The following is a 72,089-nucleotide window of genomic DNA, read 5'->3' as shown; positions in this document are numbered from 1 at the left end:
CAATAAATGTGGAGGAGGGTGAGGAGAGACAGGGAGAAGAAGAGGGACATTTCTGGTTGCCGATGATTGTGATGATGATCAAAGACAAAGGACAGGGTGACATAAGGGAAGTTGTAATAATATTAGAAAGGACAGAGGGAAAACAAGGAATTGATATTTCTGAACTTCTAGCATGTATCAGATACTGGGTTAAATGCTTTGCACGTCTGCTATAAACAATGTTTGTGTCTCCCCTAAATTCATATGTTGAAACCTAATCCCCAGGTGATGGTATTTGAAGGTGGGGCCTTTGGGGAGGGGATTAGGACAGGAGGGTAGAGCCCTCTTAAGTGGAATTTAGTGCCCTTGTAAAAGAGATTCCAGAGAGTTCCCTCACTCCCTCCTCCACATGAAGACACAGTGAGAAGATGGTCATCTACTAGGAAGCTTGTCCTCGCCAGACACCGAATCTGCTGGCTTCTTGATCTTGAACTTGCCAGCCTCCAGAACTCCAAATAACACAGTTTGTCATTTAAGCCACCTAGTCTTGGGTATTCTTGTTAGAGCAGCCAAAAAGTTTAAGACAACGTTACCTCATCTCTTCCTCAGAGCAACCCTGCAAGATCTATATTACCTGAAATCTAAGGCGAGGAAAAGTTAAGTAGCTTCCTCAATATCACACAGCTATTTGGTAGCTGTTGTGAGTGAAGCGAGGGAGGTTATGCTTTACTGCAAGTGCCACAGAGACAGGTTTCCACAGGTATAAATGTGTTTAATGTATATCTTGTTAATGTTCATAAGTTTTGGTTACTTTGATGAATACACTTGACCTCTCACTTCCCTTCCTGCCTCACAGGCTAGGGCAGGGACCTCGAAGGCCTTATTGATGCTTCCCTGCCTCAACAGTCCAGTGAGGACTTCTCTGACTGCTGAGTGTCGTTTCTGTGTGGTCTTGCTCAACCTACATATGGTATCCTTAATGTTATATAAATTTGTAACCGACCAACTAAACCAGACAGGTAAACATCCATTGTAGTGACAGGGCCAGAGTTCTTGTCTATCTTTCCACTATACTACATTTTACTATAATGGAGGTAAACATTAACTGGCAAGAAAATATGTGAATAAATTAAAAAGTATGGTAGATAGAATTATTTGTGCTCCCTTTTGGATATTTGTCAAACATATACATATGTACATACACACACACACACACACACGTAGAAGTGAGTTTGTATGAAAGTAGATTTTACAGACATTAGGGATAAGGCTTCAATCAAAAATTCAGCTAATTTGTTATAAATAAACCAACTCTCATAGCTCATAAAATCAGTTCAGTATAAACTTGGCAAGCATACAAAGACATAGAATAAATTAGTATCAAATATTTCTCTATAGGAATGTTCATTTTCCTTGAATGTGTGTCTTTTACATAGGATTATGCTAAACTCATGACATTCTTACAGCCAGAAGGTATCTTTAGGGCAGTGGTTCTTTCTTTAGCTGCATAGTAGAAACACTTGGGGGAGCCTTCAAATACCTGAATGCCCAGGTTGCACCTCAAAGCAATTGTGTCAGAACCTCTAGGATTGGCATCCAGGCATCAGGGTTTTTAAAGCCTGCCAGGTGATTCTAATGGACAAGCAGGATTGCGAACCACTACTTCTGAGATGAGCTGCAGTGGAATTCAAACCCGGCTCTTCCTTAGAATCACCTGCGAAATGTTAAAGGCTACCATGCCCAGGCCCACCTATAGAGATTCTGATTTGGTTTAGGTGGGGCCCAGTCCTTTCTACACCTAAAAGCAACCCCAGGAGATTCTAATGTTGAGCCAGATTTGAGAATTGTGGTCTTAGACCAATAGTTCTCAGAGCAGGGTTCTCAAAACAGCTCCATGAGCACCACCTGGGAACTTGTTAGAAATACAAACTCTCATTCCCATCCCAGATCTAGTGAATCAGAAATGCTCGTGCTGGGGTCCAAAACTCTGTATTTCCACAAGTCCTCCTGATTATTCTGATATGCCTTAAGTTTGGGAACCACTGCCTTACAACATGGTATTAATGGCATCATTCTCCTTTGGAATTAAGAACTCAGCGTTATCTTCAGCAAACATCTACTGAATCCCTACCATGGTAGTTCTAACAAGTTTCCAGGTCCCAGTGATGCTGCAGGATCAGGGATCACAGTTTGAGAACCACTGTCCTATTATGTGCCAGGCCCTGTAATAATTATTAATAATCTTGAAATTTGTTTTATTTTTTGTTTTCAAGAGGAACCTATCCCAAAATAAAACCAATGTGTTGTGGCTCCATCAAGCTTATTAAAAGTCTTATACCTTATTCCCTAAGTAAAAAAGTACAGGATTGTGTAATATATATATATATTTTTTACCTACTTTGACTTACCAGGTCAGAAAAACCTTTTGCATTCAGCCCTAAAAGCTACGGGCACCATAGTTATGGATGTGATAGTAAAAAGTTCCTTTACTATACTAGATTGCAGAAAAAACCCAGGGGAAAAAAAGAAAAAAAAAAGATAATCCCTCTCCCCTCAAACCAAAGCATCAGATCCAGGGCATAAGAAAGCTGCTGATGAAAATGTTGCCCTCTCTGGCTACACAAATGAGCCAATTTGCCTTCCCAGAGAGGCTACTCTTCTTCCTGTAATTGCTTTAAGAAGAAGGAAAACCCTGTTCATTCTCAAAAAGCAAAAACCATTCTCAGTGCCTTGGTGTAAATGTAGCTGTATAAACTCTGACCATCCTAACCCACAGACGGTAAAAGAACCCCTGGTTCCCACAGCCTGAGCTTCTTTCCAGGGAAAAGCACAGAAGTGCAGATGACTGAAAGCAAGCACTGTATCACTAATCTTTGCCTCTAGTCAGGCAGCCAAAGAAAACCCCCAACCAGAGCACTCAAAAGAAGATACCCCAGACCATGAAATCTCCTTTCATCCTTTTAGCTGCTTGAATTGGTTTCAGGCTACTAACCTGGATCCTTGAGGGAGGATCTTTTGGGGATAAGCTTTTTTTTTTTTTTTTTTTTTTTGTAAATAGTAAGAGACCCTACCTGTACTTGGCAATTGCTTTTGAAAAATTCTGAAATAGACTGCTAAACTGCATTTTCTTTCTGATACTACTTTAGGATCAATGGCATTTCTCTGCTTTAACAGATGAGAGCTCCAGGGAGAAGATCCTAAAAGAGCTCCGAGTTGCCAGCCAAAACGTCAGGTGCTGAGTTGCTGACAAGAGAAGAAGCTTTCCAAGAGTGATCTACCAGCCTCTGTTTGCCTCTGGCTTTTCAAATGGCCACAGTGTTATTTACCACATCAGCCACTGAACTACTTACTCTCCAAAGGTCTTAAGGTTTGAATGAAGTCTCCCTCTACCAAGGCTGGAGGCAATAAGAGTCACTGCCCTACAGCAAAATGTCACCCAGATTTTTTATATACCCTTAAATAAGCAATGCAGCTCCAAGAAATGTAATTAAGTTGCTTAAGTGAACAGAGAACAGCAGTAAGTGGCCTTTTAAATTATCAATTGGGAGGGGGGAAATGTAAAGGGAACAAAAAGTAGATAAATATGACGAAAAGAAAGGGAATGTAAGAATAATTGGGAAGGGAATTGCTGTGAGTGGCAAGACGGCCTTCATTTGGAGTGTCAGTTACAGAGAGACAGCTGGGATTGTTTCAGTGTGGAGTGGATCTCTTTGGAAAAAAATAATAAGCTAAATTTTCAAATCAGAGAACTCTTAAAAATAGATTACTACCTGAATTTGAAAGTAGCAGTGAGGTTACATAAGAGAATATCCCTGTTCTTAGGAGATTTCAGCTGAACTTACACTGAAACAGCTACAAAAATAATAATAATAAATGCTTATATAAGAATAAGAATGTGGGGACTTCCCTGGTGGCGCAGCGGTTAAGAATCCACCTTCCAAAGCAGGGCACACTGGTTCGAGCCCTCGTCTAGGAAGATCCCACATGCTGTGGAGCAATTAAGCCCGTGCACCACAACTACTGAGCCTGCACTCTAGAGCCCGCGAGCCACAACTACTGAAGCCCGCGCACCTAGAGCCCGTGCTCCGCAACAAGAGAAGCCACTGTAGTGAGAAACCCGCGCACCGCAACTAGAGAAAGCCCGTGTGCAGCAACGAAGACCCAACGCAGCCAAAAATAAATAAATGAATAAATAAATTTAACAACAACAACAAAGAGAATAAGAATGTGTTTCTTATTCTTATATAAGAATAAGAATATGATAATTTAGGAGTTTGGGATTAACATATACACACTACTATATATAAAATAGATAACCAGCAAGAAGCTACTGTATAGCACAGGGAACTGTACTCAAGATTTTGTTATAGCCTATAAGGGAAAAGAATCTGAAAAGGAATATATATATATGTGTGTGTGTATGTATATATATGTGTGTGTGTGTGTGTATATATAAAACTGAATCACTGTGCTGTATACCCGAAACTAACATGATATTGTAAATCAACTACTATAAAAAATTTTTTAAGAATATGTTTCATATATGGAGAAAGAGAATGCAAATGTGACAAATGTTAATGAAAGGTATATGTAGGTGAATCTAAATGAATTGTAATAGACATAACTTCTCTGAAGATTTTACAGTTTTTCAAAATAAAAGATTTAATTAAAACAGAAGAGATTAGTAGAAGTTCTGCAAAGTTAGTTACTCAAAGGAACAATACAAAAAAGAGTTTAAAATGAGGGTCCTGAAAATAGATTTCTAGTCTGTTCTAAAAACCGTTAACAGGAGACTGGCAACGTGTTCCCCTCTGGTATGACAATTACTGTCATTAGAGATGTGGAGAACATGTTTTAGCGCATCGTTTCTTCCAAGTAATCAGCACACTACTCTGTACCATGGTGACCTTTTGAATATTCTGCAAATTGATTTCCAGGCCATTCCTGCTCCCCCTTGTTTATATCCTTGGTTACCTAGAAGACAATGAGCAAGACTGGTCAGCTGTGAGGCCTGCATTTCTCTGCTCATCAGCGCTCAGAATCGTATTTTCTCTCTCTCCCAGAGGCCTCATGACAACCCTTACCCTTGCTCTGGAGAGCAGTAGCCCCGAGAACCTTCTATTAGTTCAGGTTTAAGAGCTACAAGCAGTTGGGTGAGCTTCTCAGAGGTACTCAGTAGAACACCAGGAGCAGCACAGTTATACTTTTCTGTATTACAAACTATGAGAGTAGAATTATAAACCTCTCGACAATCTAGATGCACATAATCCTTGAAACCATGGTATATCCAAATTATTCATATATTTTTCTATCATTAAATCATCTTTACCTGTTGTTTTCATGAATTTTTAATCCATGTCCTTCCTTATGCTAAATCTTCATGGATGCTGATGCCACTGACCCACACTAAGGTTTCCTCTAAAAATTCCTGCAACAAGCAATCTCAAACCCTGAGTCACACCTAGATCATGAAATAAGAGAAAGTCAGCACCTATCTTAAGCTTTATGAATTAGAATTCCCCAGCAGACACAAATTCCCACAAATAACTGACAAAAATGGAATCAAAACAAGCCAGGTGTATTCAATTTCTGCAAGGCAAATGGCCAGTTTCTGTTAGAACAATCCTGATTTTCTAAGTGATGGGGAGAAAAAAAGATTCTGATTTCCAGTATTTGGTCAACCCTGACCTGCATAGGTTTCATATCTTTGGGGGAAAATAAGCAAAAATGGAAGAATTAGCTAGCATGAAAATAAAATGGAACAGAGAGTGATTTTATCCACATGTGGGAGGATATAGAGAAAAGATAAAGTTAGGAAAAGTTAATCACTTCTTGCCACACACTGACAGCACAAATCAAAATTCAAGATGTGCTTGCTAGGTAGAAACATCAAGAGAATGTTCTCCTTTTCTTTCAGAAATAAAGAATCAGGTAAGGGAATTTCTATTTGAATAGCACAATATATAGGGAGAAGAATTATACATTCGATTGTCCTTATCAGTGAATACAAAACCACACTCCCACGGAACACTCAATAAGCAAAACATAAGTGATAAATAGAAAGCTAGGATCACCTCTTGGTTATTCAGCCCTTTAGAGAGTCTAAATTGAATATGTGAAAAGTTCAGAAATAGGAAAGAGTTTTGTTCCTCAAATCTACAGATCTTTGTAAAATGTGTCTCCCCTAAAGGGAATCCTGTTTACTTCCATGCATTCAAAGTTCCAAAGCCTAAACTGGATACTTCCAAGCATTCAAAGTTCCAAAGCCTAAACTGGAAGTTATGTGGAACAGGAGAGTGAGGGAAGAGTCCTGAACTCTGGTAGTAACTGGGGGCGGGTAGGTATTAGTGGAAATTTACTCATTTTTATTCCATCAAGCACAGTGATAGGAGTATATCTTTTTCTCTTACCAAGGGATTGGCGAGGGCCAGTTCGGGGAGGAATTTCATTAGCATCCATTCATGGGTTATTGGTTTCTTCTAATGTTTTTAGCAAGGTGCCTTTAGGAACTAAAACACCAGTATAAACCAGCTTATTGATTTGCTTATTCCACTCACAGAATGCTCCCCTAACCATAGCTGTTGGGAATTCAAACATAGAAAAGTTAACTTATTACAAATAATGTGGAAAATACACGAAGAGCAGATATAGCCCTCAGGCAAAATAACTATTTAAAAATAGCACGAAGACAGCTTTTCTTCCATAACTTCATGTAATCCAAAGCTACTTATCACTTCATGCAATCCCAAAATACTCAAGCTACACATTACATTTTATGTAATATATAAAGATATAGACATAAGAGATAGATAGATAGATAGAAGTGTATTTGAACCTACACTGTAAATCTGATTTATTGCATGGGAAACTTTCAGAGTTCCTAACACATATATGCAAGGGTTCAGTCTACATGTTTGATGAAAATGAGCTAGCATATTTCTGATTTATGTTTCATTAATATCTACTGTTTAAATGTTTCCTTATTGGCACTCAAATAGTATCAAAAGCATGTGTATGAGAAAGAGTATGCATGCACACATTGGCTTTAATTTGATTTCCTACTCTCAAAAATTCTCAAACAAAATTCTCAAACATCTTCTGCTTCTTAAAAGGAATGTCTTATTTAGCTTGATAAGAACACCAACCCTGTTTATAACAAACCGAGATACTTCATTCTGAAACCCCTAACATTTTACTCACTATACAACTCTTCTGCATAAACACTTGATTCAAGTCACAGTCTGCAATCCGAGATCCTGAAAAGATGGATAGGCCCTGAATCACATGATATGTAATGTGGAGTTGTATCTCACCTCCTATAATAGCTGTCATAGGAGAGCAGATGTGAGATGCTAATGTCTGTCTCCTTGATGTTTTGCAGACTAGTGAGGTTCTCCTGGTAATTTATAAACTTGTTGAAGTCATGAGCGCTTATGAAGCCAGTTTTATTTCCAGCTTAACCAGGAGTCTTACCTAAAAGGGCAACACTTAATACTTCTGTCAGCTACTGTGTTTGTTCTATGTTAATACCAGTTATCATTAATCTACCTGAGAATCAAACTTTATTTAAGTCTTCCACTCTTAGTTGTACACAGTATCCAGTTAGAATGACAGATGCCAGTGCTGGTGAAGATAAATAGTAATTTCCTTTACATAAAAATTGCACTAATTTCTTTAAAAACATCTAGATAAGAACCATTTCTTTCTTGCTAATGCTACCAAATAGGGTATGAGTGGAGAAATATAAATTGAATGCTGCTCATAAGAACACATGCCCAAAGACTATCTCCTTAATGTAAAAATGAAGTAAATTGAACAAAAAGCTCATAGAGAATGATGGATATCTGATGAGAAAATATATGGTCCTTCCAATTTATTTCCCGAACTCCGAGATCTCTAAGAGGTGATGAGACTTTCACGAGGAAAAGTTAAAGTGACTGCAGACATAGATTTGTTCCATTGAAGGCAAGTGCAAACCCTTGGCAAAGCACATATTTTGAAACATATATATCCATAAAATTTACTCAGGAGCATTTACTCTGACTTCCTTTGAGAGTTTTAAGAAATGACTCAATCAATATATTCATTTGAAAACTGAGATCCAAAATCTGTAGTCAGTATTTATGACCATTTTATTACTTTTTTTTTTCTAAAATTTTCAACATCCTTTCTACAGGCTGTTACATCCTGATGTCTGTGGGAGGTTTCCAACTCTGTTTCAAAGTTCTCAAAAGAAGAGTGTTTACAGCATGTTATTTCTGTAGACCGCCTAACTTTTGAAATCCTTCAAAACTTTAACAGGAACTCTCTGCAAGGATGTATTCTACCCATACAAGTTGATAATATTTGTATCCAACAAATCAATTTAAAAGAATAAGTTTGGAAGTAATTGTCAGGATTATAACCTGTTATTTTGTGACTGTGAGTTTTCCAGAACACATGCATAGTAATCAAAGCAATAATACATATTTTTCCCTAACCTGGTTCATAAAGCCTAATTCAGATTTATATTATTTTTAAAATGGCAAAGACTTTTACTTCTTGCTTTAGCATTGTAATTTAATAATTCAAATACAGCATTTTATTCAGATTGCCCAGATTTCCTCACTTCAGTATATTTATAATTTTGCCTGAAACATTTGTTTCTTGCCAAACTGTAAATTTAAATGTATCTCATGAGTTCTCATGTAATAGAATGGTAAGAAGAAATCTCTTAAGAATGATTAATCAATCAGCAAATTTAGTGTGTACCTACTATGTGTAAGACAGATTAACCCCACTACAAGAGATTACAAAAGTTGTAGGGAATCATTCCTTTACTAAAAAAGCTTTCTATCTACCTGGGATTACATTTTATGAGAATGAAGCGTTTAACTAGTGATATAAGAGAACGTACACTTCAAATGAGCAATCTGTCATTAAGAACAACCAAAGATAATTTTCCAGCCCTTAATTTGAATGTTCTGAACAAATGGGGTTAAAGTGAGCTAGTGACTTTTAATAAGGCCTTACAGAGTCTTGATACTCAAAATGTGATCCAAAGGACCAGCTTCCAATGCATTACCTGGAAGCTGGTTACAGATGCATGCAGTCTCAGGCCTCAACCCAGACCTATGAATCACAATCTTCATTTTCATATCATTTCTTTTCAAAATCAATCATATACCCATTAAATTTGAGACTGTTATGAACGAAGTAGTCCTTGATCTAAAAGAACAAAATAGGTAAGATTATAGTCATAAGCAGAATCAGAAGGTGAAGGGCCCCGAAAGTTCAACTGAATCCATTTTTCTGTTTGCAGTGGTCAAGTATAGAAAGTATTAGAACACAGGTATAAAGGGAACCACGACATCAATTAGGAAAACATAGCCTAAGGAGACACACCATGTATTTTGGTGATGGTCCGTGCAAGTTCTCTTCTTCTATGAGGAAAAAGAGCTAAAGGTAACATTCTTACATGCACCCAAAGGAGAGAGTAGTGAATCCAATTGGTCAGAGCCTGAGATTCATTGAGCTATGTCTTGTAGCGGCCCTAAATTCTGTTCCTCAAAAGAATGAATTAGCCTGGCTGCCCTTTCACTAGAGAACTATCCTGTACTTCTTGTTTTTGTGGAATAAAAATACCAGAGCAGAGTTTGCATATCCCACCCATGGGAGGGGTGGGGAGGAAGGGGCATGGTGGGTGAAGCTGGAAACCTGTCCTCCTCTGTTTTGCATAAAAATGGGCACGTGAGGAAGCCCATTTTGTTTAAGTAGATTCTTATTGGTCAAGTAGATATTTGTTAATCAGGTAGATTCTTGTTGGGCAAGTAGATTCAAAATATGCAGGATTTTTGTCTGAGGACCAAAGTCCCAAGATCTAAATTCCTTATGGAAAGTAAAAGGCCCTCCTCAACCCCAAGCCCCAGAATTGGGGGTTTATAGAGAGATTAACAATATATCTTTCAAACTAGAATACCTTTGAGGGTGAAAAGAGAAAAATTCTTTAAAACCACACCAGGACAACAGGTGTAAACTAAGACTATCCTAAGCAAATCTGTGTTATCATATAAATTATAGTGTGATTGCACAAGAAACTGGTATAAAATGCCCTAAAATCTCAGAATGTAAATACAATGAAATCTCTTTCACTTCTCCAAGTAATATCTTGAGCCCCTAATTTCTTTATTAGTAGGAAGTCATGTAACTTCTTCTTTAGAACCCTCCCTTCATCAACCAAAACCTCCAATGTTCACACAGCCCAACTTGCACATTCAATCAGGAAGAACACTGGAGTCTTGTATATTGCTTCTTACGATGTGGTTGGCCCTATTGAAGCTGGGTTCTACAAAATTCCAGAGTCAGTGCCAATCCACCACTGAAATAATGGCTTGATAATCTAGATCCAAGCTCAAGCCACTGTCATTCCGCAAGGAAGCAGGAACCCACTTCCTCAGTGCTAAACAAGGGCAAGAGCACCTCTCTCTTGATCTCCCAACATTCCTAGGTCTTAGCTGCCAACATTCTGGGGTCTGGATTGGTTCAATGTCACCCAACCAGAGACCACTTTACTTTCCCTCCCCAGGGTGTTGGACAGCTTTTCATCTTCTATTCTCCAAGCACAAAGTTGTTACTCTTCTGAGGAAGGTAATACTCTGTGAATCAAAGATAGTTTACCCTGCTATTGAAGAACGCTTCTACCTTTACAGGAAGATGAAAGTTCATGATACCTTTTATGATTCCAAAACTAAATTTTAGCACGTCTCGAGAGAGATTTTTTTTTAATTATAAGATAAATAAGTACAAGGGATGCAATATACAACATGATGACTACAGCTGGTGTATGATATATAGCAAAGTTAAGAGAGTTAATCTGAGAGTTCTTATCACAAGGAGAAAAATTCTTTTCTTTTTTCTTTTTTTCTTGCTTTTCCTTTTATTATATCTATGTAAGAAGATAAATGTTAGCTGAACCTATTGTGGTAATCATTTCACAATATATGTAGATAAACCATCATGCTGTATGCCTTAAACTTATACAGGAATGCATGTCAATTATTTCTCAATAAAATTGGAAAATAATTTTTAAAATAACTAGAAAAATACAGCTTAAAAAATTTCAGAGAGAGAGAAGGTACCAACATTATTATTTTTATTTTCCCCTTTTTTATCTAATAAAACTACGTCTTGCAAAAAGAAGTAGTACAAAATAATTTTTTTTTAAAAGGTAAACTCTGATGGTGTGCTCTGCTGTGCAGAGATTTAAAAAATTGGAATGTGTCTCCTATTTGCCAAGTAGGTGTCATCGGGATTTAACAAAGACCTGGGAGAAAAGGTATTAACATTGGTGTTGGGGATGGAAATGACAATGTCAACTAGAGTCATTTCCTAAGAAAAATTTTACTGTATTATGCAAGTGAAATAAGATAGAAAAAGATAAACACTATATGATATCACTTACATGTGGAATCTAAGAAATACAACAAACTAATGAATATGACAAAAAAGAAGCAGACTCACAGATATAGAGAACAAATTAGTGGTTACCAGTGGGGATCGGGAAAGAAGGAGGGCCCAGTTAGGGGTAAAGGATTAAGAGGTACAAACTACTATGTATAAAATAAGCTACAAGGATATAATGTACAACACAGAAAATATAGTCAATATTTTATAATAACTATAAGTGGAGTATAACCTTCAAAAATTGTGAATCCCTATACAGTACACCTGTAACATATAACATGGTACATCAACTATAATTCAATAAAAAATGAATAATTTTAAAAGGCATAATTGACCCAAAAAAACCCACTTTACTGAACATAGAAACTGATTAGGCTTCTTAATAAACCAAAAATAAAATATGGAAAGAAAAAATAAAGTGTGAAACCAAGTTTTAAATCTGAATGATGAGAAAAATACTGATGCCATGAACAAGTGAAAGTTAAGCAAATGTAGCTGGTTTAAGTGAGATGATTAATTCACTTCAAGAAACACTGATTTTCAGCTTTTTAACAGTAGAACATCCAAATGGAAGTATCTATTGGATAGTTTGAAATTTTAAAAAGTAGAGCATGGTTAAAAATTAGAAGCTACTGTACAAAGTTGAGAGTCTTTTACTTCTTAGGGGATTGTAGCCTCATGGATGTTCTCAGTAAGGGTAAATAAAGAGTGGGGTGAAAAAGATGTGCCATCAAAGAGTCAAAATGGGACTTCCCTGGTAGCGCAGTGGTTAAGAATCCATCTGCCAATGCAGGGGACACGTGTTCGATTCCTGGTCCAGGAAGATCCCACATGCCGCGGAGCAACTAAGCCCAGGCACCACAACTACTGAGCCCACGTGTCACAATCACTGAAGACTGCGCACCTAGAGCCCATGCTCTGCAACAAGAAAAGCCACCGCAGTGAGAAGCCCGCGCACCGCAATGAAGAGTAGCCCCCACTCGCCGCAGCTAGAGAAAGCCCGCACGCAGCAACAAAGACCCAACGCAGCCAAAAATAAATAAATAAACAAATAAAAAAAATTTTTTAATGTTTAAGAAAAGAAGTCAAAGAAAGTACAGGCACCTCAGAGATACTGCAGATTCGCAGTAAAGCAAATATTGCAATAAAGCAAGTTACACCAATTTTTTGGTTTCCCAGTGCATATAAAAGTTATGTTTATACTATACTGTAGTCTTCTTAGTGTGCAATATCATTATGTTTAAAAAGTAGTGCATACACCTCAATTAAAGAACACTTTGTTGCTAAAAAAGGCTAACCATCACCTGAGCCTTCAGCAAATTGTAATCTTTATGCAGTAATCACATCAAAGATCACCATCATAAATATAATAATACTTTAAAAAGTTTGAAATATTTAGAGAATTACCAAAGTGAGACCCAGAGGCACAAAGTGAGCAAATGTTGTTGGTAAAATGGCACCAGTAGACTTTCTGGATGCTTAGCTGCTGCAAACCTTCAACTTGTCAAAAACAAAATACCTGGGAAGCACAATAAAGCAAATCACAATGAAACGAGGTATGGCTGTATGATCAAAAAGACAGTCGTGTACTGTTGACTTGGAAATGGAAATTAATGTCAGTGTAACAGAGAACTTTGTAAAGAGAGATAACATGGAAAACCTAAAGAGAAATTCAACCAGTTGGAAGTCAACAGTATTAAATGTCATGGAAAGATAAGAGGACACAAAGAGTCTAAAAATAAGCCCTTGGATTTTATACAAAGCAAAAGGTACAAATATTTAAGTGCCAACTATTTCCTAGGTACTTTTACTTACATGAAATACTTTAAGAGGAAACATTGAACAGTGTCCCTGGATGTGGAGACCAGACAGATAATTTTGGCAGGGAAAGAACAGAGCAACATGAAGTGGTGACTCAGGGGATCAAGCTAGATTCTCTTGTAATCAAGATGGAACAATCTCTACTTGCTTGAAAGCAGGGAGGAAGAAACTTATAGGGAGAGAAATTGGAGGGGTTCTGATAGAAGCTAAGTGATTGCAATGGTAAATGTTGAAAAGTTGAAGTTTTCTCATTATTAGCAATAATTAGCAATTTCATGTTCTCTATCAAAGAGTTAATTTTGTTTAATTATGCATGGAATGAGCCTATGTTTCTATATCAGCTCTCCTTGTCTCCCTGCCCTTTGCTTTTATGGCTTTACATTCTTAAAAACAAATGCTTTTTCATTTCACTCTAACCTTGTGAACAGTTAACTAGTTTTACAAAGAAATATAAATTTTGAGTAATCAAGCCTCATTGCTGACCCAATCTTACATTTATAAATTATATTAAAACAAATCCACCAGGGAATTTCAAATCTTCCTTAAAAATCAACCAGATGTTGCTCATATAGATTATTATAATAAAATTTTTAAACAGGTTTTATCTCATAGCAGTGATTCTCCTGCTTCCCTCAAATCATCTTGCCTCATTAGACACTGATGTATTCTAAAATTATATAAATGTATCTGTGAAGTAGAATAACTACCAAAAAGTAATTTCCTCATTTCTTGCATTATGAAGCTCTTCCAAATGCCAAGTATTACAATGCAGTATTCTAAACTGGCAGTTTATTTCCTGTATTCAGAGTAATACTGTCTTATCTAAACCAAAAGACAAGTACCTTCTAGCCCTCGTCATTCCTCTAAGCACCAGCCACCCAATTCTCTAGAATTGAGAACCAGTCTCAGCTGCATCCGCTGCTCCCTTGACATCTCTTGGTTAACCTCCCATGCCTAAATGTCCCTTGGGCAAGATAAAATTTCAGTGTGATAGGATATCATTTTCTCTTACAATTAAATCCTAGACAGGCAGATACAATAGCAACTTCATCTCTTGCCCAACAGCTAGCCACTTTTGGATGATGATTACTAAGCAGAGTTACTTCCCCAGAAATAAGAAGCAGAGACTGTCAAATGAATCGCACATGGGTATTTCCCTATTACACACAAAAGGAGCTAAGTGGGCTGAAAAGAAGAAAAGAAACAGCTATTGATTTCATTGCCACATCAAAGAGAAAGCTGATTTCTGCATGCAGTTTAAGAAATCTTTCCCTACTTCAATGTTATGGAGATTGTTTTCTTCTGCAAGTTTTATAGTTTGAGATTTTCCATTTAGAACTATTATACGTTTGGGACAAATTTACAGATATAAAGTTGTTCTAGCATTATTTGTTACAAAGACTTTATTTTTCCAATTGAATGAGATTGGCCCCTTTATGACAAACTGAATGATTAAATATGTGTGGGTACCTTTCTGCACTCCTTATCTTGTTCCATTGATCTGTTCCAGGTACATCTGTCAATTCCAAATGACCTTGATTGTTCTACCCATTAAAAATTGCTCACCTTATTCAAAGTTTCTGGTATTTCATAAAAATTTAAGGATCAGCTTGTCAATTCCTACTAAAAAGTCTTCTAGGATGTTATTAATATCTATAGGTTAATTTTAGGATAATTGGACTTTCAATCCATGAACATGGTTAACTGTTCCATTTTTCTGTATCTTCAATTTCTTTGAGCAGTGATTCACATTTTTAGTATAGAAGTCTTAGATACCTTTTATTAAATTTCTTATTAGTATAAAATTTTTTTTAAAAAAGAGAGAAAGCTGAGCAAAATTCAGTCATCAACAACCACAAACCAATCTAGCCTTGGTTGGGCAATAAAACTAAAAATAATTGAATAATAAAATTATTTGAGCAGTGTCAATACACACACATTAAATTTAAATTCATGCTGACTTTTCTGACTTGAAAAGGTGAAAATACAAGTGAATAACTGTAAAAGTATTTCAGAAGAAATACCCTATAGCTATTTCATAAGCTTGTTGAAAGAATATCATGAGTTATTAATGTATGTTAAGCTACTTAGAAAATTATAAAGTGCTATATAAATGTTAGCCTTAGTATTAGAAAATGCAAGATATTATTATTAAATGGTCATTACTACTAGCCATAGTTTATCAGTTGTGAAATCCACTGTAAATAAATGTTAAAATGTTTGGAGCTGCTTACAATGACATCCATAAGGTTTATCTGTAAAATTAATTTCAGAAATCATCTGGTTAATGCTTAAGGATAAGCAGATGTCAACTGTGGTATATTACTATTTAGAAACTGGTAAATCTAGAAATTTTCTAGGAATACAAATTTCAAAGGTAAAATTTTTTCTTCTTTGCAAAATTATTCACCAAATGTTATGCAAAGTGCAAAAAAAAAAAAGAAAACCCTTTGTTACAATCTCCCTATTATGTCTCTCCTGAAGTATTAATGTCAAATAATTATAAGGTTCTTTTGTATTCTTCTTCAGGAACACAAATTATAGGCAAAGACTTCAAAATAAAGTGCTTCTCAAATTTAACGTGCATACAAATCACCTAGGCATCTTGTTAAAATGCAGATTCTGATTCAGTAAGTCTGGGCTGAGGCCTGAGGGCCTGAGATTCTTCATTTCTAATGAACTCCCAAGTGATGTCAGTGTTGCTGGTCCAGGGCCATATTTTAAGTCTAAAAAAATTATCAAGGTTGGGTGCTGTATTAGTTAGCGTTCCACAGAGAAACAGAACCATCCTATCCTATACATAGATGAGAGAGAGAGGAAGAGAGATTGATTTATTATAAAGAACTGGCTCACACAATCATAGAGGCTGAGAAGTCCCAAGGTCTTCAGTTGGAGACCTAGGAGAACCAGTGGTGTATGTCCCATCCAAAAGCCTGCACGCTTGAGACCCAAGAAGAACCAATGTTTCAATTCAAGTCCAAAATCAGGAAAAGACTGATGTATCAATATCAGCTCAAGCAGTAAGGCAGGAGGAGCTCCCTCTTACTTGCAGGAGGGTCAGGCTTTTCATTCTAGTCAGACCTTCAACTACTGATGAGGGCCAACCACGTTAGGAAAGGAAATCTGCTTTACTCATTCTAACAATCCAAAAGTTAGACATTCAGAACCAGTCTCACAGACACACCCAGAATAATGTCTGACCAAATATCTGGGCACCCCATGACCCAGTCAAGTTGACACATAAAACTAACCATCTCAAAAACAAATATTGTATATTAACGCATGTATGTGGAACATAGAAAAATGGTACAGATGAACCGGTTTGCAGGGCAAAAGTTGAAACAGATGTAGAGAACAAATGTAGGGACACCACGGGGGGAAAGCCATGGGGGGGTGGGGATGGTGGTGTGATGAACTGGGCGATTGGGACTGACATGTATACACTGATGTGTATAAAATTGATGACTAATAAGAACCTGCTCTATAAAAAAATAAATTAAATTAAATTAAAAAAAAACTAACCATCTCGAGTGTTATAGCAACTCTAATATATGTTCTTTATTTCAATCAAGTATTAATAATCTAATTAAAATAATTCCAAAGAGCTTATTTCAAACCCCTAATTTATTATAAGCCTGACCCATAGTAAGTTAAGGAGACAAGTAGTGTTGATTGACTGTATTACCTGCCTTTAGAGGTAATAAAAATAATCTTTCTTATTTAAAGATGGCAATGTTTATCTCAAAAATACAATTTTAAAAGTTAAGATTGGCCTATATTGCATGTCTTTATCAAAACTGTGTTATGAACTATAATAGTATGAAAAAGACAAAATTAAGTCATCCTAAACATAATGTTTTATAGGAAAAGGGAAGGGTTATCATACATGTATGTGAAAATTAAACCACTTCCTTTACTGTAAAACTTCTTAGAGTCTTTAATCCGCTAATTATTAGTGTCTCTATATGCTTAATAGGTAGACGTATATATCCTTCTATATATGCCAAGAGGGAAATATATCATATTTCACTGGATCTAAAATGGCTATCTAATGTTAAGATATATTAATTTAGGTACAACTAAATAGAAAATAATGACACCAATTAAATATGACACAATGTTTTGTGAGTCACCTGAATTTTAAGATACTTACTGACTGAGCTCTTGTAGATTTATAGGTGGATTTAATCACATACCACCCATATACATATATAAAAAGGAAAATATAAGTAAAGGACATTGATTATAGTATTAATAAAATGTCTTCACATTCAGTCTGGCTCTTCTGAACCACTTTTCAACTGACTTTCACTATAATTTTTCCATATGATATTTCCTCTGTGACATCTAGCGCACTGATGATGCAATATTTCTTAAGAGTGCTTCAATATTGTCTCTAGAATATTCTTCTAAGCCATTTACATTGGAAGCTTTGGTTGGTGTTGGTACTTTTTTGACCAGATGTCAAATAAAGTTTCAGAGACTAGTCAAGTACTCAAATAGTTTGTAAATTGACTTGAATATAGAGAGGTTTTCATTTTCCAGTTTGGTATCAGGAGTAATAATTAAGTTCACCCATGTGTAGGCAAGGACAGCTATATCACAACTGCTACTTGGCCAACAGCATTTGTAAGATATATCTTGAATTCAGAGATGTTAAAATTGAACACGCACACATTTCATCTTAAAATCAATGGAAATATTATTATTCCTAAACTTGGTTTTTTAAAAAATTATTTATTTATTTATTTATTTATTTATTTATTTATGGCTGTGTTGGCTCTTCGTTTCTGTGCAAGGGCTTTCTCTAGTTGTGGCAAGTGGGGGCCACTCCTCATCGCGGTGCATGGGCCTCTCACTATCGCGGCCTCTCTTGTTGCGGAGCACAGGCTCCAGACGCGCAGGCTCAGTAGTTGTGGCTCACAGGCCTAGTTGCTCCGCGGCATGTGGGATCTTCCCAGGCCAGGGCTCGAACCCGTGTCCCCTGCATTGGCAGGCAGACTCTCAATCACTGTGCCACCAGGGAAGCCCCCTAAACTTGTTTAACGACAGAAGAATCCCTCACTTTTTAAAGAACTATCTCAAGGTACTAGTGTTTCCTGAATCTTATTTTTGAAAAATACTCCCTTAAATGTATTCCTTCTCTACACCACATTACCCTTTGGAATAAGTTGATTTAAATGATTAATTTTTTTCTTTGTATACAATCATTCTGAACAAGAGATTATGCCTATTTCTTCTCCTCTCCGCCCGCCCCTCAGTGGCTAGGACACCTTTCATTACACTTTAGGTGGTCAATAAAAGTTCTCAGATGAAGGCCCAGGACTGAGCATCATGGAAGTTTTCCCAGCGCACTTCCAAAACAATTTTACTTCTTATATTCTGTCTTGTGACTAAAATTTTCTTCCTAAAATGTCTATCAAAGAATTTCTTGCCTTTTAATCTCATATAAATAAATACAGGTATAACTCAGAGATATCGAGGGTTCAGTTCCAAACCACTGCAATACAGCAAATATTGCAATAAAGTGAATCACACAAATTTTATGGCTTCCAAGTGCATATAAAAGTCTTATGCATACTATACTGTAGTGTATTAAGTGTGCAAAAGCGTTGTATCTAAAAAAAGTATATACCTTAATTCAAAATGCTTTATTGCTAAAAAATGTCAAAACAGTTAGTTACAATAGTGACATCAGGGACTTCCCTGGTGGCGCAGTGGTTAAGAATCCACCTGCCAATGCAGGGGACAAGGGTTCGAGCCCTGGTCCAGGAAGATCCCACATGCCGCGGAGCAATTAAGCCCGTGTGTCACAGCTACTGAGCCTGTGCTCTAGAGCCCACAAGCCACAGCTACTGAATCCGCGTGCCACAACTACTGAAGCCCACGTGCCTAGAGCCTGTGCTCCACAACAAGAGAAGCCACTGCAATGAGAAGCCTGCGCATCACAACAAAAAATAGCCCCCGCTCACTGCAACTAGCGAAAGGCTGCACACAGCAATGAAGACCCAACACAGCCAAAAATAAACCAATTTATTAAAAAAATAGTGACATCAAAAATCACTGATCACAGATCACCACAACAAATATAATAATAATGAAAAATATTGAAACATTGCAAGAATTACTAAAATGTGACACAGAGACAGGAAGTAAGCAAATGCTATTGGAAATATGGTGCCAATAGGCTTGCTCAAACAAACCTTCAATTTTTAAAAATGCAGTATCTGCAAAGCACAATAAATTGAGTAAACCTGTATCCACTTTTCCTGATGTTCTTCAGCGATCATTATTATAACCCTATTCTAATGGGCTGGTGTTTGCAGACACTTCGTCACCAAATAAGGGTGAAAAAATCTGAGTTCTAATCATAGCCCTGCCATTTGCTGACCAAGCACAATACTCCTCCAATCTTCAGTTTTTTCATAAGTCCAAAGAAGATAACACTTGTCCAACTAGCTTCACAGGGCTGTTTAATAATCATTGGAAAAAATATATAGCAAAAAGCACCCTAAAGGCTACATAGTGCTGTCTCTGCTTTTATTATACACCTTTAAATCTGTGCAACACTCGATTTGGCTTCAGTTTTGTTATTCATCTGACATAAACTATAAGCTCCCCAGAGAAACTTTATGAATACTTCCAGAGTATCCTTGCCACTGAAAAATATCATTAAACAGTAATGGTCATGAAATTTCCATGAGATAATAATCATAAACATTTGAGATAATAATCATAAACATATAAAAGGGAGTCTCCTGTGACTCAGTGCATCCATTCATTGTGGACTTCCTAACTACATTCATTAAAAATCAAAGGTTTGGGACTTTCCTGGTGGCGCAGTGGTTAAGAATCCGCCTGCCAATGCAAGGGACACTGGTTCAATCCCTGGTCCGGGAAGATCCCACATGCTGCAGAGCAACTAAGCCCGTGCGCCACAGCTAACTGAACCTGCGCTCTAGGGCCCGTGAGCCACAGCTGCTGAGCCCACGCGCCTAGAGCCCACGCTCCACAACGCAAGAAGCCACCGCAATGAGAAGCCCATGCACCACAAGGAAGAATGGTCCCCACTTGCTGCAACTGAAGAAAGCCTGCAAGCAGAAACGAAGACCCAACGCAGACAAAAATAAATAAATAAAAATAAATAAATCTATTAAAAAAATCAAAGGTTTGCATTTGTTTCACTAAAGAAATATAGGGATAATAATTATGAAAGCCTCTACGTTACTATTAAAGATCTCAAAGTATAAAATTATTTGACGAACACTATCTCATTGGAATTTTATAAAGCTCTGGCAGGAATTAGTGTCATCATGCTTTAAAGATGAAAAAACTAAAAAGCTCCAAGACGTTTTATTGCCTGGGTTAAATCATCTTGCTCACAAACTCGTGGCAGAGATAAGGTTTTAATCTCACAATGTTAGGCTTTCTCACACATTAGGATTTCTCAGCCTCCGCACTATTGACATTGTAGGCAGGATAATTCTTCGTTTGGGGACAGGGGCTGTCCCATGTATTGCAGAATGCTTAGCAGGACCCCTGGCTCTTCCCACTAGATAGCAATAGCACCCTCACCCATTTATGACAACAAAAACATCTCTAGATGCTGCCAAATGTCTCTTGGGAGCAAAATCACCCCACTTGAGAACCTGTCATATATCATGCCACCTTTATAGTAGCACTTTTATACATTTTCAAATAATTCTCACAAGCTTAATAACATTATCAAGGTAGATAACAATGATAACTTAGAATCAGAGGGTATTGGTTTCCTGTGTTTGCCATAACAAATTACCACAAACTCGATGGCTTCAAATTAGAGAGTTATTCTGGAGTTTTGGAGGCCAGAAGTCAGAAATCAAGGTGTCAGTGGAGCCACATTCCCTCTGAAGCCTTTAGGGAAGAATCCTTCCTGGCCTCTCCCAGCTCCTGGTGGCTCCAGGTGTTCCTTGGCTTGTGGCTACATCACACCAATCTCTGCCTCTATGTTCACATGGTCTTCTTCTCTGTGTCCTGTTCTCTTCTGTCTTCTATAAGTACACTTTTCGCTGGATTTAGAGTCCAGAAAGGAATCCAGAATGATCTCATCTCAAGATCTGTAACTTAAATACATCTGCAAAGACATTTTTTGCAACTAAGCTCTCACTCACTGGTTCTGGGTAGATGTAGCCTTCGGGTGGCTACCATTCTACTCACTTCACAGATTACATGTTTCCCTAAGAATTTCAAACACTTTCTTGATAATCTATCATCTCATTAATTTTACAAATGCTTTAGAAAATGGAGAGAGAGGTAAGAAAATGAGGCACAAAGAGACTAGGGGCACATTTGCTACAGTCAATGAGTTACAGATTTACTAAAATAATCTTCTCGTCCATGTTCAAGGCCTTCCTCACTGGATCTATATCAGGATGGTGAGAGAACCAGTTGAATTGCATCCTGCTCTATGAATCATACAATTTTGCAGTTTAGTTCCAATGGGAAATAAAAAAGCAAAAGAGAACACAGCTGGATTTTTAGATCCTTTTGTTGGTTTTTTAAAAGATCAGCTGTAGGTTTCTAAAATTAATAGGATTTCTGGAACCTGATGAAAGCAAACAAACATGGAACCCCATTTAATAAAGTTGCTTCTCAGTGTGTAAGCATCTTTTAAAATTCATCCTGTGTGTTTTCATGTTAATTAAAAAAAATCTGTGGTTATAGAATCATGAATAGAAATACAGAGCATTAGCTTTCATCATGCATGATATTAATCACAATCTCATATACTGCAAAAAACTATGAGATCATGCTCACTTAACAGAGCTTGTTCACAGAGTAACGGTCTGCTGATTTCCCCAAAATATTGCATTTCTCTCTTTGATTCCTCTGCATTGTCATTCTAAGCGATGTTGACATTTTAACCAGAGTATCCAGTAAGTTATGAATCACCAGCAGACACCAAATGACTCAGTTACAGAATTACAACCATGATTTGTATAAAAAGTCTTTTTAAATATATCATAACTGAACAATCCCCTTCTTGGTTCTCTTGCAATAGTCACACTCTTTCTTCTAAAGGTTAGCAGGAAGGTGTCCATCCAGTCACTTACTCATTTTTTTCTGATCTCCATTTGTAACTGTAAGCCAAATTCACCAAAATTATATCCCTATTATATCCTTTGTTGCATGTCCTAGATTTTATTTGAACATTTTTTATTTATTAAAAAGCAAGTTATTCACATGGTTTAATTTTTTTAAAAAACAGCAAATGGGGTTATAGTATACAAAGTGTAAATTTCCTGTCAAGCCCAGGTCTCTGTCCTAGTCCTCTGTAGCAATCAGTGTTGACAGCTTTGAATGTATCTTTCCAGAAATATTTTACATACACTCAAGTCTCCTTGTAAAGAGAGCCCTTTTGGGCTTCCCTGGTGGCGCAGTGGTTGAGAGTCTGCCTGCCGATGCAGGGGACAGGTTCGTGCCCCGGTCCGGGAAGATCCCACATGCCACGGAGCGGCTGAGCCCGTGAGCCATGGCCGCTGAGCTTGCACGTCTGGAGCCTGTGCTCCGCAACGGGAGAGGCCACAACAGTGAGAGGCCCGCGTACCGCAAAAAAAAAAAACAACACAGGTCTCAAGGGCAAAATTTGAAGAGTTTTGATGTTATATACACTCATGTAACCACCACTCTAGTGAAGATTTAGACCACAACAGCAAGTTTCCTCATGTTACGTTCCAGTCGATTCTAACCTTCCCATAAATAACCACTTCTTTAAGTTCTATCACTAGAGATTAGTTTTGGCTATTTTTCAAGTTCATATAAAGAGTCATACAGTATATATTTTTTTAGTATTTGGCTTCTTCCACTTTGCATAGTATTTTTGAGGTTTATTCACGTTGCTGCCAATGCATTCAGCTGTTTATTCCCTTTTTTATTGCTGAGTAGTATTCCATTGCATGGATATACCACAGTTTGTTTATCCATTCACTTGTTAATAGACATTTGTGTTGTTTACAATTTGAGGCTGATATGAATAAAACCGCTCTGAATATTCATGGAGAAATTTTTGTGTGGACATATGTCTTCATCTTTTGGGTCAATCTGAATTAAAAAGTATGTGTATAGGGCTTCCCTGGTGGCGCAGTGGTTGAGAGTCCACCTGCCGATGCAGGGGACGTGGGTTCATGCCCCGGTCCGGGAAGGTCCCACATGCCGCGGAGCGGCTGGGCCCGTGAGCCATGGCCGCTGAGCCTGCACGTCCAGAGCCTGTGCTCCGCAACGGAAGGGCCACAACAGTGAGAGACCCGTGTACCGCAAAAAAAAAAAAAAAAAAAAGGTGTATATTTACTTTATAAGAAAAGAGTTTTCCATTGTTTGTATTATTTTATACCCCATAACTGGTGACATTTTGAGAAATACTGAATGATATTTTAGGCCTTCTCTCAAATCACACCACTCAACTAACTTCATTTAGGTAAAAGATTAATCCTGAAAGAAATTACTCCTGAAAGAAATGATTTATATATCTTTCTTCTAGCCAAAGCGTACTGATGCCCTAACACCCCATTCTACTGATGAAAAAAACAGAGTTCAGGAAATATTAAAGCTTGCCCAAAGTCAAACAGCTAATAGGTGCAATCAGGATTCAAACTCAGCTCAGCTCCTTTTACAGCAAAACCAATAGTCTTTCCCCCAAACGAACTTCCAAAGCGTAGCACTAAAAAAACCCTAGCTTTAGCCAGAGGCCAGAGGCTCAGGGAGAAGAAGCTTGAAATTCAGTGGCAATCTTTTCTCTACTTTCTACAGAAAGGAGGGTGAGAGACCCCCTGCTCTTCCGTATCTACCCTGCCCAGGTCTGCTCTTCAGTTCACTCCCCTGTCGTAGAAACGATGGGGATTTGTAAAGGAGCTTCTGTCCACCTTATTTGTTTTTCCCTCCACCCCAGTCTAATGCTAAGAGATTATCATTGTTATTGTTACTGCCAATTAAAAGGTAAGGAAACAGAGTCTCTGTTTATATAGTTTGTCTATACAAATTACAGATTAGTGCGTCTTTCTTATTCATTAGTTTTTGGCTTCTTGAAAACAGAGATCATTACTGTCTTCCCTTAATATCCTCACTGCCAAGCACTGTGTAGACTAAAGGCCAGGCAAACAGTAGACAGTGTGAATGAATGGATCACAAACAAGTTTTTCTGGCTTCAAGTTCAGAAGTCTTTTCATTAGGCAGTATATACTAAAACCTTCTTTACCTCAAATTCTTAAAACCAGGAGGTTGAATGAGATGACCTCCAAGATTTTATTCAATTTAGGAAGGCTAGGATTCCATGTGTCTGCACTTAATACAAACCTTATAGGAAAGGAACCAGTATTTTTCTCTGATAACACCTTAAAATTATCAAAGAGAGAGAGAGACAGATGAGCCCTTGAATGTAGGAGGGGAACCTACTGTGATGAATGAATAAAACGTCCCACAGGATGAAGTCTGTCAAGAAACTAAGAGCCCATCCAAAGGTGACGGTGAACACACGCCCCTTCTCAAGCAGCACAAATAGGAGATGTCTACTCCTGGTGGGGTGACAAGTTCTGGAAAAGTCATTTTCATGAAAAACATAAGCTCCTTATTTGCATATATGACAACAGAATTCTAGGAAAAATAGAATCAAGAAATATAAATTAGAGAACAAGAAAAAACTACGCACCAAACATATAAATCAACGCTCAAAAAATAAGAAAGAACAATCATCTCTTGGTTGTGCATACAACTCCAGACTGTCCCTAATAGCATCACATTCTTCCCTTTGGTTCTTTGTCAGCTTCACTGCCATGGTGTTCCCAAACACTGAAGGCCACCTGCTTTGCAACAGATTAGGCATTAGATTGAAGACATCACTTTCACCAAACTGCTGTCCCTGTTATCAGCCAAGTGTCCTTCTCTAAGGCAGAAACCCTCAGAGAAATGAAACCCTCCACTGCCTCTGCTTAGTAGAAATCACACCAATCCTATCCTTCCAATCCATGATTACATTTTTGGTCTAGACACTAAGGTAACTGAAAAAAGTCCCTTTCTTTTTATGTGAAATATCAAGAAATAATTCATTATTCAATCTCTTTATTGCACATGTACCAACAAACTTTAATCTATGGGTATAGATCACCATGAACATTAAGTTTCTCTGATATATTTTACATAATTTAATGGAAACTGTAGCTTTCAATCCACTGGGAGTATAACATAATCATCTTCAAAGTGTTTTCCTAAACACAACACTCAATCTCCCTTCAAGATGAAGGGTCTCACCCAAGGTGATAATGAAAAGACCTCAAAGGTCCTTCAAGTAAGCAATTTATACTTTTAGAATAGACTGATTTATCTCTGCTTTTGGGAAGGTTTCATTATGTACAAATTATAGCTTCATACCTCATTTCAGAATCCTGTTGTTTCTGAAAAGAGAATACACTCTTGCTCCTGTGGAGAGTAAAATCAACCCTATTTTTATGTCTGGGGTAGCTCCTATTTGGGTACTTTGGTGTGTTTCACTGTATGTAACAACAGGAAATACTATAATTTTCTAACAAATAGTAGCTTGAACTGAAAAAATAAACCATAGACAAATTATATCATTTTAAATGGACCCCCAGTTTCCTTCTTAATTCTGTCAATGGCTTTTAATTATTATTGGGGTAGAAAACCACCTTGTGCCTCCACCCTCTGGTACCACACGATCTCGTAAGTCTTTTCCTTCCAGGGACTCCCCTGTTTCCATCTCCCCTCTCTGTCATCCACCATATGCCCCTCCCTGCAACTTCTCCAACAGTCCTCACTTCCTTCCATCTCCGGGACTCCAAACAGACTGAAAATCTACCTCCATCTCCTACCCACAGACGTACCCCGCCTCCCAACTGGTTAGGGAAACTCCTTCCTTCAGATTTCAGCTCTGTGATCACATCCTACAGGAAAGGTCTCACTCAGCTCACTCACCAGGTTTCATTGTTTTCATGTGTTTCTCCTTCATTATACTTATCGAAGTAGTCACTTGAATTTATTTGCTTGATTCTTTGATGAATATCATCATCCCTGTTCCATGAGGCGAAAACCATAACTTTTTTGTGGTCATTAGTACATTCCCGGCACGGTGTTCAATAAATATATTTAGTCAAGAAACTGAATGTTGAACTGTAATCTACATAAAGAACATAAAACAAATTTTAATGAGAAAAACCGTAAGCAAGGGAGATTGGGATTGACATATATACACTAATATGTATAAAATAGATAACTAATAAGAACCTGTTGTATAGCACAGGGAAATCTACTTCATTTTGCTGTACAGTAGAAACTAACACAACATTGTAAAACAACTATACCCCAATTTAAAAAAAAACTGTAAGCAAGGATAATTACAATATATAAAGAAATGCTTCTTTTTAGTAAAGACATGGAAGAAAACACTATTAGAAGTCAAAGGGAAACCTAACTAATATTGGCTTTAAAGAAGAAAAATTATGTGATTTTGTTGGGGGGAGAAGGGCTTGTGTAAAAATTGATTTGCTGATTCTATATCAAGATCCTTGGTGTTCTGCTTGGTTATTTGTATAAAAAGTGACTCATTCTTCTTTTCAAGCAACAAAAGCTCAATTTCACATTCAAAAATGTCTGCAGCACAATTGCTCCTCCAACATTTGGACTTGAAAGAAAATATTTATAAACCTGTATGAAAGATATTTTCTTCTGACTTGCCTTCTTACTCAGGACCAATAAACAACCTATTTGTAAATCCCAAACCTCAAAGGTATAGGTAACTCAGCTTAGCTGTTTTACTCAAGTAGGTATAATAATCTACAGGGACTAATAACATGGGAAAACCCAAAAATCATGATGAAAACTGAGGTTACCAACCTTTACTTTGCTTTTCACTGAAATCTCATCTTTACATTCTTTGTGGGTTTTTTGTTTTTTGTTTTTTTGTGTGAAACTGCTGAGTGTCTAAGATGTGAGTATTTTAGAGTAAAGTGAGCAAAGTTATAGTTATAGTAACTGACTCAGAAGCAACCATTCAAGATGCTGCATTGAATTGAAATGGATTCTAAATAAAGGGATGTGGAACACAGGTGGAGTCCTCGGGTCACCACCCGTGGAAGGAAGAATTCCTTCTCTCCCACCTACCCAACCACTACACCTAGCACATATGTTGCTCATTTTTTGTTTGTTGACTGAGTGACTAAATGAATGAATTAATGATTTTGATAGCATCATAGCATGCATTCATAGTACTGTACAGAGTATATCCAAAAAATATTATCTACTTAGGGCATCAGAACCTTACCTCAGGGAATTTGACAAAACCTGGAGAGGGTCTTTAACTTAGAACACTTTAGGGGATACAAAAAGTCAAGAGAGAATAAGTAAACCTAAAAAAAATGAAAATTTTAGAATAAATTTGACCATATTTCATAGTTTGTCATGGTAAACAGTATCTAAGGATTTCTGGCAGGAAATCCTTATTGGTACGTCTCTATTCTATTCTAGTTTCTATTCTGGATTTTGGTCTGAACACCTTTTCTTGCATTTTGCAAGTTCTGCTGTTCCTCTTGTGTGATTTATTAGTTAGGCTGATTGTTGCAATGAACAACCAACAGATTGTAAGTACCTTAAACCAATAAGGGTGTCTGTCTTGTTCAGGTCACCATCAGTGTAGATTCAGTGAGATGGCAGGGTGGTCCGCTCCACACAATCACTGAAGGACCAGGCTCCTTCCCACTGGTGGCCCTCTGGGGCTCTAATGCAGAGGCTGAACGTCAGAGCCTTTACTGGAATCTCTAGATGCAGACCAGCCAATAGGCAAAATTTGAGGAGGATCTGCATGTTCTCATGCGAGGAGTATGAGCTAAGCCTGAAAATGGCATGCATCCCTTTTATCCCACATGCCATTGGCCGGAACTTGGTCACGTGCAAGGGCGGGGTGGGAAATTTAGAAAAGTGAAATACCAAGGGAGAGAATTTTAAACAGCTAGCTAGCCAGTTTCTTCCACCATGTCCCCCATTTCCTGGCCACACGTTGCCCTGTTCTGGGATGTCACTTCTTTGCATCAGGATATCATTTTCAATCTCCATTTATGGACTTGCTGAAAGTTGACTGGACTTAAAATTATGTATCCATTTTTTATCCCTAAGTATATTTCCTCGTGCTCTGTAAAATGCTTGCCACGAATTATTTATTAACCCAGAATGGCTTTTCTCTGTCTAGCTCTGAAAGCCTTCTGTTGTGGGTCTTCCTGATGCATATTCCTGGCCTGTAGTGAGGAAAGGGTGCTTGAAACACTCTCTTAGTCAGGAGAAGGGAGCTAAATATGGTCTTTACCTCCTATTGAGTAGAAAAGCCCATTAAAAATACCCTCCCAGTGGCAACAACCACAAAGCATTCCTTCCCAATCTGTTTTATGGCCTCATTTTATAAAAAGTTACTAATATTTATGATTGTTCATTTGTTTTTATCTGAGACATCTGGGAACCTTTACTCTGCAAACATGAGTTTTCCTTCTCTGATGTACTGTATCCCTAGGCTCAAAAAATACTGATAAAGAATAGCCTCAAACAAATCTGTCTCCTGGATGAATTGCCCTCGCAAATTAAAAAGCTTCACTTACATTCTTATATATTCAGTTCAGTAGCGTGGTTAACCCAAACCCTTGCACTTTTTTTCCAACGAGAGAAATGAGAAAAGAAGTGCACTTTAGGACTTCCCTGGTGGTGCAGTGGTTAAGAATCTGCCTACCAATGAAGGGGACACGGGTTCGAGCCCTGGTCCTGGAAGAACCCACATGCCGCGGAGCAACTAAGCCAGTGCGCCACAACTACTGAGCCTGTGCTCTAGAGCCTGCGAGCCACAACTACTGAGCCTGTGTGCCACAACTACTGAAGCCCCTGTGCCTAGAGCCTGTGCTCCACAACAAGAGAAGCCACCGCAATGAGAAGCACGTGCACTGAAGTGAAGAGTAGCCCCCGCTCACCATAACAAAAGCCCAGGCGCAGCGATGAAGACCCAACAGAACCAAAAATAAATAAATTTAAAAACACCTGCACTTTAATTTTATTCCAATGATAAGAAAATTAGTTATTTTATACTAAAAAACCTTAATATGGTCTGAAAATCTCAACAATTTTTTATCATCTGAAAAAGTTTAATGGATTTTCTCTAGTATGCCATTAATACAAATACATTTTGTTTTATTGAGGTCAAACTACATTCCCTTGTCTTGTTCCCTAGGATTAGGAAATTAGGTAAAAATTAGCTCACTGTGGTTATATTCATTTTAATATTGCTGCATAAAGGAGAGGACTAGCAAAAGGGCAAGCTGATACCTCACAAAGATCAAGCACTTTACATTAAGTCAGAGTTCCTGTGATGTGAGGGGAAATTAAGAAAGTAAGAAAGACAATCTACAAATAAATGAGTGAAAGCACCACTGAAGGTAGTGGTTATTGACTTTTGAAAGCTTTCCTTAGAAGTTAGCATGTGTTTTATGTATAAATGCATTAAGTATTAAGCCACACAGAAAGTCAGCTTTGAGTGCTTCATTTCTCTATATCCTCTTTAGCTACAAGTAGAGCTAACTATAAATATATTTTTTCTTCCTATAGGTGTCATTTTCCTAAGAGCTTTAAGCCTACTTTATCATTTCAGTTACAAGTTAATTAAGTACTATACACACACACAGTACAAATATATAAGGCACAATTATGCTTTACATGGTATAAATACACACATACATGATACAAATACATATATATATACACACACACATAAATAAATACCACCCATACATGCTGGATATTGAAAGTTAGCTTTAGCTTTCTCAAGCTCCCTTTTATCTTCCTTCTAATTGGAGAGACTGGAAAACCTAAAGCTAAATATTTAGACTTCCCTGAATCTAAGATTCTTAATGCGAATCTAAGGTTCTTGATGCAAACAAGATTCTTGAATGCACCTTCCTGAAATATGGGAGACAAAGAAGGAGCAAAGAATCGGTCTGTTCCTTTTTGGTTCTTTCTGCTGTCAAGCAATGCATGGAAATGGGAGTTACTTTCAGCAGCAGTGACCAAGGCTCTGTTCACAAGCTGTCCAGGTGTTAAGAAATGGTTGGGTCAGCTTCTTCTGGCTTTGTGATCTCTGGATCACAGCTGTAGGTCCATTCTGCAGATTCCTGGGGGACGAGAAGAAGTTGTCCACAGCAGCAGCTTCATAACAGACCTGCTTTATTAGAGATGACTAATCTTGGGATCAAAGTTATGGGCTGTGTTCTCGAACTTATACCACCATTTATAGCGTTAGAGGTGCTAGCTCCAAGTAAATTATGAACTCTTCTGGAAGTCATTCCTGGAGGCCCATCTTAGAACCCACTTCTTCCTCCCTTCTCATAATTTATGAGCATAAAATTTCATGTATTAAATTAAAGGCATAGAATGTTTCCCATTCCTTGCACTGAACCCTGACTGATGTAACTGTATGACATTTTATGTAATTTTTCAGTGTATTCAACTGTTCTCTAATTCACTGGGCTATAACTGTTGCACCTGGTGCAACTCCGTACAAATCTGCTCACAACTTCCCTCAGGATAATTTGTCCCCTCCAAAGTCCTACAACCAGTTTTCTGTCATTGTCTAAGGAATTCTAGGGACATCTTTGTCAAAGAGCTTCCTCTCCCACATCTTTCTAATTTCAGTTTAGACTCTCTCGCTTTTTGCTGCATTCCCACTTACAGCCCCTCTCAGTCTCAACCCTGATACCACTTTTACACTCAAGGTATTTAATGATGCATATTTTCTGCAATATTGATGAGGTTTGAGTTTTTCTCTTTTATCTTGGGTAAACAGAAATTTTACAATAAATCCCTCTGCTTTGGGCTTATGGAAAAAAGAATAGCCATAACAATAACAAAGTAGCAAAAACAAAGTCATTCTATATGATCTCCATTCCCTTTGTGGGAGAAAATAACCAATCAAAAAGGTGAATCAATCATTCAGAATTAGATCCAGGATGATTTTTTTTTTAAGTCTGCATTTCTTGCTGCTTTTCTCTTCTCTCCTTGGAAGGTCATTGGTGATTTTCCTACAAATGTTATCCTGCCTTCTACTGCTGGCAAGACTCACAGAGACAGAGCCTGTCAACTCTGTGAGCTAAGACTCTTATGACAGACTATAGGAGAGAAAAGCCTCTGCTGCCGCCGGGACCACAAAGCAGACGAAACCAAGACTAAATGCTACCTCTACAACAGAGTGAGAGAAGCATCTCCAAGGAGCAGTGGTGGAGTAGAAATATGTTATGGCTACTGGAAACCTTTGTGATAGTCATCCATTTTTTCATAGTGAGGCAATATATCCGTTTCTTTGGGGAACTGCTTCTTATTCACTCCATGCTGCCTGGTAACTATCACTGACAATATGCCACCACGTGCCGCTTACAAGGTGGTTTTTGATTCAAGCTAGGCCAATCCTCCTCTCTCTTCCAGGTGTGTGAAACTGAATAGAGAGCCACAGGAACTGAAGACACTGGGACTGAGACGTCCACTGTTAGACCCTCCAAGATGGCCTGGGCTCCTCGGCTTGCCTCTCATCCTCAAACTTAGTTGTTTTTGTGAACATTTTTTTTTTTTAATTTTGTGAGCTCTCTAGTACTATTTTTTTTTTTTTTTTTTTGGGGTACGCGGGCCTCTCACTGTTGTGGCCTCTCCCGTTGCGGAGTACAGGCTCCGGACGCGCAGGCTCAGCAGCCATGGCTCACTGGCCCAGCCGCTCCACGGCATGTGGGATCTTCCCGGACCGGGGCACGAACCCGTGTCCCCTGCATTGGGAGGCGGACTCTCAACCACTGCGCCACCAGGGAAGCCCCTCTAGTACATTTTAATAAGCCCCCTTTATTAAAATGTTTGAGACTGAATTTTGTTTCATTTTAACTAGAGAACCCTAACCAATCTTCCCCTCCCCTAATCCATCACTCCCTGTCTCTCTCCTTTTCATTACATATGGTCCAACTGACTCTTCACAGGCAGTAAAATCCAGCTTCCCATTGCTGGGCAAAAGCATCCCATCATTTATTCATTCAACAAACACAGATTAAGATTTCACTAAATGACACATGCTAGAAATACAAAGATGGCAGCTTATACTCTAGCAAGTGATACTGCAATACAGAGTAAAATTTAGGGAAAGAATTATCAGAAGAAACAACATCTGAACTCTTGAAAAGAGTTTAGACATTTTATGAAATAGAATGGAAAGAAGGAATGTACTCCAGACAAAAAAAAATCTGGCAAAAGCAGGAAGGAGTCTAGCCTTTGAGGTCAAACGGCTAAACGACTGTGTTAAACTAGAACCCAGATTCAAACTGGAAAGTGATGGAAAATTGGAGTGGAATGGGAAAAGGAGCCAGATTAGCAAAACCAGATTATGTGCTCAGAATACAATGGAAAGATAAGAACGTGCAGATACCACTAGTTGTCCTCTCCCCCTATTTCTCCTCCCTCCTCACAGTGTCAGCACTCACAGTTTTAAACTGGACTCATCAATGCATAGAACGAAGAATGCATTTGCCAGCTTCTCTTAATAGTTAGATATGTACACGTGACTAAATTCTGGCCAATGCGAAGTGAGCAAATTACTGTCTGCAATATGGGGGTCATACTCTTTAGGAAGGAGCTTGCCCTCTCCTTCCCCACTTCCCCTCCCTACTGGGAATGTAAACATAGTGATGGTGAGGCAACTTGGACCATGCTGATGAGAGCAGCACCTTGAGGATGGGGAGCAAATAGACTGAAGTTTCCTGGGTCTCCAGCTTCATGGAGCTTCCACACATGCCCTGGAATAATTACACTTCATCTATTACACAGAAACAAATATCAACTTTAACCCAGTTTAAGCAATGTACAGTGGCCACCTGTCACAGCAGGTGAATCAGTAACATAATTGTAACAAGAGGACTTAAGGATAGAAAATGAAGACATAACAATTAAATTTATGCTTTAGAACAGGAGTTAGCAAACGATGGCCTGCAAGCAAAAGTCAGCCCATTTCATGTTTCTATATGACACATGAGCAAGATGTTTTTTACATTTTTTTTTTAATTTTTTTTTTTTTTTTTTTTTTGCGGTATGTGGGCCACTCACTGTTGTGGCCTCTCCCGTTGTGGAGCACAGGCTCCAGACGCACAGGCTCAATGGCCATGGCTCACAGGCCCAGCCGCTCCGTGGCATGTGGGATCTTCCCAGACCGGGGCACGAGCCCGTGTCCCCTGCATCGGCAGGCAGACTCTCAACCACTGCGCCACCAGGGAAGCCCTGTTTTTTACATTTTTAAATTGCTAAAAAGAAACAAAAGAAGAATAATATTTTGTGATATGTGAAAATTATATAAAGTTTAAGGCCCATATAAACGTTGTATGGGAACACAGCCATGTTCATTCATTTATGTATTGTCTATTGCTGCTTTCACATTACATCAACCTGGTTGAAGAATTGGAAGAGAGATCACATGGCCCACAGTCTAAAATATTTACTGCCTGGTCCTTTACAGAAAGAGTTGCCAATTCCTGCTTTAGATGATCACCTCAATGGATGCACCAAATTTCCTGAAGAATGAAGAGAATAAAATCAAACAAGAGCAAATCAGAAGGAAGAGTGGTTCAGGATGGCAGAGTACAAGGACGTGTGCTCACTCCCTCTTGTGAGAGCACCAGAATCACAACTAACTGATGAACAATCATCGACAGGAAGACACTGGAACTCACCAAAGAAGACACCCCACATCCAAAGACAAAGGAGAAGCCGCAATGAGATGGTAGGAGGGGTGCAATCACAATAAAATCAAATCCCATAACCACTGTGTGGGTGACTCACAAACAGGAGAACAATTATACCACAGAAGTCCACCCACTGGAGTGAAGGTTCTGAGCCCCATGTCAGGCTTCCCAACCTGGAGGTCTGGCAACAGGAGAGGGAATTCTCAGAAAATCAGACGTTGAAGGCTAGTGGGATTTGATTGCAGGACATTGACAGGACTAGGGGAAACAGAGACTCCACTCTTGGAGGGCACACACAAAGTAGTGTGCGCACCAGGACCCAGGGGGAAGGAGCAGTGACTCCATAGGAGACTCAACCAGACTTACCTCCTAGTGTTGGAGGGTCTCCTACAGAGGCAAGGGGTGATTGTGGTTCACCTTGGGGACAAGGACACTGGCAGCAGAGGTTCTGGGAAGTACTCCTTGGAGTGAGCTCTCCCCAAGTCCACCATTAGCCCCATCAAAGAGCCTGTAGGCTCCAGTGCTGCGTAGCCTCAGGCCAAACAACCAACAGGGAGGGAACTCAGCCTAACCCATTAGCAGACAAGTGGATTAAAGTTTTACTGAGCTCAGCCCAATAGAGCAACACCCAGCTCTACCCACCACCAGTCCCTACCATCAGGAAGCTTGCACAAGCCTCTTAGATAGCCTCATCCACAAGAGGACAGACAGCAGAAGCAAGAAGAACTATAATCCTGCAGCCTGTAGAATGAAAACCACATTCACAGAAACCACATACATAGACAAAATGAAAAGGCAGACGACTATGTACCAGATGAAGGGACAAGATAAAACCCCAGAGAAGCAATAAATGAACTGGAGATAGGCAACCTTCCAGAAAAAAAATTCAGAATAATGATAGTGAAGATGATCCAGGACCTCGGAAATAGAATGGAGGCAAAGATCAAGAAGACGCAAGAAATGTTTAACAAAGACCTAGAAGAATTAAAGAACAAACAAACAGAGATGAACAATACAATAACTGAAATGAAAAATACACTAGAAGGAATCAATAGCAGAATAACTGAGGCAGAAGAACAGATAAGTGAACTGGAAGACAGAATGGTAGAAATTACTGCCCCAGAACAGAATAAAGAAAAAAGAATGAAAAGAAATGAAGACAGCATACGAGACCTCTGGGACAACATTAAACACACCACATTCACATTATAAGGGTCCCAGAAGGAGAAGAGAGAGAAAAAGGACCTGAGAAAATATTTGAAGAGATTATAGTCAAAAACTTCCTTAACATGGGAAAGGAAATAGCCACCCAACCCCAGGAAGTGCAGAGAGTCCCACGCAGGATAAACCCAAGGAGAAACACTCCAAGACACATAGTAATCAAACTGACAAAAATTAAAGACAAAGAAAAATTACTGAAAGCAACAAGGGAAAAATGACAAATAACATACAAGGGAACTCCCATAAGGTTAACAGATGATTTCTAAGCAGAAACTCTACAAGCCAGAAGGCAGTGGCATGATATATTTAAAGTCATGAAAGGGAAGAACCTGCAACCAAGATTACTCTACCCAGCAAGGATGTCATTCAGATTCAACAGAGAAATCAAAAGCTTTACAGACAAGCAAAAGCTAAGAGAATTCAGCACCACCAGACCAGCTCTATAACAAATGCTAAAGAAAATTCTCTAAGTGGGAAACACAACAGAAGAAAAGAACCTACAAAAACAAACCCAAAACAATTAAGAAAATGGTAGTAGGAACATACATATCGATAATTACCTTAAATGTGAATGGATTAAATGCTCCAACCAAAAGACAAAGGCTCGCTGAATGGATACAAAAACAAGACCCGTATATATGCAGTCTACAAGAGACCCATTTCAGACCTAGGGACACATACAGACTTAAAGTGAGGGGGTGGAAAAAGATATTCCATGCAAATGGAAATCAAAACAAAGCTGGAGTAGCAATACTCATATCAGATAAAATAGACTTTAAAATAAAGACTTACAAGAGACAAACAAGGACACTAAATAATGATCAAGGGATCAATCCAAGAAGAAGATGTAACAATTGTAAATATTTATGCACCCAACACAGGAGCACCTCAATACATAAGGCAAATGCTAACACGTATAAAAGAGGAAATCGACAGTAACACAATAATAGTGAGGGACTTCGTAACACCTCACTTACACCAATGGACAGATCATCCAGACAGAAAATTAATAAGGAAACACAAGCTTTAAATGACACAGTAGACCAGATAGATTTAATTGATATTTATAGGACACTCCATCTGAAAACAGCAGATTGCACTTTCTTCTCAAGTGCACATGGAACATTCTCCAGGATAGATCACATCTTGGGTCACAAATCAAGCCTCAGTAAATTTAAGAAAATTGAAACCATATCAAGCATCTTTTCCAACCACAACACTATGAGATTAGAAATCAGTTACAGGGAAAAAAACATTAAAAATGCAAACACATGGAGGTTAAACAATACGTTACTAAATAACCAAGAGATCACTGAAGAAATCAAAGAGGAAATCAAAAAATACCTAGAGACAAAGGACAATGAAAACAGGACAATCCAAAGCCTATGGGATGCAGCAAAAGCAGTCCTAAGAGGGCAATCCTACCTCAAGAAACAAGAAAAATCTCAAATAAACAATCTAACTTTACACCTAAAGGAACTAGAGAAAGAAGAACAAACAAAACCCAAAGTTAGTAGAAAGTAAGAAATCATAACGATCAGAGGAGAAATAAATGAAATAGAAACAAAGAAAACAATAGCAAAGATCAATAAGACTAAAAGCTGGTTCTCTGAGAAGATAAACAAAATTGATAAACCTTTAGCCACACTTACCAAGAAAAAAAGGGAGAGGACTCAAATCAATAAAATTAGAAATGAGGGACTACCCTGATGGCACAGTGCTTGAGAATCTGCCTGACAATGCAGGGGACACAGGTTCAAGCCCTGGTGTGGGAAGATCCCACATGCTGCTGAGCAACTAAGCCCATGAGCCACAAATACTGAGCCTGCACTCTAGAGCCTGAGAGCCACAACTACTGAGCCCATGTGCCACAACTACTGAAGCCTGCGTGCCTAGAGCCCGTGCTCCGCAACAAGAGTAGTCACCACAATGAGAAGCCCACGTACCCCAATGAAGAGTAGCCCCTGCTCGCCACAACTAGAGAAAGCCCGCATGCAGCAACGAAGACCCAACACAGCCATAAATAAATAAATAAAATAAAAATAAACACCGAGACAATCCTATGAGGCAACGATTGCAACCCCTTTTTGCAGAAGACAACAGAGGGTCTCAGAGGTCCAAAGCCACAGAGTTCCTAAATGGTAAAGTTGGGATTTGAACCCAGGTTTTTCTGACTGTGCTTAAGGAAGAAAAGCCAGCACTCAGGCCAGGCAGCAGAGTCAGACCCAGCCACGTGTGACTGGTGCTGGACTGTGAGCATTCGTGGTAGCACCAAGCACAGGAGATATCAGATGCTAAAGAGAGGGGTTTGTCAGACCCCTGGTAGGAGGCATACTTTTTCACAGTTGGATGCTGACAGGTGGCTACATGGCAGCAAGATCACATGGAAACCACGGACCAGAGAGTGTGGGTGAAGAGGGGTCTTGGACAGAGCTGCTGGGGCACCCAACCTGCCCTGCAGGGGACTGCTTCTCACCCTAGATACAGAGGGGCTTCCTTGGGACCCTCACAGAGCTTGAGGTGAGCCCCCTGAGTGCCACAGGGATGGCACACTGGCTGGTGTCTGCCTCAAGCCCTGTATCAGCTGCGTCACACTTTGTCCCTAGCTCAGCAAAGGGAGTGTGTCTCCCAGGGGACAAGGTGGTCCAGGGCCAAGCGAGCCAGCCTGGGGATTCTCTTAGATTCATGGGCTACCAGGAGGGGCAAGCGGCTCAGGGAGGAGGACGGGGGTGGACCGTGGATTCCTGAGGCTCAGTAGCAGAAGGGAGAGCCACAGGACCCTGGATGGGGGCCCCGGAGTAGCCACGAAAGTGCCCAAGAGAGGACACTTCACACCCTTCAAGCACCCAGAGATAGGGCCCGTGTCCACAACTCCTGACGGGCAGGACTTCCCTGCCCCTTCCCACTCCTCCCGTCCCCTGCCTCCACCGGGCTGACACATGGGGACACTCGAAGAGGGGATCTGAGGAGAGAAAGAGGGAAGAGGGCCCTCATCCCTTACTCTTACCCCAGGGCGCCAGGAATAAGCTCAGTGTGAATCAGTTCTGAATCTTGGCTGTGACTCGGGTTTGGAGACTTGAAGAACTCATTTGCGATGGTAAGTGACCGCAGGGCTCTGCCTTGCTCAGAATGGCTGGAGCAGCTCGAGGCCCGGAGGAATCTCCGCACACCAAGAGATCTGGGCTGCAGGAGAATCACAAAGTTGCTTTTGGATAATTCTGTGCATCCTGGTGCAGCTTAGGCCCAGACAGGCAACGGGAGGAAAGCATTTCAAGGAGCCTGGCGTGTTTTCTGCAGGAGGGACAGATGGGTGGCAGAAGGGAGAAGGGGCTGGAGGTGGCTGCTGTTTCTGATGCAGGTCTGAAAGCAAAGGAGGGAGCAGGAGATGCAGGGAGAATTTGAAGGTCGAGTTCAGGGGGAGTTTTTCTAGATGGGAGAACTGTGAGCCTGTGTCAGTGTGGATGGTATGGGACCTGGCTGGGGAGTACGGGTGCACCCCTGTTGCGTGAGGTCCATGGTGAATGGGAGGAGGCTAGAGCAGAGCCAGCCAGAGAAGGACTGGGAACCAGTTGCAGCAGGGCCTCTGGGAGGGCTCCACTCCCCAGGGCCACCACCCCACTCCCACACAACTGCAAGCACACAAAAGCTTGAACTGGGTAGCATGGGCTATGCCCCCAGACCCAGCCCACTCCTACTTTGCAGGAGATGGTCTTTTCAGGGATGGTACATCCTCCATCCCTCACTTATTGGCAGCTCCAGGGACTGCTAGGAAGCCTACTAACTACTAACTAAGCCCATGAGGCACAACTACTAAGCCAGCGCTCTAGAGCCCACAAGCCACAACTACTGAGCCTGCACTCTAGAGTCTGCGAGCCACAGCTACTGAGCCTGCATGCCACAACTACTGAAGGCTGCACTCCTAGAGCCTGTGCTCCGCAACAAGAGAAGCCACCACAATGAGAAGTCCACTCACTGCAACGAGGAGGAGCCACCACTCACTGCAACTAGAGAAAGCCCAGGTGCAGCAACAAAGACCCAATGCAGAAAACAATAAATAAATAAAATAAATATTTTTTAAAAAAATACAATGAAAAAGGAGATGTTACAATGGACACTGCAGAAATACAAAGCATCATAAGAGACTACTACAAGCAACTCTATGCCAATAAAATGGACAACCTGGAAGAAACGGACAAATTCATAGAAAGGTATAACCTTCCAAGACTGAACCAGGAAGAAACAGAAAATATGAGCAGACCAACCACAAGTAATGAAATTGAAACTGTGAGTAAAAATCTTCCAACAAACAAAAGTCCAGGACCAGATGGCTTCACAGGTGAATTCTATCAAACATTTAGAGAAGAGCTAACACCCATCCTTCTCAAACTCTTTGAAAAATTGCAGAGGAAGGAACACTCCCAAACTCATTCTAGCAGGCCACCATCACCCTGATACCAAAACCAGACAAAGATACTACAAAAAAAGAAAATTACAGACCAATATCAGTAATGAATATAGATTCAAAACTCCTCCACAAAATACTAGCAAACAGAATCCAACAACACGTTAAAAGGGTCATACACCATGATCAAGTGGGATTTACCCCAGGAATGCAAGGATTCTTCAATATACACAAATCAATCAATGTGATACACGATATTAACAAATTGAAGAATAAAAACCATATGATCATCTCAATAGATGCAGAAAAAGCTTTTGACAAAATTCAACACCCATTTATGCTAAAAATCCTCCAGAAAGTAGGCACAGAGGGAACCTACCTCAACATAATAAAGGTCATATAGGACAAACCCACAGCCAACATCATTCTCAATGGTGAAGAACTGAAAGCATTTCCTCTAATATCAGGAACAAGACAAGGATGTCCACTCTTGCCACTATTATTCAACATAGTTTTGGAAGTCCTAGCCACAGCAATCAGAGAAGAAAAAGAAATAAAAGGAATACTAATTGAAAAAGAAGAAGTAAAACTATCAGTGTTTGCAGATGACATGATACTATACATAAAGAATCCTCAAGATGCCACCAGAAAACTACTAGAGCTAATCAATGAATTTGGTAGAGTTGCAGGATATAAAATTAATGCACAGGGCCTCCCTGGTGGCGCAGTGGTTGAGAGTCCGCCTGCCGATGCAGGGGATACGGGTTCGTGCCCCGGTCTGGGAGGATCCCATATGCCGCGGAGCGGCTGGGCCCGTGAGCCATGGCTGCTGAGCCTGCGCGTCCGGAGCCTGTGCTCCGCGACGGGAGAGGCCACAACAGTGAGAGGCCCGCATACCACAAAAAAAAAAAAAAAAAAAAATTAATGCACAGAAATCTCTTGCATTCCTATACACTAACAAAGAAATATCAGAAAGACAAAGTAAGGAAACAATCCCATTCACCACTGCAACAAAAATAATAAAATGCCTAGGGGGCTTCCCTAGTGGTGCAGTGGTTGAGAGTTCGCCTGCTGATGCAGGGGACACAGGTTTGTGCCCTGGTCCGGGAAGATCCCATGTACTGCGGAGCGGCTGGGCCCGTGAGCCATGGCCGCTGAGCTTGCGCGTCCGGAGCCTGTGCTCCGCAATGGGAGAGGCCACAACAGTGAGAGGCCCGCGTACCGCAAAAAAAAAAAAAAAGATAACTAGTAAGGACCTGCTGTATAAAAAAATAAATAAAATAAAATTGAAATTTTAAAAAAGTAACATAAAAAGAACAAAATAAGATATTTGAAATAAATCCAAAAATACTGGTAATCACAATCACAATCAGTTAAAAAAAAAAAAAGAACCAATCAGAAGGTTATCCAGTGGTCTACGTAAAAGAGATAAAGGGGCTAAACCAAATTATTTATCCCCAGTGGGGATAAACACAAAAGGGTATATTAAAGATCTATTTAGATAGTGAAATCAACACAATTAAGAAATTTCATCCCAATAGATGTATTGAGATCACAGTGGAATATGTCATTTTCCCAAATTTCTATGTACATGACAAATTACTAAAATAAAAACCTTTGCCCCATTCAAAGTTGATAACTGTCAAACCTCCTCAAGGGATCTGCCAGAGAAGCCCAAATTCATCACTATTACCCTCTCTAAGCTTTACCAACATTTGTTTTCACTCATCATATTTAAGTCCTCACTTGACCCTCAGCAGAAGTTTCTCCTGTCTGGTCTTAAGTGACAAGACGTCTAGAACATGTCTTCCTATCTCCTCTCACACAGTCAGCAAAACAGACACCATGTCATCTTCAGACAGCTTTCTCTGTACCCTATTTATTTCTGACTTTAAATTAACTGTTGTTCTCAGTTTCAAAATTTATACTCATTGCCATAAATACTTGATATTTATGGAAAACTGGAACCACATAAATATTAACATGCCACCATGCATGTATATTCTATAAATAATAGCTAAGTCATTACATAGATATTTTCATCAGTCAACTGAGATCAATCTGTAAAGTCTCATTTTCAGGCCTGCTAATCAATGAGTGACCAAAACAAAACACATGGACTTTCCCCTCTGCCGTTGTATAGAGCGCTGATGTTTGATTTACAACAGATGTGATCTGAAATAAGAAAGAGGCTGTATTTCAAATCCACCTGAGACGATGTATATTGTTGCAGTTCATTCATCATTCATTCATTCATCAATTTAACAAGTATTTATCATATGCCTATTATGATCCAGTAGGGATGTCAGACACTGGGATACCAGACAGATAGGGCTTCTTTCCTTAGAGACCATAGGAATTAGTGAAGGACCCAACCAACAGGCTGTCGCAACACCCTGTGGTGAACGCTGAGCTGTAAATGGGGCAATGGATACACAGAAAACAACCTAGCTCAGGTAGGGGGAGGTGGGGGAAGGCTTCCTATTGGAAGTGATGTCCAAGCTGAGGCCTGGAGTGTGAGTAAGATTGATCCAAGAGAAAAAGGAAGAGTAGGAAAAAAAGAACAGCACGTAGACAGACTGGGAAGAGAGGGTGTGAAAAAACAAATGGCCCCTGTGTACCATAGGCACAGTCAGAGTCTGCTATCAGGTGACACTAGCAACCTTCTCGTCCCCATTGTGGTCTGAAAAGGCACTGCTTTGGAGATGTGCTCAGGATCGCAAGTGCTCCCCCTGCCCCTGACACTCCCTCCCCACCCCCCGCTTCCAGATACACCACTGTTTTAGTCAAAGTGAAAGAAGCTCCGCCTGGCTGAAAATGAAAGTAAGAGGAGGGTATGCCAAGTAAAGCAATGACAAGGACGGCATGCAGAGGACCCAGTATTATCTAGGATTTCTGTTTCTTAGCCTTTGCCCTGCCTTACCACCAATCCATTTGACTGGTGAATCCCTGAAGTGTCCATTCCTGCTTATTGCTTGGTCGACAGTCCCCAACTGGCACTGGCACTAGAGACTACCATGCCAGGGCTACTCGGCTTGATGTGTAATCATGTGTGCATCTAATGTGCTGTCAGTTTTGACTTTTTCCTTGGAAGGGAGTTTAGGTAGAATGCTTTCTTTGTGAGACACATAGCTGGGCTCTAGCTTCTGGGCTCTTCCAAAACAACATGGAAAAACATGAAAGGGAATTCAAATCATTGCTTTTTTCAATCAGGAGGAAGCATTAATAGGAAACTAATCTAGTTCACCTAATTACATTTCCTAATTTACATCCAACTTGAAGGAAAAAAAACATGCATCATTGTTACAAATATTATTGTGTTTGACTTGTTTTTCCCCTATAACATTTGAATATTCTACTTCCCTTCCTCGGGTCTATGGTACAATGATTTGTATTGTTCCTGAGTGATGTTTTCCAAAACAGGTGGAGGAAGAAACATAAATTAAGAATTTCCTTACCAAAAATTTTAGAATAACAAAATGTTTAATGAAAATTGGTTCACATTGGCTGGCATCCTGGCAAGTTTAACTCAGAAAGCATCCACAGCATGGGAAATTGTACTGGTGACTTTTCGTTGAACTTTCTCAGCAGCCACCAATTAAATTCCATTTTCACTTGATGGATAAGTGAGCTCAGGCTTCAGTGAGTTGATGTGGAAAGAAACATAGCTTCCTTCTCTTAATAGCTTGAGACAACCTAGATGTAAGTAATCAAAACAAATATTCGTAGAACTTTCAAGCAGCTTCATCACTTGACAGTGCCTGGGCAACACACACTGGAGAGCACATACAGCTGTAATTTTTCAAAAAAAGGAGTAACTAGTCTGTTTTCAATTATACCCCCATTGAGCCAACAGCTGAAAAGGGTGTAGGGGGAAGTATATAGGTGGTGTCAAGTCAGTAAAGAGAAGATTTGGAGTTATTTTATAACCATTGATCATACTGTAAAAATGAGAGTTTTGTCTTCATTACTTGATATATAAATAAATCACCTCTTCCATTTCTCTCCTGCTTCCAACACCAAACACTAGGTTTGGGTCAATGTGTGTCTCCCTAAAAATAAAAAAATACTATAAAGATATAACAAAGTAATTTATGTATATTTCATATAGTAATGCTGTGTTCTTATTTTCAGTTAAGTATTTTATATTATGACTTGAAATATCTGGTCAGGCTATAGATGTTAGTAAAGTTGCATCGATCAGTCTATTCATTGATATAGGAAATCATGCTTCCATAATTAAACTAGTCTAGATGAGGATAATAATTATAGGTATCAACTTTGATCTGAAAAGAAAAAAGTTACAGAAATTACAGGTATGCTGCACACACACACACACACACACACACACACACACACACAGAGTCACTGTACCAGAATTGCTATATTTTAAAATAAAATAACTTACATTCTGAGAAAATAGCCTCTTTGACATCAGGAAAAATCAGGATTAAAAATCATTTTTATAAATTATTTTTAATAAATGTGTTTTCATTAATTTCAGGTATGTTTGGGAAAACAGGACAGTTCTTTTCAGTCCACTTTAATTACGTAATTATGATCATAATTTTTTTCTTTTTTATAAGTTTATTTATTTTATTTTATTTTATTTTTGGCTGCGTTGGGTCTTCATTGCTGCGCGCAGGTTTTCCTCTGGTTGCGTCAAATTCGGGCTACTCTTCATTGTGGTGCGCGGGCTTCTCATTGCAGTGGCTTCTCTTGTTGTGGAGCACGGGCTCTAGGCGCGTTGTGGCACACGGGCTTAGCTGCCCTGCAGCATGTGGGAATCTTCCCGGACCAGGGCTCGAACCCGTGTCCCCTGCATTGGCAGGCAGATTCTTAACCACTGCCCCACCAGGGAAACCCCTATGATCATAATTTTATGTATTATTTGTAAACAGTTCTTCTAAGATGATGAAAAATTTGTAATAAGAAGCATTTGGTTGAGGTCTTATTATGATGTTAATTTCTTTAAGAAATATATTTTCTAAAGATTGTAAAAAGGCCTTCTCTTTGTATGGGGATTTATTGTTTACAGACACTTTTACTTACATGTTCTCATTTATTCCTTAGGATAATGCTATGAGACATTTAAATTTTCCCTCCTTTTCACAGATGCAAAAAGACAGAGGCTCAGTAGAGTTAAGAAGCTAGCCCAAGGCCACACACACAGAAGAAGTGACAAAGTCAATATACAAACCCATTTCTTCTTACTCTATAGCTCTTTCACTAATGAAACAAAGTATTAGCCCAGCTGGCAACCAAATTACCACTATTTCTTCATTAGTGGAATGAGGTAATGAGGTTTCACTTTATCATTCATAATTCAGAGATGGAACCCTAAGGCCTGTACAAAAATGACATCTACCATTATGGTAACACATTACACTCACGGTAACACATTATACTCATTGGCTAGGATTCAGAAGGCAATTTTTACCTGTTATTTTTTTAGTTAAGTATCTTATGATTTGAAATATCTGGTTGGTTTACAAAACATTTTGAGCCCTCAAGACATTTTACGAAAACTCAATTCACTGACCTTCTTTTCTAATGACTTCTTCCACCTCCACTGCCACCAATCACTCTTCTGTGATCGCGGAAGCTGTGACTCAGAACAAGACATCCTGCTCTTTGGCACAACTTTCCTGTTCGACAATTTCTGCCATGACCCTTTAGCCTTGTCAGGCCCTGAAGTCCATGATAATGGGAAAAATACCAACCCTGATGTACCTAACCACCTGCTTTTTCCATGTCTCCCTCCATGGATATGAGCATCATTGGAGAAAGTCACTCAGCAGAACAACTGGCACCACTCTAAGTTCAAGGTTATTGGTTATCATCCTCAAATTGACTCTCAACACCACCTGGAATCCATTCTGGATTCTATAGTCTACTCACTCTCCCACCTCCAGGACCAGTGGAAACCTTCTCCACTCTTCAGTAAACCAACATCCCCGATTTCCCCTGACCTTTGGCCTTAGAAGATGACCTCCGTTTTATTCCTTTGAGAGAAAGTAAAATCTAGTGAAAGGAAACCTTTCTACCTCCCTCTGTCAAATGTACACGGTAGATATATCTGCACTCACGCTTTATTCTTTCCATCGACAAATGTTTGTAGAATGCCTACCATACTCCACGTATTGTCCTGAAAACCAGAGCTAAAGCTGGGAACAGGACAAAGACATTCTGTCCCATGGAGTTACCTACCAGTGACTAAGTATATAAGATAATGGCAGAGAGTGAAAAGTGCTGCTGTGAGGAATAAGAGTAGGATGATGGCTTAGGCCATGATTGGGGATGGCAATAAAAGGTGGCAACATTAAGATATGGCGCTCTGTGAGGAGGTGGCATTTTAGTTATGACTCAGATGACTAGAGTGAGTCAGTCATGGGAAGATCAAGAGAGAAAGCAAGAACCAAGGTCCTGAAGAGATGCGTTTAGTATATGTTCAAGGAACAACAACAAAAAAGCTCTGTATGACTTGAGCACAGCAAGCAAGGAAGAGAATGGTATGAGACAGGGTCCTCTACTTACCCCTTAAACTACAAGAGAGCTGATCTGAACGCAGTCTTTCTATCTGGGCTCTCGAACCCATGCTCTTTGCCTTCCCAAGAACGCTCAAGTGCTGATATACTAGATCTGTCTCCTCTGTACTCTCTCTCAATCTGCTCTTTTCTATCAGCATTTAAATATGTTCATGACGCGTTAAAACACATCCCGATTTTCTCCTCCAGATTCAGAACCTATTCAAACTTCAAAAAAGAGTTGTAAATCCTTATCCTTTTCTTCCACTCCCACTCATACCCCAATACTCTCCAGTATATTTCCATCCCAAGCCTTGACCAAAACAGCTTTCTCTAACGTCGAAAGTGATCTCCATTTCACTTGATCTCCTGACTACATATGACTCTGTTGACCTTGACCTTCTCCTTGAATTTTTCCATCCCTTTCCCTAAGGACTCTAATGACTCTCTTGGTTTTCCTTCTACCACCTGGCAAGCAGCTCAGTCTCCATCATCTTTACAAACACATCCTCCACCGTTCCCTTATCAGTGGTTCTCAAACTTGAGAGTGCATCAAAACCATCTGAAGACATGTTGCTGAGTCCCACTCCCAGAGTTTTTGATTCAGTAGGTTTATTTGCTTTTCCAGTAGATTCCTAGGTGATTCGAATACTTCTGGTCTGGGGACTATACTTTGGGAGCCACTCTATTAAATATAGTTCCTCAAGGATTAATATTAGCTATCTCCTCTTTTCACTTTCTACTCTATTGATAATTTCATGCAAAGCCATAGCTTCAATTATCAGCTTTATATTGGGTTAGCCAAAAGCTTCATTCGGTTTTAAGTAAAAATAAAAGACACATTTTTCATTTTCACCAAGAACTTTACTGAACAACGTATTCACTGCCAGAGCGAACTTTTTGGCCAACCCAACATCAATGACACACAAATGTACATACCTCTTGTCTTAGATCCAGACCCAAATATCCAACTGGAGTCAAAAACCTCCACTTGCACCCATCAAAATCACTCCCAACCTCCATGTATGCCTCAAAATGAACTTGTAATAAACCAGTTACTTTTTCAAGGTTTCCTATCCAAGGAAATCATGCCTTGTCATCCTATTATGGAAGTCAGAATCTAAAGTCATCCTCAAGACCTCCCTCTCACTTGCCACCCCTATATCTAAAACTTTATTAACTTCTATGGATTTTACCTTCTAAATCTCTCTCCATGAATTGTTCATGGCTCTCCATGTACTTCACTACCATCCTTGTCTAAACCTCCATTCTCTTTCCTGGGCTACTGGCTATAGCAATCTTCTTAACTTCTTCCAATATATTCTTCACATTTTATCCAGAGCCATCACTTCAAATGGCTTATATCATCCCTCTGCCTAAATTTCCCTTTGTTTCATGGAATAAAAAATTCTTGTGGCCTGCATGTTCTGGTGCCTGCCTATGTGTCTCCATCTTACTTCATATCTTATTCCTTGCACTCTGCCCATCAAACATCCTGGCTCTCGCGTTTCTTTTTTTTGTGTGTGTGGTACGCGGGCCTCTCACTGTTGCAGCTTCTCCCGTTGCAGAGCACAGGCTTCGGATGCGCAGGCTCAGCAGCCATGGCTCACGGGCCCAGCCGCTCCGTGGAATGTGGGATCTTCCCAGACCGGGGCACGAACCCGTGTCCCCTGCATCGGCAGGCGGACTCTCAACCACTGTGCCACCAGGGAAGCCCGTGGCTCTTGCATTTCTTAAAGCACTATGCTTCTTCAGGCCACAGGCTCTTTGCACATTCTTTCCCTTCTAACAAGACTTCTGTTGAACTCCTGAGTCATTCCCTCATCACCCTCACCAGTCAAGGTCAGTGTCTTCTATTATATGCTTTCACAGTATCAGTTACCTTTACCAAAGCAATTTCACAGTTTGTAAATATATTTATTTATGTGAATGTTTCATTAAAATTTGTCTCCTTCTAAACTCCATGAGGTCAGGAACAGAGTCTGTATTTTCTCACCAGGACATCTCCAGGGCCTAATGAAAGTGACAGAAACAAGGTCCATGATAAATATATATTGAATGAATAAATAAATGAGACTGACTGTTTACTTTTTAAATAAGGTATTGACCCCTGTTTTCCTAGAGGGCTTTGTTCTGACCCTTAGGGGAACTTCTTCAGCATCAGAATTTCATTAGCTGCTATCAGCATCTTGGTTACTGTTATGCAAAAGCTACTAAGAGTGTATTCCTGAAGGCTGTATTTTGCTTAGACTCTCCTAGGAAATGTGAGTGTGTGCACACAGGCTGTGGGTGTTTCATATTAACTGACCTCCTACTGTGTTGCTCAGAAAGCAACTTGTGGTTTGCTACCAGTCTAATTTTCTTACTAATATTGTATCACAACTTCCGAATCCTCAGTGGGTTTAGAGCAGCAGTTAGGGAATATAAGAAGTAAAAGTTGATTGTGTATGGAAAATTGGCCTGCATATGAGACAAACAGCTTTAGTTTCTTTACTGCGTTTACTGTACTACAATTATCTGAAATCTCAACCTCAATGGATTGCAAGAAACTGCAGCAGCTTTAATCAATGCTTTTGCCACCACTCCTATTGATTATTGCAAATGCCTGTATGTCTTTCCAAATGTTGTCTTCTGAGGGTTCTGGGTACTTCAAAGAACCTCCACTGTTGCACTGCTCTCTTGCAGCTCATTAAACCTCGTATAATAAATGACCCCTCTGGCTCTTATTTCTCTATGCTTAACATCATCGGGACCCATGCTGGTTTCAGATCTCATCCTGCCCCTTGTTTGGAGAATCTGTGCTTTTCTGCAGTTTAGCCTTTGCATTTCTAGTGATTAATTCAAATGTCTTTCGCAACCACATTGTTTAGGCGCTACGTGGTGCAAGCTTCTTGCATGTGCTATACTCAGAACACCATTCTAAGATTTGCCAAGTCAAACCATCAATTTGCACATAAAAATTCAGTGGTGTTTTGGCCCTACGTTTTGAAAAAGCAAATTCCAGCACTGCTTTAAGACATCTCTCTGGTCTTTTTTTTTTTTTAGCTTCTTGCTGACATGTTTAGGAAGAATATATGAGAATAGATGCATTATTTAAATTTCCAGGTTGTCTATAGCAACCCGTTTTCAGTCTAATTAGGACCAATAGGTTGCGAAATGCCTAAAGCAAATCCATTAACGCTTAACTACTTCTCTTCTGGATCTATACTACACTGACTGACAGAAGATCCAAGCATCACATTTTTCAGGAGGGCTAATGACTTGATAATGTATTCATTGTGTCAGATGTCAGGCATACAGGAGGACTGTGAGAACTACAAAGAAGAAAAGAAGAAACAGCATTCGCTAATGTCTTCGTCCCTTCTGTCCCCATGGTAGTGTCACTGGCAGAGCAATCTCCAGTTCATGTAGGTGGTGACAGACAAGGGACCTTCAGGATGAAGGGCACCTTTGCAATGATTTCTGTCTAGATTATAGTCATAAGGATTCTTGTTCACCAGCTTAATGTGTCAGTGGGGGTGTGTGTCAGCCTAAGCTTTGTGTTTGTCAGCTACATCCTCATCTTGTGTGGCTAGGTAGTCATGAGCCCCCAGGGAAAGAAAGGAAGTGACTGCATTTATTCTCAGTGCTCCCAGTGCTCAGGTAAGGTGTTTTCGTGCTATGGTATATGGCAAGGTGGGTGGCGTTTAATGAATGAATAAGGTGACCTTTTAGAAGAGTCAGTGCTGCTTCTCACATGAGTCAGTGACAGAGTCAATTGTTATAAGAACGAAGAGGGACTATGAGAGGAGGAGGCAAGGGGGTAGGGCAGCTACCCAGCTGCTCAAAGAGCTAGAAGGAAAGGTCTCTCCCTCCCTCTCTCACCCCTCATCTCTGTCTCTGTCTCTTTCTCTCTCTGTCACACACACACACACACACACACACACACAAACACACACCCCTCCTTTTCCTGTGCATTATTAGAATTTAGTGGTGCTATTCAATTTAATCACCTTTAAATGAGAAATTATAAATCAATAACAATTATGAGCTATAACTACAAAGTAACATGGCTGACTTTTTAACAAACATAACAGACTTTTTACATTACATAAACAGGTTTTGTCCTTTTTAAGAAAGGAAGCTATAGGTTTATTTCAAGGATTCTATTGGCCAGTCTTTTGCAACTCTTATTTTGGAATGGCCTTTGAAACCTGTGATATATTCTTTTGCATATCGTCCAGGGGAGCAAAGCTGCATCTCTTCAGGGTGTATCTAAATTGTGAAAGTAAACAAAAGGCATTCAGAGCCAAGTTCAGTGATTAAAAGTATATGTCCAAACCGGGTGATACAATGCAGGCTGTAAAGTGAGGTGCATTTCTAGAGTAAGCATCCCTGATTGTCCTGCACTGGCCCCTCTGCTTATCTCCTGCCCACACCCCCAGCACACCTATGAACCTACTGGTGTTCATTATTATCTAGTAATACTAGACAACTTAGCTTGTTTGAGGTCAGCAGTATTTTTCAACTTTATGTCAATCTCTACCCTATTCCCAATTTATAGATCTTGAATCCAGAACTTGATTCTACTTCTGGCTCTTTTAACTGGGTATTAGCAATGATGTCCCCACTGCTTAAACTACTAATTGTCCAAATAAAGTCTGACTTAAATTTTTCTCTTGCCTTTGGATGCTGTGTGTTTGCTGACAAAGGACTCCCTACTCTACCTTGCTCCCCTGGAAACCCCAACTTTAACATGAGCCATGTAGTCCACAAGCTTAGAATTCCACTGCTGTGAACACAATTTCAAAATATGTGTTTCGGGCTTCCCTGGTGGTGCAGTGGTTCAGCGTCCGCCTGCCGATGCAGGGGACACGGGTTCGTGCCCTGGTCCGGGAAGATCCCACATGCCGCGGAGCGGCTGGGCCCGTGAGCCATGGCCGCTGAGCCTGCGCGTCCGGAGCCTGTGCTCCGCAACGGGAGAGGCCACAACAGTGAGAGGCCCGCGTACCGCAAAAAACAAAACAAAACAAAAGAAAAAACAAAATATGTGTTTCATTAAAAATAGAACTACCATACGACCCAGCAATCCCACTACTGGGCATATACCCTGAGAAAACCATAATTCAAAAAGAGTCATGTACCACTATGTTCATTGCAGCTCTATTTACAGTAGCCAGAACATGGAAGCAACCTAAGTGTCCACTGACAGATGAATGGATAAAAAAGATGTGGCACATATATACAATGGAATATTACTCAGCCATAAAAGGAAACAAAATTGAGTTATTTGTAGTGAGGTGGATGGACCTAGAGTCTGTCATACAGAGTGAAGTAAGTCAGAAAGAGAAAAACAAATACCATAGGCTAATACATACATATGGAATCTAAAAAAAAAAAAAAAAAATGGTTCTGATGAACCTAGGGGCAGGACAGGAATAAAGACACAGACATAAAGAACAAACTTGAGGACACTGTGGGGGGGGGAGGGGAAGCTGGGACGAAGTGAGAGAGTGGCGTGGCCATATATACACTACCAAATGTAACATAGATAGCTAGTGGGAAGCAGCTGCATAGCACAGGGAGATCAGCTTGGTGCTTTGTGACCACCTAGAGGAGTGGAATAGGGAGGGTGGAAGGGAGACGCAAGAGGGAGGAGATATGGGGATATATGTATGCGTATAGCTGATTCACTCTGTTACAGAGCAGAAACTAACACAACGTTGTAAAGCAATTATACTCCAATAAAGAGGTAAAAAAATTTTAATCATGATACTGATAAAGAAAGGGGTAATTATATGAATAAATATATTTCTGCTTTTTAACAACAAAAAAAATGTGTTTCAGAGCTATTTTAACTACTGGTGCTGCTATTGGAATAAGTATAGAATAAGCATAAGACCTTCCAAGATGACTACTTTTCAAATAATACTTGAATGTGTACATTCAGACATCAGCGCTTTATTTTTTTCTCCAACTTTTTATTATGGAAGATTTTAAATGCTTTTGTCCAGCTTCAACAGCTTTCTCGTCTTCTTATTTCATCAACCTCCTTCTAAATTTTTTCTGGAGTATTTTAAAGAAAAGTCCAGGTATCATATCATTTCTCCTAGAAATATGTCAGTATTTCTATCAGTATGTCAGTATTTATGTCAAACTGATAAGGGAGTTTTAGAAAACAAAATCACTGTCCTATTATTAAACTCAATAAAATTGCTGAAATTTTTAATACTGTCTATATTCTAATTCATGTTTAATTTCCCAATTATCTCAAAAACGTCCTTTTAGACCTGGTGTTTGAATCAGGATGCAAACAAGGTCTATACATCATATGTAATGTGTCTCTGAAGACTCTTTTAATAGGTATTTTTGCTATAAATAATCACATACATATAATCTTATACATTACTGTTATCAACTTACCTTCCATAGCTAAATTATAAAGAGCTAATTTGTTTATTTATATATAAGTATGAATTGCTTGTTTTCATTGAGCATCAAATTCCTGTATAAAGTAGTGAATTTCCCTCAGCGGAGACTAAAGAAAGGACTCACGTTCACCCGCTGTCTACATGGGGTGGGCATAACAGGCAGGGCCTTGATTGTGATTACTTCAAACTCTCCCTTCTTGGCTTTTGATTTTGATTCCATAAAAATGATAATTCATCATTTCTGTAATAAATTCAGTGTTCACAGATATTGTTTACATCACTCTGTCTCAGATTTTGCAATATGAGCTCTCAAAAGGAGAGTTTATTTCAATGATAAATGGCTCTTCATCATGTTATTTTTCTACTCTTTATTGCCAAATAAATCTGTTACCTCTTAATATACAGCATATTGTGGAACATGAACATTTCAAAAAGAATGGAAACCATCTTCCAACATGCTACCCAAATGATAACCATTTCCTTTAATTTATAAAATAAAAGCACAATAAAATCCTAACGCCTTGCCATTAGCTTTATAAAAAAGATACCTATTTATGCTACCTTCTTATATCTCCAATTTGCACAGCCCTACTCCTGGGTTTTTATGTTAAATCCTTCTTTTTTCATTTAGTGTGGTTTCTTTCTAGAAGCATATATAAATATGAATTCAGAAAGAACTGTACTGTAAAAATGCATAGTTAGGAAAATCTTAAGTATACACCATTAAAAGATAATACTCATTTAAAAATCAGTGCTCATTTAACCACATATTTCAGTGCATTAATAGTATTATTGTGTCATGATCTGCAAATTCATTATTGAATCATTTTCAAACTAGTATGTAATATATACAAATGCAGCCCAGAAATAACAGGTTAATAGTCTTGCTTCAGCTGGAACTAATTCTATGTTCAAGTCATTCTCCTTAGGGGCGAAAAAAAAATTGAAGAATTTAATTGAGCATTTGGAATACCAAAAGAGAAAATTGATGTATTTAGGAGGAGACTGACGCAAATAACATTCCACTGCATTAGCATTTATTTGTACAGCAGTCTCCAATCGAGCTCCTGTGCCTTAGCTTCTTAAGGTAAATATCTTCCTTTGCTTTAGAAGAGATTTCAATCTGGCTTTAGAAAGCATTCCAACCTGGCAACTGCTAATAAAAGACCCAATTCTATACCTCACATTCCCATGACTAGAGCTCACTGACACCAATATTAAAGTTTTATTTATGAAAATCCCCTACTTTTTTTTAAAACTGAGGAAATATAACATTGTCATCCCCACTGTCCTAACTACACACAGTGTGTGGGGGTGTGTGTGTGCACGTGTGCACATAGGTACATGCATGTTCACACATGCACACACAGGAGCACGTGAACACAAAGAATACAAGCAGTTACAAGTTGGCGGGCGTTATCTTATAGGAGTAGGTAATTCTCCTACCAATATTCTATACTTAATATTCTACAGGCTTCATATTTTCAAATTATAAACCAGTAAATCATTCCACTCAAAATCTGTAACAGTTTCCTGGCCAAAAATCCATCCTTTGGTGGTAATGAAAGCAATTCAAGAGATGAATGCATATCAATAAATATTTAATATCTGGAATTAAAACTCCTGCCCAAGATCTGAATGACAGAAAACTGTAAGGAATAACAATTTTGAGGAGCTGTTCAATTACAATAAAAATTCCCTTCCTAAAAATGTCTGGAAAGGATTCAATTTACTTATTTTCTCAGTAAGTCTTCCTGAAAATTTCAAGCAAAAACTTGTGGCCATCAGTTTGGGTTTTATTGCACAAGGGAGATTGATTTTTGCAGGAATCTCAGGGTAATTCCCTTTGTAAATCCCTCCCTGCCAAAAATCCTCTACCACGTGAATGATCTATACAATATTGCCTTGCGAGTTTGTCTTTGTAGTAAAGGTTTTCTTAAAAGAAGGCTATAGTGATAGCCTCCACATTGTCTGCAGAAAAATAATGAATTCTGCATATTATCTAGAACAGCTGAGCAACTGTGGCTTCTCCACCTGAGACCTCAGCAGGTTACGGAGCCATGACAGCAGGGAAAGTCACCAAAGGAGACTCGGGTTGAAGAACAGGAGAAATGAACAGCTTGTTTTTCTAAGCAGGTACCTTACTGCTTCCCAAAGGTAAATACAATTTATTCTTATCAATTCTGTTGTTTTAAAAAGTCTAATCTAATTTACCCCCTTTCCACAACTCTTTCAACTAATATTGACAAAAGAGAGAAAGCCACACCGTGTCCAATGGCATACAGTGTTCTCATTCATTGAATTATTCATTGGGCTTTAAACACTGAAATATAATATTGAAATTTAATGGCTTTTTAGTATCCTAAAAGTTACAGAGGTTAAAAGACATTTATGGAAGGTTATGCATATTGCTTACAGAACGCAATAAAGATAAAAGTAGTTGAGAAATTTGAAACACTAACGTTTAAGTTTTTTGGGTTTGTTTTTGTTTTAGAAAATTAGTCATATTTTGCAGAAAGACTCTAAAATATTAGTCCCCATACTCCACAAAATAAAATTATTTCTAGCCACAGACAGGAAGGACAATGCAAATTAATTCTGATTATTCTCTACTGTGGTTTGGACAGAAGATGACATTTCCCCACTAGTCTAAGATTGGTTTGCTTCTCTGTTTAATTTCTCGAGATACCTAGAAAAGGCCAGTAAACATAGAAGGTGCTTAGAAATAACACTTGTATTTGTAATAACACTGCTTAAGCAAGAGGACAGTTTCACAGAATGGCCTAAAGCCTTCACCACTCAACCAATTTTTTAACCACATGTCTCTTCCTGGGGAAGAGCAAAGAAATAAAAAGAAATTGTTATCCTTCACCACTTTTTCTACTTCTATTGTTAATATCCTTTGGATGAGTGGCTATTTGCAAAGTTAACATGGACTATTTGTTATTTCCATCAGATATTAAAATATTTTCTTAAAGTTAGCCTGGGAATAACAACGCTAGGTGTATAGCTACCAATTTCCTTACCCTGTTAAGTTTAAACTTTATTAAAATATCATCCAGTAGAATATAGACAACCCACAACCACCCATAAAAGAAAATCTTCATTGCAGCATTATGAAGCAGGACAAAGTATAGAGAACAGATTTTGTTTATATTTTTCAATAAAGCAAAATTCACCAAGGATGACTAGAATAGCCTAAGGAAAGCTCCCTTCGCTCAACATTTCTTTCTGTTGGTACCAGTTCTTTCTTTCTGCTGACAGATGGCTAGGCTTTCAAGGCCTTCCTGGAACTAGACTTGTACAGCATGTAAAAAGAGACGATATTATTTTGCCTCTAAAGACTCACACCAGAATACTTACTGTTCCTATACAGACATACCTCGTTTTAATGCACTTCACTTTGTTGAGCTTCACAGACACTGTGTTTTTTACAAATTGAAGGTGTGAGGCAACCCTGCGTTGAGCAAGTCTATTGGTGCCATTTTTCCAAAAGCATTTGCTCACTCTGTGTCTGTGAGATTTTGCTAATTCTTGCAATATGTCAAACTCTTTCATTATCGTTATATTTGTTACGGTGATCTGTGGTCAGTGATTTTTATGTTACTATTGTAATTGCTTTGGAGGCGCCACAAAGCACAGCCATATAAGACAGCAAACTTAACGGATAAATGTTGTATGGGTTCTGACTGCTCCACCAACCAGCCATTCCCCTCCGGCTCTCCTTGGGCTTCCCTGTTCCTTGAGGCTCAACAACGTTGAAATTAAGCCAATTAATAACCTTACAATGACCTCTAAGTGTTCAAGTGAGAGGAAGAGTTGCTTATATCTCAGTTTAAATCAAAAGTTAGAAATGATTAAGCTTAGTGAGGAAGGTATGTGGAAAGTCAAGATAGGGTGAAAGCTAGGCCTCTTGTGCCAGTTAGCCAAGCTGTGAATGCAAAGGAAGTGTTCTTGAAGGAGACTCCTACTCCAGTGAACACACACATGATAAGAAAGAGAATCAGCCTATTGCTGATGTGGAAAAGTTTTCGTGGACTGGATAGAAGATCAAACCAGCCACAACACTCCCTTAAGCCAAAGCCTAGTCCAGAGCAAGGCCCTAACTCTCTTTAATTCTCTGAAGGCTGAGAGAGGTGAGGAAGCTGCATAAGAAAAGCTTGAAGCTAGAAGAGGCTGGTTCCTGAGGGTTAAGGAAAGAAGCTACCTCAATAACGTAAAAGTACAGGGTGAAGCAGCAAGTGCTGATGTAGAAGCCGCAGCAAGTTATCCAGAAGATCTGGCTAAGATAATTCAGGAAGGTGGCTGCACTAAACAACAGATGTTCAATGTAGACAATACAGCCTTCTATTGGAAGAAGATGACATCTAGGATTTTCATAGCTAAAGAGGAGAAGTCAATGCCTGGCTTCAAAGCATCAAAGGACAGCCTGACTCTCTTGTTAGGAGTTAATGCAGCTAGTGACTTGAAGCCAGTGCTCTTTTACCATTCCAAAAATCCTGGGTCCCTTAAGAATTATGCTGAATCTACTCTACCTGGGCTCTATAAATGGAACAACAAAGTCTGGATGACAGCACATATGTTTACAACATGGTTTACCAAATATTTTAAGCCCACTATTGAAACCTACTACTCAGAAAAAAAAAGATTCCTTTCAAAATATTACTGCTCACTGATAATGCCTCTGGTCACCAAAGAGCTCTGATGGAGATATACAAGATTCATGTTGTTTTCATGCTGCTAACACAACATCCATTCTGCAGCCCATGGAGCAAGGAGTAATTTCAACTTTCAAGTCATTATTTAAGAAATACACTGGGCTTCCCTGGTGGCGCAGTGGTTGAGAATCCGCCTGCCGATGCAGGGGACACGGGTTTGTGCACTGGTCCGGGAAGATCCCACATGCCACGGAGCGGCTAGGCCCGTGAGCCATGGCCGCTGAGCCTGCATGTCCGGAGCCTATGCTCTGCCACAGGAGAGGCCACAGCAATGAGAGGCCCACGTACCACAAAAAAAAAAAAAAAAAAAAAAAAAAAAGAAATACACTAAGTAAGGCTATAGCTGCCATGCATAGTGATTCCTCTGATGGATTTGAGCAAAGTCAATTGGAAATCTTCTGGAAACGATTCACCATTCTAGATGCCATTAAGAACATTTGTGATTCATGGGAAGAGGCCAAAATATCAACATTAACAGGAGTTTGGAAGAAGCTGATTCCAACCCTCATGGATGATTTCAATGGAGGAAGTAACTATAGAGGTAATGAAAACAGCAAGAGAACTAGAATTAGAAGTGGAGCCTGAAGATAGGATTGAATTACTGTAAACTCATGATAATACTTCAAAGGATGAGGAGTTGTTTCCTATGGATGAGCAAAGAAAGTGGTTTCTTGAGATGGAATCTAACCCTGGTGAAAATGCTGTGAAAATTGTTGAAATGATAACAAAAGATTTAGAATATTACATAAACAGGTGATAAAGCAGCGGCAAGCTTTGAGAAAACTGACTCTAGTTTATTTTTTTTAACACAAGGAACATTCACTGAGCAAATACTATTTGCAGAACACTGGATTAGATGCTATGGAGCTCATTAATCGAGCCCCACTGGAAGAGGAGTGAGGAGGATTTGCAGGAGATCATATGCACCACTGGGGGTTTGGAGAAGCTTCTTGTAAGAGACATCTGAGAGAGGCTTATTGTAAGATATGAGAGGAGGGGGCTCAGGGCCATGGTAGGGATTCCATGGGCATTGTAGAGTAAGTCCTGTCATCTCCTGCCAGACAAGCTCCTGATGGGGCCGGATGTGATACTGGATGGGCAAGGAGCCATGAAGCATCTTCTCTCCCTCCTGGAGCTGGATCTGCTGAGGATTGACTCTAGTTTTGAAAGAAGTTCTACTGTGGGTAAAATGCTGAAGAATAGCATTGCATGCTACAGAGAAATCATTCATGAAAGGAAGAGTCAATTGATGCAGCAAACTTTATTGTTCTCTTATTTTAAGAAATTTCCAAAGCCCCAAGCTTTAGCAACCACCAACTTGATCAGACAGCAGCCATCAACCCTGAGGCAAGACCCTCTACCAGCAAAAAGACTACGACAGTCTGAAGGCTCAGACAATGGTTAACAATTTTTAGCAATAAACTATTTTTAATTAAGGTATGTACATGATTTTTCAAGATATAATGCTATTGTACACTTAAGGCTATAGGATAGTGTAAACATAACTTTTTTTTTTTTTTTTTTTTTTTGTGGTACGCTGGCCTCTCACTGTTGTGGCCTCTCCCGTTGCAGAGCACAGGCTCTGGACACACAGGCTCAGCGGCCATGGCTCACGGGCCCAGCCGCTCCATGGCATGTGGGATCTTCCCGGACCGGAGCACGAACCCGTGTCCCCTGCATCGGCAGGCAGATTCTTAACCACTGCACCACCAAGGAAGCCCCTAAACATAACTTTTATATGCACTGGGAAACCAAAAAATTTGTGTGACTCGTTTCATTATGATATTCACTTTATTGTAGTGGTCTGGAACCCAGCCCACAATATCTCCGAAGTGTGCCTGTATATAATATAGAAATAAAAATACATTTAGAAATGTACAGAAATGGACTGTTCCTATGTATATACTATAAAAGCACTATTCTTAGAGCTGTTATTCTAGGGAGTGTACAGAGCTGGTATCTCTTGCTGTTCCACAGAAGTGGATGAGGAGCTCGTACGTACATAAGTATATAAGTAGACCTCAACATAACAACGCACAAAACACCTGAGGCAGAGCTGGGTATTGCCCACAAACCACAGTATCATACAGTTCACATGTTACCCCCTAAATTTCTGAATAAATGTCTTAGTTCTCTGGGTCTACATGAAAGCAATATACTTCCATGAGCTTTCATGCTGTGGTCTTGCATATATGGGGGTGACTTTGCTTTTAAAGTCTGCTCAACAAAACACAAACTGAAAGCTATTTTGGATAAAGGAGTAGGGAGCTATATATGATGTCATACAAGACATAATTCCCCACAAATGCTCCCGGTGATAATTGTATGTGCAGGTAATAGTGCCATTTTGAAATATTGTTAAAAGTCAGAACCCTGCTGAGTCCAAAGAAGATAAAATCCCTTGAACAAGTTAAGTTATTCTCAGCTGGTGCCTTTTCAACTAACTCATCTTGCTCTATTATTTTAAAATTTAAAGCCTCTGAATTCCCACTTAAAATACTGCCTAACAAACCACCCTTGACACACACTGCACCATCGCTCCACTAGATTACACAGAGGCATAGAACAAACGAAAAAGAAACAGAAACACCAAAAACAAGTGCTGATAATCACTCTGCTTCCAGAATCAGGGAAAATTATTCACTGCAAGGTCAATGGAACCAGACTGGATGATCACATCAGTGACTTACTCCTGCTACACAACCACAAAAGGGCAGGCCTGCCTCCTTATAAGTAGGCAGGTGACACTTTTTCATCCTCTGTCTTTCCTGGTTTAGAAACACAAAGTTTGTACCAAGCAGAAAACTAAGCAGCTATGTTTCCACCATAGGGATAGACAGAGAAAATCAAAGTCCCATCGCCCTTGTTCTCACTGCCTACACACTCCACCCCATGTCCAGCTGGAAACTGTAAATACCAGAAGCCAGAGTACAATGTTATAGACAGAGGTCAGGTACGGAGATAGTTCAGAAGATAGCTCAAGGGATGTCCCTGGTGGCACAGGGGTTAAGAATCCACCTGCCAATGCAGGGGACACAGGTTCCAGCCCTGGTCCGGAAAGATCCCACATGCTGTAGAGCAACTAAGCCATGAGCCACAACTACGGAGCCTGCGCTCTAGAGCCGCGAGCCACACCTACTGAGCCCACGCGCCACAACTACTGAAGGCCGCACACTTAGAGCCCATGCTCTGCAACAAGAGAAGCCACCGCAATGAGAAGCCTGCGCACAACGAAGAGTAGCCCCCGTTCGCCGCAACTAGAGAAAGACTGTGCACAGCAACAAAGACCCAATGCAGCCAAAAATAAATAAATAAATAAGTTAATTAATTTTTTTTAAAAAGATAGCTCAAAATCAAGAACCCAGGAATGGTAATAAAGCAGGTGAGAACTAAAACCAGTTTAACATAATGCCATGTGAATGTCATAAATTTGGTTACCACACTGAGTCTACATATAAATGATAGTACTTAAAAAAAAGTATGTTGTTAAAACCTAATTTTAAATGTATAATTTGGGCTTTAAATCCCAGATTATAGACACAAACCGGGGAGTGAGGGTAAGTGCTCAGGCCCCAGAAGTTAGAAGTATCCTCAGCTGCTCTTCCTCTCACGCACCATAGTTACTCCCTAAGCAAATCCCGCTGGCCTTCACACCTGCAAAATACACCCAGACCTTATCCCTCCTCACCTTCTCCACCAAGGCACCTTAAACACACACCTGGATTACTGCAGTATGCCTGCTAATCCATCTCTCCATATCCTATTTCCCCCCCTTTTGCAGTCTCTTATCAACACTGCAGTCAGTGTGCTCCTTTTGAAAATATGTCAGGTATAATCGTTGTTTTGTCCACATCTTCAAATTGCTGCCCATCTCAATCAAAGTAGAATTCAAAGTCCTACAGTGGCCATGGGGCCCTATAAACGCTGGCTCCTACTGACTTTTATTTTTTAATAAATTTATTTATTTGTTTGTTTGTTTAGTTATTTAGTTTTTGGCTGCATTGGGTCTTTGTTGCTGCGTGCAGGCTTTCTCTACTTGCAGCAAGTGGGGGCTACTCTTCGCTGCGGTGTGCAGACTTATTGTGGTGGTTTCTCTCGTTGCGAAGCACAGGCTCTAGGCGTGTGGGCTTCAGTAATTGTGGCACATGTGCTCAGTAGTTGTGGCTCGTTGACTCTAGAGTGCAGGCTCAGTAGTTGTGGCACATGGTCTTAGTTGCTCCGTGGCATGTGAGAATCTTCCCCGACCAGGGCTCGAACCCATATCCCCTGCATTGGCAGGCAGATCCTTAACCACTGCGCCACCAGGGAAGTCCCCCTACTGACTTCTGCAACATCATCTGCTCCTCTTCCCTATGCTCACTCCTTGCCTTGAACATGCCAGACACTCTCCCTCAATATCTTTGCATACGCTGCACTCTTTCCTAGACTATTCTTCCCCTTGACATCTATGTAGGCACTGAGCGTATGTGTGAGGCTCTTCACATAATCCAAATGAATGACAATCTTGAAAGTGAAGCAGTGTATGAGTGGTCTTACTCACTCTCTCATCTCCTTCAACTCTCTGCTCAAAAATCACCTTCTCAGGAAAGCATCCTTTGACCATCTACTTAAAAATGCAATACTTCTACAGAAATTCCCATCTCCCTTCTCTGCCTTCTTTTTCTCCACAGTATTGATCACCATTTGATATACTACAATATTTCATTTAATGTAAGACATCATTAACTATAAGGCTCACCATTTTTTTTTTTTTTTGCTGTACACGGGCCTCTCACTGCTGTGGCCTCTCCCGTTGCGGAGCACAGGCTCCGGACGCACAGGCTCCGCGGCCATGGCTCGCGGGCCCAGCCGCTTCGCGGCATGTGGGAGCTTCCGGGATCGGGGCACGAACCCGTGTCCCCTGCATCGGCAGGCGGACTCTCAACCACTGCGCCACCAGGGAAGCCCAAGGCTCACCATTTTAAAACTATTCTACTCCAAAAATCATGGCCAATTAAATGTATCACCAGTTGTAAGAGGCATCCTGATTTCAAAGATGTTAAATTGTGAAAAAAATGTACATCTTTGAATCAATGAAAAATGGTCATTTACTTGTTTATCATCTCTCCCTTAAGCTCCAAGAAGGGAGAGATTTTTATCCTTATTTTTCACAACTTGAACAGTGACTAGTGAACTGTGATAGGTATTCATGAAGTTTTTTTTTTTTACTTTATTTTTTATTTTTATTTATTTTTGGCTGCATCAGGTCTTCGTTGCTGCGTGCAGGCTTTCCCTAGTTGCAGCGAGTAGGGGCTACTCTTCATTGCGGTGCGCGGACTTCTCATTGTGGTGACTTCTCTTCTTGCGGAGCATGGGCTCTAGGTGTGCAGGCTTCAGTAGTTGTGGTGTGTGGGCGCAGTAGCTGTGGCTCGCCAGCTCTAGAGCGCAGGGTCAGTAGCTGTGGTGCAGGGGCATAGTTGCTCCACAGCATGTGGGATATTCCCAGACCAGGGCTTGAACCCTGTCCCCTGCATTGGCAGGTGGACTCATGAGGAAGGCCCTCATGAAGTTGTTGTGTGTTTTTTTGCGGTACGCGGGCCTCTCACTCTTGTGGCCTCTCCTGTTACAGAGCACAGGCTCCGGACGCGCAGGCTCGGTGGCCATGGCTCATGGCCCCAGCCGCTCCGCAGCATGTGGGATCCTCCCAGACCGGGGCACGAACCCATGTCCCTTGCATTGGCAGGCGGACTCTCAACCACTGTGCCACCAGGGAAGCCCATGAAGTATTTTTAATTGAATGAATGAAAGGAAGTAAAAGTAGGTTTCCTCATTTTACATAAGGAAAATTTACAAGATGATAAGTCACCTTTGACATTTATAATTGACTATAAATGTGAGTTGAATATTTTTTAGGTAAAATGCTATGTAATTCAAGATTTAAAAATCAAAAGGTACAATATCCAATAAAGACATAAAAATCAAGAACCTTAACAGACTGAAGGGTATGGTCCCAAGTGCACACTTGTGTGCACACACACACATGCACACACCAAAAACTGGTTGAAACAGAAGGAAAAATAGATAAAAATATAATTTTTGAGCGAGACTTTAAAATATCTCTTCCTGCCTTTGAGATGTTTAAAAAGATATGAAATAACATGGAAAATGAATAATATAATTGAATAAATTGAACAAATAGTTATATAGTTAGCTATGTAAAAAATCTTTATCTTCAAGTGTCAAGGAAATATTTATAAAAAATGTTCACATTCTTTTCTTGGTCACAAAATATAGTCTAAATAGTCAAACTATAGTTTAAATAGCAAAAGTCAGAACACAAAATAAGTAACAAGGCAACAACAAAAACAAACAAACAAAAAAGCATGAACTATATCAGGTATAACTATGTATAAGTAATTTAAATTTCTGTACTAAACAATAAAGATTCAAGTCGTTCTCTTTTCCATAATTAGTAGGTAAAAAAATCCATTTTTTCCCTTCAATGAGAGTCTTTTCACTTACTTTTTAAATCTTTTATGACATACACTGTGTTTTTTTTTTTTTTTTGCGGTACGCAGGCCTCTCACTGTTGTGGCCTCTCCCGCTGCGGAGCACAGGCTCCGGACGCGCAGGCTCGGCGGCCATGGCTCACGGGCTCAGCCGCTCCGCGGCATGTGGGATCCTCCCGGACCGGGGTACGAACCCGTGTCCCCTGCATCGGCAGGCGGACTCTCAACCACTGCGCCACCAGGGAAGCCCCTACACTGTGTTTTTTTAAATTAATTTTTATTGGAGTATGGTTGCTTTACCATAAACTGTGCTTTAATTACTTTTATTTTTAGTTAATTAAAAGGTATGTATCACATTTTAATTTTACTAGTTGTCATCTTAAAGATATACGATAATGCTAACTAAAGGTAATCAATATATGCTAACAAAAGACATTCAAAACAGAAAGACATAGGAAGCTTAAAGTAAAAGTATGGGAATAATAAATAAGAAAAACAAAGGACAACAACAACGAAAACAGAAACAGAAAAAAGCAATGGAAAGCAGGATTAAAAACATAAAGCAAAAATCAATGTCTCAAAATATAGCAAAACAATTAGATAAAAAGAGCTGATTCTTGGCTCAAAATAATGAAACAAACAAATCTCTGTCAAATATAAATTTTGAAAGGGAAAACAAATCAACAATGAGAAATAGAAGGGACCTAGAAGGCCCCAAAGACCAGGTTGCTGGAAAGCAGAGTGGCAAGCTGAAACTGTGGCTGATCTTGGACCCTCTCCTGATCTTGAAACCAAGAGGCTAGGACTTAGCAGCCACCAAAGGAACAAGAAAGCAAGCAAGGCACTGGGACCTAGCAGGAGAGACTTACAATTGGGACCACTTCACAAACCTGGGAAGACTATATCCTCAAGGAAGCATGGACCACAAAGAAGATTACTACCAGCAGAAGAAGGCAAGAAATTGTCTGTATACCAGCCTGAGCTCTGAGCAGGGGTATAACATGACTGCCAAAGAATTGATAACTACAGACCTGCTCATATGAGTTTGGTGTTTGATTTTACACAACATATATAGTTCCAGAAACCCCAAATCAACAAAACTTAAAGTGGTCCCCAGCCTGGTAAAAGCCTGCTCCACTAAAAGAGAAAAAATATTAATCCTGCATGGAGGGATGCCTCCCCCACAAGATTCTCACATATGAAGCCCCAGTAAGCATGACTTCACAATCCTAACTTATAAAACACATGAGAAAATAAGACTCCCGTGAACAAGGGTCAAGAGAAACAACAGCAGAACACACAGTATTTGACTGTCATGAATTTCAGATATCAGAATTATTGGATACAAACTATAAAATACTTATATTCAAAATATCTGAGACAGGCTTCCCTGGTGGCGCAGTGGTTGAGAGTCTGCCTGCCGATGCAGGGGACACGGGTTCGTGCCCCAGTCCGGGAAGATCCCACATGCCGCGGAGCAGCTGGGCCCGTGAGCCATGGCTGCTGAGCCTGCGTGTCCGGAGCCTGTGCTCCACAACGGGAGAGGCCGCAACAGTGAGAGGCCCGCGTACCGCAAAAAAAAAAAAAAATCTGAGAAATAAAAGTTGGAATGGAAAACATGAGAAAGGAACAAAAATCATTTTCTTTTCTAACATGACAGACAAGGTACACTGAATGATAGTCACTGACTGAAAGAATTAAAATGCTGGATACAACACAAAGAAAATATTTTTAGCATATTATTGAACTGGTACAAAAGCAAAGAATCTGTAGGTCCTCAAAACTCATTGAAACTTGAAATCCTAAAAGGAAAGTAACACCAAAACTGGCTATTGTCCTGAGGATTTCTGCTGCTCCTCTGGAGACCTTGGGGTTTCACTTCAATTTCTGCATGGAATTCTCAGGAAACAGAAGGTAGAGTCCTGGGACCAAGTGAATTAGGAACCTAATAAGGGATCCTAACTAAACGGAACCCCACAGGCTATCCCCTCAGTGGGGATATGCATTAGAAATAAATCCATCACGCAGAAGGGGAAAGCCAGGAAATTTCCCTAATTTAGACTTCCATTTGGTGAAGGAGGAAAAAAATCCTCTCCTAAAACTTTTTATCCACAAGCCAACAAACATGCAGGTTTTTGTTGCACATTCATACTACTTATATGGTAAAAAAAAAGTCTCTAAATAGAAAAATTAAAGTGACTCTGGGTTAATTTTGCCAAGTGACTGTTAAAAGCAAATGAAAATCCTCTTCGAGGAATTCACCTTCAACTGGAGCCTCAAAAATTCCTACAGATAAAGTTCCAGAAATAAAGCAGTTTACATTAAAATGTCATGAAACACATTTAAAAAAAAAGGTATCATGAGTGAAAACAAGTAGAAATAACAGATACAGAAACAAACCTGCAAAGACATCAGATATTGACAATGTCAGAATACCAAAAATACTGTAATTAACAAATTCAAAGAATTTAAAGGGAAGCTTGAATATATGAGCAAAGAATAACTAAAAATAACCTAACAATACTTCTGGAATTAAAACAATATTTCTGGTTGAAATAAAAATACTCAATGATAATTAAGCAATAGATTGACAGAATGTAGCCAAGAGAGATAAAGAGATAGAAACTATGAAAGAGAAGTTAAAAGGCATGAAACTTAGAAAGAGATGGTCTAAGATACATCTATTCAGAGTTCCAAAGATGATAATAGAAAGAATGGAGAAGAGATCTCTTTAGAGGGATAATGGCTTGGAATTTTCCAGAATTACTGAGTGACACTAAAATCCAGATCAAAGAAACCCAACCTACTCCAAGCAGGATAAATAAAAAGAAACCCACACCTAGAGAGACCACAGTGAAACAAGAGAACATCAACTTAAAGGAGATCTTAAAGCCATTCAAAGGATAATGAGTAATTACTAACACAGAAAAGGCAATTAGGCTGAATGTTCACCTGCTGAGGGTAACAGTGGGAGCCAGAAAACAGTAGAATGGTAGCTTCACTGTATTGAAAAAAAAAATCAACATAGCATTCTATATCCAAAGAAACTGCCTTTGAAAAATGTAAATGAAATTAAGGCATTTTAGACAAAAGAGAGTTTATCACCTAAAAACCTTCACTAATGGCAATTCTAAATTTTATATCTATTAGAGAGATGAAAAATCATATTGTTTAGGGCAAAACTATCAAGAGAAACATATATGTAATTTTATAGTTTCTAGTAGCCACATTAAGACCATTAAAAACAAACAGGTGAAATTAACTTTAAAAACAGTGTATTTAAGCAAATGTACTAAAAATTATCATTTTAACAGGTAATCAATATTTAAAGACTGATGAGATCACTTACATTTATTTTTTCACAATGTCTTTGAAATCCAGTGTGTATTTTGTACCAACACATTGCAATACCAATGCTAACATTTAAAGTAAAATGTAGTCCTAATCAAAACAATAAATTATGTTTTAATAGAGGAGCTTTTTCCATTTTTTTGCTTTTCTAATTTAAATTTAAGTTAAATAAAATTAATAAAACTTAACATTTAATTCCTCAGTCTCACTCACCACATTTCAAAGGCAATAGTCTCATGTGGCTAGTGGCTACCACAGTAGACAATGCAGGTTTGGAGCATTTGTGATTTACAGTGGAATGATGGGGAGCTATGTTGATAAATGAGAGAAAATTTAGTTCAGCGTTGCCTTAGGAAACAGTGACAATCATTACCATTCTCACTGAGATCATCATTATCACAGAGAATATGGAAGCAGCCATGAAATGGGGAAAAATAGTTTATAATTGGGTGGGAGGTGATTAGAGTGAAAGCATTCTAAAAGCCTTATATTTGTGAGAGAGAGGTGAAATCTTTCAGACTTTGTTAGATTAAATATGCAAGTTAAAATATATAGGGTAGGATCATGTCAGAAAAAATGGTAGGGCAGAGACGTCCAGGAGCCATCCCTCTCAAGAAACACTAAAAATTTGACAGGCTTCCCTGGTGGTGCAGTGGTTGAGAGTCTGCCTGCCGATGCAAGGGACACGGGTTCGTGCCCCGGTCCGGGAAGATCCCACATGCCACGGAGCGGCTGGGCCCGTGAGCCATGGCCGCCGAGCCTGCGCATCCAGAGCCTGTGCTCCGCAACGGGAGAGGCCACAACAGTGAGAGGCCCGCGTACCGCAAAAAAAAAAAAAAAAAAAAGGAAACACTAAAAATTTGGAAAAACAAAACAACATGTTGGAATCAATTTTATCAGAACTGTGGAAGATAGCTGAAGGTTTTCAGCAACGAACGGCTTAATCACCAGAAAAAGCCACTGAAATATAGGGTAAGAGATTCTTGTGGTATTTTAACTTACCCTAGCTCCACGTCTTCCCTGGAATGGCAACATTCTAGAAGATGACAGCCTGCATTTCCAGTGTGGATATCTGGTACCAGAGGCAGCAGAAAGGAACTTGTTCCCACAGAATTGTGTTTCTGTGTTCTGATGTTAAGTGGGGTTTCCCCAAAAGACTTCTGCAAGGGTCCTCCCTTGGTTTTGCCTAACTCATAACTCTATGATAGAGTGGAGTGGTTATGTGGTCCTCAAAAACAAGGAAAACAAATGAACAAGTTGCTGCCACCTGGGGAAAAAAAATAAAAGTTGGGGCAAACAAGAGACCTGCTGAAAGCCTGGGAGGAAGGACTGGAGAGTGTGATTGTTTTTTTTTTTTTTTTTTTTTTTTGGAGGTGGGTAGAGAATAGGAGCTTTAAAATTGATTTTCAACAACAGTAACAGGACTATTCAATGGGGAAAGAATAGTCTCTTCAACAAATGGTGCTGGTACAAATAGATATCCACATGTAAAAGAATAAAGTTGGACTTTTACACTATATACAAAAATTAACTCATAAAGATTCAAAGGTCTAAATTTAAGGTCTACCACTATAAAACTCTTAGAAGAAAATAGGGGAAAATCTTCATGAATTTAGCAATTGTTTGGCAATGACTTCTTAAATATGACATCAAAAGCACAGGTAACAAAAGATAAAATAGATAAATTGGATTTCATCGAAATTTAAAACTTCTGTGCATCAAAGGACACTATCAAGAAAGTGAAAAGACAATCCACAGACTGGGAGAAAATATTTGCAAATCATATACCTGATAAGGGCCTAATATCCAGAATATTATAAAGAACTCACAGCTCAGCAACAAAAAGACAAACAAACCAATTTTAAAATGGATAAGTGACTTATAATAGACATTTCTCCAGAAAAATTCCAAATAGCCAACAAGCACATGAAAAGATGCTAAATGGCTTTAGTTATTGAGGAACTGCAAATGAAAACCATACTGAGACACCACTTGTGGTACGTGACGTGAGACATTACCTCCACTGGGATGGCCATTTAAAAAAAAAAGGAAAATTACAAGTGTTTGGAACGATGTGGAGAAATTGGAATCCTTGTGCATTGCTGATGGAAATGTAAAATGGTGCAGTGCTGTGGAGAACAATTTGGTGTTTCCTCAAAAAGTTAAACATGGAATTACCATATAACCCAGTAATGTCCCTCCTAGGTGTATATATATACACAGGGATTAAAAACAGGTGTTCAAACAAAAACTTATACAAGAATGTTCACAGGAGCTCTATTTACAATAGCTAAAAGGTAGAAACAACCCAAATGTCCATCAACAGGTAAATGGATAAATAAAATGTGGGACAGCCATTCAATAGACTATTATTCAGCCATAAAGAGAATTATTCATATGCCACTGATACATGCTACAACATGGATAGACCTTGAAAACATGCTAAGTGAAAGAAGCCAGACACAAAGGACACATATTGTATGATTACATTTATAGGAAATATCCAGAATAGGCTAAACCATAGAGAGAGCAAGTTGCCAGGAGTTGGGAGAGTGGTGAATTGGCAGCGACTGTTTAACGATCACATGGTTTCTGCCGGGGGTAATAAAAAATTTCCAGAACTAGAAAGTTCCATTTGCACAATGTCTGCACATTGTGAATGCAGTTAATGCCATTGAAATGTACACTTTAAAATGATTACAGTGACAAATTCAATGTTATCTTATTTTATCACAATTAAATGTATGTGTTTGTGTGTGTGTTAATGATTAGCTAGAGGACATATAATTTCTCAACATAGGGAGTAGACAAAAAAGAATAAAGAATTGAAAAAGTAAAAGCATCCACAAGAAACTCACTGAAAAATACATTTAGTATGATTAGTAAATTATACACACAATATATATGTATATTTCATGTTAATTTTTAAAGTAAAACAAAAGAACAATATATCATATAAAAGACCCAGAACACAGAGGTCTTCACAAGATCTTTGTTTTAATATGTATGGATTACAGAGTAGATTAAGCAGAGCTGAAATTTACAAAATAAAAGAATTAGTAGACTGGAAGACAGATCTGATGAAATCGTCAGAACGCAGCACCAACACACATTAAAGAGAGCATGAAAGTCATGGAGAGGAATGGACTGAAAGCATGTATCACTGGAATTTCAGAAGGAAAATATAAAGAGAATTGGAAAGAGGCAATATTTAATTTTGAAGGATAGTGTTCCATAATCAATGAGGATTCCTGTTTTTCATCCTCACATTTGGAAAGTACCACAAATTGTAAGATAAATAATCTCTATTTCTATTGAGGTTTAATATAGGTGAGTCAGTACAATGATATCCAGTATTCCTAATTTCTATTATAAATGTTTTTCTCAAAGTAACCTAGGTATTCATAACATACGCACATACATGCTTCATGCAACCCTTGTGACATGCCTTTTCCCACTACAGAAATGATGTCAGTGGATTTTCTTGTAATTAATGAATAATAATTTAAATCAACACTAGATTCTGTTACACAAGCATGACGATTATTTGGGGAGAAAATGATGTTGAACACAAACATCATTGTCTTGGTTCCAAATTCTACCTTATGTGGGAAATTTTCAAGACTACTGGCTGTATCTTGGAAATCTTTCCAGCAATTAAAGCTATAGTATTTGTTTGTTTTTGAGAAAGAGAGACACGTTAGACACGGAATATCTTTGTTAAGCCAAAAATGAAATACAAATGGAATAGGAATATTTGAATGGAAACCATTTTGGTAAATGTAGGACATGTGGTCATTATAAATATACTCAAGCTGAAGAATCATTTGGTATCTATGGATTTTATACACTAGGTTAAAATACAGGCCTGTTCAGTTTACTGTTTCCATTTAATATATTTAAAGTGCAACCCAGGAAATTTGCTTAAGTAATTTATCCACCTAACTAGCCTTAGATTTGTTTTTAAATAAACATAAAACCAAGTTGTACCTCTATCCTACCTTCTCTATACTTCCCAGATTTGCTGTGATGCAGGACCAAGCTTATTCCTTGCCAAGACTTTGGGGGTATTGGTTTATACTAAAATTCTTTCTTTATGACTTCAGTAAAACAATAATTAAAAGAAGGCTTTTAATAAATAAGCCAACATGTGGGAGCCTTTCCCCAATTGTACCTCATTGATTATAACACTTATGAAATGCCATTATACCAGGAAAACAACACCCTGCTAACCACTTTGAAGTATTTTGCTGTACTTCTAAGACCAACTTTCCCTTTCTGTTATTGGGTGTGTCATGAATGATTCTCTTCACATTAGATCATCATGCTTTGGGCTTAAGAATAAGAACCTTGAGCTACAACTATGTTGGTCTCTGAAATTTACAAATGTAAGTTGATGTGTAAATTCAGGATAAGAAATATACATGAGAATAATTTACCGCGATGCCAAAATTCCCTGTAGCCTGTTTACACAACCTCAACAAATAATCTTGTCAAATTTCATAAAGTCAGTCCAACTATAGGTAGTCAGGCTGAGGACTGAAATTGTCAAGGAATGCATCAGGAATTCAAGCCTTAATAATAATAACAGGAAAAAACCTTGGCTTATTGAGTAAAAAACTTTAGCCTGTTCTAGTAGATCTGTGTGGTGTAATAAGGTAGCCACCAGCCACGTGAAGATATCATGCACCTGAAATGCGGTTAGTAAGTATTAAGATGTGATATAAGTGTAAAATCCACACTGGATTTTTCAGAATTAATATAAAAAAAAAAGAATATGCAATATGTCACTAAAAGGCTTTGTATTGATTACATTTTGAAATGATAACACTTTGGACACATTGGGTTAAATGAAATACATTATCACAATTAATTTCATGTTTCTTTTCCATGTGCTTATTAGAAATTTTTAAATGATATATGTAGTTCATAGTTGTGGCTTTCATTATGTTTCTA

The sequence above is a fragment of the Hyperoodon ampullatus genome (genome assembly GCF_949752795.1).
Source record: "Hyperoodon ampullatus genome assembly, chromosome: 11".
Classification (NCBI taxonomy): Eukaryota; Metazoa; Chordata; class Mammalia; order Artiodactyla; family Ziphiidae; genus Hyperoodon; species Hyperoodon ampullatus.
Note: the sequence above shows the minus strand (reverse complement) of the source record.